The 72,089-nt window shown below is 36.9% G+C and overlaps 2 protein-coding genes across 3 annotated transcripts; one reads left to right on the plus strand and one right to left on the minus strand.

Annotated features, from left to right (window-relative positions):
- Positions 1-13,611: 13,611 nt before the first annotated feature.
- LOC121956335 (tanabin-like) lies at positions 13,612-28,715 on the minus strand. Its single transcript, XM_042504482.1, has 9 exons — positions 28,326-28,715; positions 26,505-26,633; positions 23,535-23,617; positions 23,301-23,460; positions 23,085-23,231; positions 22,856-22,987; positions 22,051-22,274; positions 15,873-21,322; positions 13,612-15,053 (listed from the first exon to the last, which is right to left on the minus strand). Exons 1-9 carry the CDS (start codon positions 28,530-28,532, stop codon positions 14,962-14,964), a joined length of 6,624 nt encoding a protein of 2,207 aa, XP_042360416.1. The 5' UTR covers positions 28,533-28,715; the 3' UTR covers positions 13,612-14,961.
- A 1,814-nt stretch (positions 28,716-30,529) lies between these two features.
- Positions 30,530-51,420, plus strand: LOC121956347 (MBT domain-containing protein 1-like). 2 transcript variants are annotated; one of them, XM_042504509.1, is made up of 18 exons: positions 30,530-30,613; positions 33,224-33,482; positions 34,368-34,501; positions 35,801-35,912; positions 36,296-36,375; positions 37,853-37,970; positions 39,160-39,294; positions 40,105-40,193; positions 41,432-41,530; positions 41,609-41,744; positions 42,630-42,685; positions 44,444-44,548; positions 44,633-44,780; positions 45,860-45,942; positions 46,810-47,047; positions 48,882-48,953; positions 49,067-49,243; positions 50,305-51,420. In XM_042504509.1, exons 1-18 carry the CDS (start codon positions 30,593-30,595, stop codon positions 50,409-50,411), a joined length of 2,169 nt encoding a protein of 722 aa, XP_042360443.1. In that variant the 5' UTR covers positions 30,530-30,592; the 3' UTR covers positions 50,412-51,420. The 2 variants fall into 2 exon arrangements, with proteins under 2 accessions (XP_042360443.1, XP_042360444.1); XM_042504510.1 differs by lacking the exon at positions 39,160-39,294.
- The last annotated feature ends 20,669 nt before the right edge of the window (positions 51,421-72,089 follow it).

Below are 72,089 nucleotides of genomic sequence, written 5' to 3' on the forward strand. Positions count from 1 at the left end.
GTTTGTTGAGGGTGCTTCTTACTTTTTTCCAGCTTGATGTTCTGCATCACGTCTTTGCTCCATTGGCCTTGTGATGGAGAGGTTATATCCTTCTATTGAAGCAGAATTTAGCATCTAGCCAATAGGCAGGAATAGGCAATGACCCTCTGTAAGTGGCTCAACAAGGTATTTGAGTGGCATGAGAGCCATTGTGCTTATAGTCAATCCAGAGAGTGACGGTGTCATCGTGGCCACACAAACTCTTTTGTGTTTTTGTGTCATTTTTATGACACAAAAACTTACTTTAACACTTTTGTCTGTCAATTATTATTAAAGAAAGTAGTGAACCTTTATTTGTACTTTAGGAGGATGAATATAGTAATATCCACACAAACACATTCTGTCTGGTAATGGGTGACCCCCTGTTTTACATACACAGAGCGATAGGTTCAGGGGAGTCATTGCTGGTATTACATTAGTAGTTAAAGGCCTCAGTGTGAAAGTATGTCTCCACTAGCTTATATAAACTGACTAGAGCTGCAAGTCTGAGCTGCACAGGTATGTGCCTGCAGGCGATGGACAACTTTAAAGGTTACATACTATCAGCATAATGTCAGCACTTGTGAACTCGCTGTAAATTTGGGGAAAGTGTTATGAGTCCTTAACAACTGTGTCTATTAGAAGTTGTGGAAGCCCTTACTTTCATAGCAAGGCTAAACTCGCATTGCTGTTATTATCATAGTTGAAGATTGCAGTGCAGCTCTTAATTTGCTCAAGTTAAAGTGAATTATGTGACAGTTATTGTCTATTGCATGCAAGAGAGTTTGCTGTGAGTTAGGTTACATGAGACAGCTATGCAACATAAAGAACCTTGCGAATGGTTAATAGCTACCTCCCTGATATGTGATGTTAGCTAAACTATCTAGCATTAGCTGAATTAGTTACTTTGCAAAAAAATATATAATTATGTCAATAAGGCTTTATCTGTCCCCAGGGGAAATTCACAAGCTACCAATATGTAAAGTAATATATATTACATAGTAACAGCCAGAAGTTGTAGCTCCCCCTTTACCAGCTGAAACATTAGAGAGATAAACACTAAGGCATCAATAACTGCCACAATTAGGAACAGGAGCTGGAAACTACAGCTGGCTTCTAACAGCCTGAAGTTGTACTTTGTTAATTTGCATTGTCCCTATCAAATAAACTCTATAAATAAATATTTTTAATCAAATTACTGTCAATCAATACCATTTTTTAAAATCACTGTATTCTAATCTCAAAACAATCCAATAGGCTTCATTTACATATTAAAATCTTATTAAGAAGAATGTCCCAAGACAAACCATTTTCATCCTAGCTGTACACTGCTGCACACACTGTCCTGCGTGTGATCCAAGCAGGTACACACACACTCTGAGCTGGGTGTGGTCTCTTCATGTCAGGGGAAGTATTCAGACCTTTAACTGAAGTAAAAGTATAGCGATGCCTCATGTGAAATTTCTGCATTCAAAACAGTATAAGAAGCAAAATGTATTTCAGTTAAAAGTAAAGGTGCTCGTTTGGCAGCTGCAGCTTGACATAGTAGGTTATTATATTTTTTAGAGTGAAAGCAGGATTTTGGGTTGTAGCTGGTTATAATTAAGATAATCTTAACTGGTTTACTGTTGGATAACTAATCTATAATGCATCATATTTTTGTAAACTGAGAATATATTTTTCTATGTAAAGCTGCTGTTCAGAGGAACTGTAGCTGTCAGAAAAAATACAAAAACTACAATGTTTCTGTCTGAGGTGAAGAACTCAGTTAGGTAAAAAGGACTCAAAATTATACTTAACTAGAGAACATCTTGTAATGGAATCACTCTGGCTACGATACAGCAATCTGCAAAGCAAGACTTTTTATTTTATTTTTATTGCCCTTCTTCCTCGTACTTCTGCCTTTGCTCAGACTACACCCATCTTTATCATCTAAACTAGGGTTTGGGAGATGCCACAAATTCTTGTTTCGATCTAATGCCAACTAATACATTATCGCCAATACCGATGATACTTTTTATTGATATTAAAAGTGACTAATGTAATTTTGCATGGCCGAAAGCAGTGTCTCATGATTTATTAGGTGAATAATGAATCAGCTTAAGTAACAATGAGCAATTCCAGTTTGAAAATGTAACATTAACTGATTATCTTATTTGACTAAAATATTAATTTCACTCCTATGCAGCTGGATATTTCTTGTCTTAGCACCTCTCTGAAAAGACTCTGCCTGTGATGTCTGTGTCAGGGGTCTGCAAGTCAGTTTCGATTCAAAACTTTAAGTCTTTAAACTTTAAACTTTAAACTTTAAACTTTAAACTTTAAAACTTTAAACTTACTTATATTTATATTTATTTATATCATTTAGTGATTCATTTTGCCTTGTTTATCTTATCTCTTCTCTTTTATTGTAAATCTGTATCTTTTATTATGTTTTATTGCTCTGTAAAGCACTTTGAATTGCCCTGTTGTAAAGCCACCTTGCCTTGCCTGATGACTCAGCTCGTAGGGAGGTCCATAGAAAATAAAACAAAAATAATATTAACAAAATAATATTAATAACAATAATGAAAAGGGACATCGAAATAAAAAAAAAATGTTGTGATGCCACAGATGGGCAGTTTGAAGAGGTGTACAAAAAGCTTTAAAAAGAGAGCTCTTCACAGTCTACGTACACATACTGAGTTTACGAGTCTGCGTGTTTCCTTGTACATATAACTTATAACACTGTCTGAGTATATCCTCATCATCTGAGAGATCACTGCTGATGTAGTGGCCAAGGTATTTTAATCTCACCACACACCTTGAGAGCAATATCAGACAGGAGGAAGTCAGGAAATACCAATTTTCTTCCACTTCCTGCAAGTTAGAAGAGAGAAAGTAATCCCGGTTGGTTTTAATCCTATTGATGCTATAGGTCAATCTTTTAAATTAAAAAACTCTTTAGTACCAATATTTTGGTTTTAGTTTGCCCCAATCTCAACCACACACCTGCACAGTTTCATGCCCCAGTTCTGTAAAGAAGAGGGTTTGGGAGAGTCACTGCCCCCCTTCCCTACTTCCTACCCCACTACTTCCAGCACCTTTGCTCAGACTTATTGTAAAAAGTTTCATGACTTAATCTTGAAAGTGGCATGAAGGATCAGTGGTTAGCACTGTGGCCTCACAGCAAGATGGTTCTAGGTTTGAAGCCACTGGCCGGCCAGGGCCCTTCTATGAGAAGTTTGCATGTTGTGTCTGCGTGGGTTTTCCACAAATTCTCCAGTTTCCGTCCACAGTCCAAAACATGCCGTTTTGGTGACTCTAAATTGGGAGTTGATGTGAATTTTTGTTTGAATAGTTATTTTGTGTTTGAAAAGTTGTTTGGCTCAATGAGTCAGCCCATTTGGCGACCTGTCCTGGGTGTGCCCTGCCTCTGGCCCAATGTCAGCTGGCATAGGCCTCAGCCAACCTATGACTGTTAAGAGAGGATAAGCGGTTACGTTCATCAATGAACGACTTCATCTTGCACAGTTCTGAGGCTGTTGCAGTGACAAACTCTGACATAAAAATATTCTGTGAAATATTTCAAAAGGCTTCTGTCATAGTTCCCGCTATAATCAGTGTCACTACGACTACATTTTGTCATGAGGACACACAAGACTTACAAGGTAAAAACAGCACGAGCTGTTGTGACATTGTCTTGGTTGCAGGTTTCTGATGAAATTCCTCAGAACAGATTACAATCATCAAAAAATGAAAAACATATGACCTGACTTGTGTACTAACCCTCCAGGGGCTCTTCTTGTTAGTCCGCAAGTCAGGTCAGGTTTACGCAAGTCAGGTCTGTCAGGGTGTGGCGCCTTAATTCTTTCCTTCAGTCACCTCCGGGCTCTGCTCTCGTAAGACCTTTTCTCATTTTCCCCTCCAGCGATCCTTAAATCATTCATCAAATGTCATTGCTCCTCAAACGCCCTGTCAGCACTTTGATAACCGATACTCTCTTAAAGAAAGTTTATTCTAATTAAATTGTTTCTTTTTTAACTTCAATTTGACACAGTTGTGCAGTTTAACAGCATAATTCCTCTGGTTTCGCTCAAATTTGACACCCATCTTATTTCAAACTTACAATATTTTATATTTCATATCTTAAGTTAAACCAGTGAAATCAACATGTAGCTGAATAAAACTTTAAAAATGAATCTGAGAACTGGACAGCTACATGCATGTTTCTGTGCTGCTGCAGAATACTTTCACAGTTCAAACTCTCTGTTGACTGCCATCAGAAAAAGAGAGATTTGTTCCAACGTGCCCACTCCTCTGTTTCAGACATGCATTTTTTTTTTTTTTTTTTTACCATAAAAGGAAAAGTCAATGTGAGTCCCACCTGCAGCATCATTTTGGTCAGTGAAGTGGAATTTGGGCAATCCAAGATAAAAAAAAAAAAAAAACCTTTGAAAGCTTTTGAAGGAAATGTGTGCTGATACTCTGAAACCGTTTCAGCTTTGGAGTGTTAGGAGCTTTTGACACTGGCATATCCTGTGTCTTTATCAGAAAATGCTAAATCCAGAAACAGGCCTATTTCGAAACATACCTAAACAGAAAATGTTGTTTATATTACCACCATCAAATTCAGAATATTGTTTCATTCTGAACAATAGTGGAATGTAAGTGTACATACTAGCTCTACATTTGTGCACTTTGCTGAAGTTTCAAGGAGGCAGGCACACAAAGAGCAGGGCTTTGAAACGTGAGTCTGGCTCAGATTATGCATGTGGTTTAAGAATCTGTCTTAATAGTCTTACAGTGACTAATAAAAGCATTATGACAGTTTGGTATTTTCCTGTAAATGGAGCTCTGGAGGTAGATGAGCAAGAACGCCGACTGTAATGTGTTCTTGGAACAATCCATCTTGATTCTAAAAGTCTGCACAAATGAGATGCATCATCAGAGAAACAATGTGTGTCCTGACCTTTAGTCTTACAGGTGAAGTGTGTAAGATTGGCATCAAGTGGGGAGGATTGCAAATTGCAACCAGCTCAAACTTCTCACAGTGTGAATTCCTTCAGTGTTTATTGTTTTGGAGATTTTTTACCAGGGGCTGAATTATCGGCGTAGGTCTCTTACTCTCCAGAACAAACAGACCAGGGGCCTCATGTACAAAGGGTGCATACGCACAAAAACGTGGCGTACGCCTTTTTCCATGCTCATGTTCAGATGTATCAAGAATGAAATGACCGTGGAAATGTGCGGTGCTCAACGCCAACTACATGGCTGGCGTACACAAGTTTCTACTGCTTTTGATCTGTTGGTGACACTTAGAGGTGATGAGTGATGTGCCCATCAGAGACACACTGATGAATTTTTAACACATCCACCTGTCAGCAATTAGTTGAGTGGATATAAAAACACGCGCAGAATGGTGCAGAAAATAATGCTAACAACAATCGCAGTTTTAGCATTATGAGAAGATATTGCACATGGCGCAGTGTGAAGACAACGCATATTTATAGACCGAGAGGATTTTAAGGGCACATGATGACGACTGTCTCATCAGCCTGGTTGGGAACAGGCTACAAGCTGGCGTGGTGCGCGATGGGTGGCTTCTTGGTGAATGAATAATGTATTTGTTTAATTGTCCAAATATTAATCCCCTTGACGCGCTTGTGCACCCCCAAATATCATCCTGCCTTCACATCATATTACTTGCAAGAGGTTCAAGTTAGTGACTTGCTGTTTTTTGCTGGTTAAACTACATATCACAAGCTTTCCAACAAGCTCCTAGCCTACATAGTTGGAAAAATATATTGCACATTAGATTAATAGCACAGAGGAATCTTTGGCTGAAATATTGAACCATAATATTGCAGTTAAGATAGTGATATAAAGAATAATTGTGCCTTAAAAGCCCTTTTGCACATCTAAGGTGTGATAAATACATATGGAATTTTGGTAGCCTTAAGGCTGTCTGCCAGCGTGAAGTAACAACACTGGTTCTGTACAACTGCCTTCTCATCTGACTCCGGCCTGCCTTGTTCCTGCTGGCATTCACATCCAGGTCAAACAACTACCTTGGTCATGGATATATATCCCCTTCAGCTCTGGCCTTAACATTGATGGAAACACAACACCTGGGTGAACGTGCTAACTTTAGCCCCTTAAATGGCAATATGCAATGGCACACCATCATTAATTGCCATCTGTCTCCACCTTAGCAGTGCCAAAACATCACTCCAAATTAGTCTGCACTAACACACAGAAAGGCAAACTCGTCTGCTGCAGTGCCATGTTCAAAGCGCTGCTGTAATGGCAATACTATATTTTCCAGGGTTTACCCATGTCTAAAAAAACTGCATGCATATGCTAATTTTGGTAGCAAAGGGGTATTATTATGTTATATTCCATTTCTGCCAATACATTCCCCTAAATCTTGCATACTGAACCAATAATAGAAACCATCATCAAAAGTGCTCTTGAATTACATTAAGTCATTATCAAAGTGGTAAAGGCTGCCTGCCAGTATCTATTAGTCTAACCTTGTTCCTGCTCATTTTTAATGGTTGTGATTACAGTAAATTAGGTTACAACACTGAGCAAGGTGTATCAGTTTCTCAGTGTGAGACCGCTACACCTGACGACAATAAGCACTGACCGCAGATCTCTTCTCTTCATCTGCTTCCAAGTTTCGGCTCTCTGATGGATATCTCAAGTTGAATTACCAACATGGTCCAGTTCTTCCACTTCCTCCGTGAGTGTTCCTCTGAGTGTGCTGCCCTCAACTGACGAGATGATGCAAGTTTCCTGCAGGCTGCATGTTTTGAATAAGTTGCAGATATGCTCAAAGAACAGTTTAGAAATTAGTATCACTTTACCAAACTCCATGGAATTTTTGACAAATTTAAATGAAATCTGTTGATGTTTTTTTTAACCTGTCTGCTTAAAATACAAACACATTTAACTTCTGTTTGTAATTCAGATGGTGTTATATCTTATATCCTATGTGGCCAACAGAATGTAGACATACCTGTTAAAATACTATTCTGCTTCAGCATTTAGGCCACTGTGTTCTTCCAACTTTGTGTCAACAGTTTGTGTTTGTCTGTTCCTATTTCAACATGACATTTCCCTTGAGGGCAATCCAAACACCACAAAAGCTGCACATTACTATTTTAATGTGTAAGAATCTGTCATGAAATACAGATAATGATGAAAAATTCATGTGCTGCATGTGACAGATTTTTTATGTTCAGGTTAGAGCAGTATTTTATGAGAAAACACAAATATGTTTCACACCAAACTTCATTTATTTTTTGTCACATTTTAGTGAAATCTGCCGAGAGCCTTCTTCCCAAATCTAACCACATGTCACAGTTACTCCTTGACAACTGAAACATGTTCCTCTGTGAAAAGCTAAAGAGAATGCCAATAATAATTACAAGCCTAACGTTGCCAAATGTTAAGCGTCTGTTGGATTAACTGGATCTGTGCCTGCATGTGTTCTCACTGAACCTATAAACACTATTGTGCACTAGTGTGCATCATTTAGATAAATGTCAGTTGCAAAGAGGCTGAAGTGGTTCATGTTGTGTTTGATATGCATCCAGGCGCTGTCACTGCATCAAAGGCGTTGTCACGTCGGCACGGCAACACACCTAGTGGCTGATTGGCTGATCAGGTGTGAGAAAAAATCATCTAATGACTGACTGTCACCACCAGATCAATGGAGGCATTAAAGATTAATTATTGCATGATGATGATGATGGTGTGTGTGTGTGTGTGTGTGTGTGCGTGTGTGTGTGTGTGTGAAATACTTTATCTGCTGTACCACACTGAAGGCTTTGTTCCAACAGGCCTGTGGGAAATATCAGTGCAAACACTCAGTCAGGTACATACATGCAAGAACACACACACACACACACACACACACACACACACACACACACACACACACCCTGTCCTAGTATGTGGTTGTATAACAGCTCAGGAACCAGTGACCCCACACACACCAAGTATTACATAAATCTGTTTTATTTGTACTTTTACTGCATGACTTCATGAGTTAAATGATGTAGGCCTTTATTTTTATGATAACAGTGTGTTTTGATGAACCTGCAAAATTATTGCATAGGTAAGAGTTAAAACTCTGGACCTTTATTTGCAACAGAGCACTTGTAAACTATAGCATTGCTATTTTTACTGGAGTAAAATATCTGATTGCTTCTTCCACTACTGCTTTTTGGTCAGCATGCTAACGAAGCTAACACGACTAATACAGCCAGGAAGGAGTCATTAGCTCAATTTCAGTCTGTCAGACTCCTTTATTCCCTCAACTCATCACACCATATGCATTTTTACATTTTTTATATTTGTCAGCCCTTTGAAAAACATCAGTTTTCATGTGCTGCATTTAGGTGTCTCAGAGGCAAAAAGGCATGAGATGTCCTATATTTACTAGAAAGTAGGAAAAGGTGACAAGAAATTGACCTGAGTTTTTTTTAAATAAAGCAACAGAGAGAGATTAATAAATTAACTGTAATCCCTTTAAAAAAGAGAGAGAATGTCCAGAGAACTATATATATATAACACTTATTTTTTATTGTAATTATTATTTGCCTTCTCTCTCTCTCTACCTCTCTCTCTCTCGTTTTGCTAAATTTCAGGTACTTTTTGTAACGCATAACTTGAAACTTCTATCCATGTTTCTGAAAAAAAAAGTAACTAATTTGCTCAGGTTTTAAATGGTTAATCAATGCATCGATTGTAATCACTGGATGTTTTCAGCTTTGTGATGAAAAAAATGTGTCCTTCTCCTTCTGTCTACACAGGTTCCTGTAGCTTAATGCAACTCACAACGACATGTAGAATCAATTTTACAATATACAAAAGTGAAGACAAAAAACAAAAACATGAACTGATATCAGTTACTAAGGAAAACTTTTGTAAAAATATATACTTGTTGGCTTTTGTTTGTTTGTGTGTGTGTGTGTGTGTGTGTGTGTGTGTGTGTGTGTGTGTGCGTGCGTGCGTGCATGCGTGCATGCGTGCGTGCGTGTGTGTGAGTGTGTGTGTGCGTGCATGTTTCTTACTCCGCATTTTGCATCAGATATACCAAGCTGCGTATTCATTGCCTTGTAGGGGTTTCAGTCATGCCCTGAAATCTTTTTTCATTAAATTTTTGCTGAATATGCATTTCCCCGTGTCATCCAGGGTACAGGGACAGCTAGGTGGCAAACACTGGATCCTCTGCTCTGAGCAGCTCAGCCTCAGACAAAAAAAGAATGCTGTTGGTTTAGCTATCCTGATCTGTGTGACCTTAATAGGAGATGTTTTGGGAATTTTTTTTTTAAATAGATGTTGCCAATTGTTTGAGATTTGCATAACATGCTCCCTCCCATGTCTAAGCATTTTTAAGACTTTTGAAAGATTAATTTAAGACATTTTAATACCATTTACGGCTTTTTAGGTGAATGAATTCAGTGCCTTTAAGACTTTTTAAGTATCGTTAGTCCCTTTGCGGCAGTATCTGCTGGTCTGGGTGGTGAGTCTCCTCCTGTTGGATGCATAGTAAATTTGAAATTTGATAACTGGCTTATTAACTACTTTAAAGGCATTGACATGATGTGCATCTTACATGCAAATTTAACTTATTTTTAGTTTGCATAAATGTACAATGCCAACGTTTTCTTCTTGTGACTGGGCTGTTATCGTTGCAAAGACAAATGACTGAATTTTGTGTGTTTTTGTCAGTTCCTGTTTCAAAATTACAATGCCCCTAAAGGCTTTTTAAACACCACAGAAACTGCACATTACTTTAATTGCAGCATGTGATGGACTTTTTTAATTAATCTGGTTCATGAGAAAATACAAAACTCTGGTTTGAGAAACTGGCACCTCCCACCAAACTCCATTCAATTTTTAATTAAATTTTTAGTACCCACTAACTGCACATGCAAGTTGTTGTTCAGGGAATAATAGAATTAAATTGAATTGAAAAGCTGACATGTTTTAAAGGTAATAAGCGGCATCAGCAGATTTTTGACCGGACAGACCAGTTTCATGATGTTTCTGCTGAGCTGCCAAACTCCTGTCAGTCAAACCACACCTTCCTGCCTGCCTGTCAGCACGATCCCAGCTGAGCTGCTGCACCTCTACTAATCCTTTGAAGCACAAGTTAAATTCACATACAGTTGCAATCAGTTTTTTTAACCCTACTTGCAAATTGAATTTATTGGCAAAATTAGCAATTCGCAATAAACAAATCAAACAAAAGCAATTTAAATAACACAACTAATATTGCAAGCAGTTTCTCCAAATTCTACATGAATTGGAAAGTGAAAATTCCACAAAATGCCACTTTTAATGACTACTGCAGTCTCAAAATTATTCAACCCCCTGCACAGAAAAGTTTGTAAATTTTGCTAATAAACATAATTTGCATTGGGGGTTAACATTACCCCTTCTTTTGTTGGGATATAGGCTGTTTGTGTAGTAATAACATTTTTGTGTCGTGTGTGTCTTAAAATCTGTTACAGTGCAGAGACATCTTGAGACACACCTCGTCTCTGCTGAAGTCTGTGGGATCTTTCAACCTCAACATCGCTGAAGGAGAGGCTGCTGCAGAGGTGGGTCACAACACTGCTCAGTGATTGGTTGATCCCTTGTGGCATGTTCAACAGACATGAGAGAGTGAAGGAGGAGGTGGGAACAGTCACTTCATTTTCAGGCGTAAGAAAAAAAAAAGAGATAAAACAATCACTTTTAAAGATACTCAACCAAATGACTATATAACCAGTCAGCAGTCTAATTTTACAAATACACTACTGATAATACAGTAGTGATGATATTCAGGTTTTTTTTTTAAAGCTCCATTCAGCTCCATTCTCCAAAAGTCAATCAAATCAGTTTGCTCAGCTTTCAAGAGTTAAGCAACTTTTAAGTGGTGTCTGAGTGCAGCACACAAAAGCTGATGATCATCCAAGTTTTAAAAGGTTAAATATGTATAAAAAAACAAATAATCAAGCATGTAAAAAGCGAGAATCTAAGACCTAAAGTAGTGCAAGATGTCAAATATAGGGATAAAAAACAGCATGAGTACTTTGTACAGCAAGGTAGTCAATATATATTATATGTGTAATGAAAAGTACCACTGATTACTATGACCTGCACTGGTTTCTGGTGTAAAAGTGAGATTTTTAATGAATTCAGTAACAGCTACTTTATCCATTTTTATAGTCTTGTGAAGATTTTTTTCAAAAGCTATTGAAAAAAATGAACAATACTTAAGTATCCTATTTATATATTTAAAATTACTTTACAAAAGTATTATTATATTTTTAAGCATTCTTTGTTGTGTTTTGCTTATGTCATTTCCTTTTTTTTAAACTTTGCCTTTTTTTCTTTTCTTTTTTTTTTTTGCTTGTTTTTTGTGTTTCCCATTTGTCAGGCAATTTACTTGCAGTTTTTACAGATTTCTTGCTAATTTCTGTGATTTCTTCTTTCTTTCTTTCTTTTTTTGTTTATTTATTTCTTTCTTTATTTATTTATTTATTTTAAATACCAAAGCAGCAGAATAAGAAAATTAAAGCAGATTGTGCAGGTGAGATACAGAAAACCCCTAGAGGCTTTTAAAAGAATCTCACCTCAAAATTGATTACAAAAACAAATACAGAATCCTGCAATATCAAGAAATAAGAACAAGTAGCCACAGGATCAATAAAGTACAATTAGAATGCCTGAATGGAATAGCAAAATATCATAAAATAAATGAAAAAAATAGCACTGAGGGTGCATGGACCTGTGTGCTATTGCATATGTGTGTGAGTGTGTATGTTTATGCATGAGCATGAATGAGCATGTGTGCAGGCAAAATGCAAAAGCACATTTATGATAAATCATCACTCAACAAAAGCTGCTCATTGCCTTCTTTCCATTTAAAAAAAATAAAAGAAACTTTCATGCAGAATGTTACCTGTCTGTGGTCTCTTCAGGTGTTTCTGTCAGCAGAACTGTGTGATTCTGCTGCCCCCCAGTGGTCAGTGTTAAAAGTGACCCTGACTGTCACTGTGATGTGTACTGCCCCCTACAGACCATCTATAGACGTTACACATGTCAGGGAAGGCATGTTATTTACTGTATAGCTTTTATTCACAACAGAAGTTATCTAATGACAGTTTTCATGCGGAGAAGGTAAGGACCACGCTCTTGATATACGTATATACATATTTATTTTTTTGTTTGTTTGTTTGTCTGTTTGCTTTGTTTTGTTTTTAATCAAGATTCAGGAGAAAATATTCTCCGCAATTCTCCTGTAAACCAGTTGTGGAAAGTAACTAATAACATTTATACAAGTGCTATGTTTCTATTTTCTGCAACCCACTACTTCATTTCATAGGAAAATAATGCACCTTTACTCCACTACATTTCTATTCTCTTGCTTTTAATCAATTTTACCTTCTATTTTTTATTGCATATTATTTTTTCTAAGCTTCTTTTATGATTTTTATACATGTTTACTTTTTTTTAACTTTTGTTGTTTAATATTTCTTTTATATTTATATTTCTTTCATTAGTTTTTCGCCTCTGGTCTGTCTTATTTCCATAGTAATGCTATCCATAAGTTGATTAATGATTTTCCTTTTTTTATTTTTTATTTCATATTAATAATTCTAATTATTATTCTAAATAAATTATTATTATATATATATTGGTAGGTTTTAAGTCTTAGCACTAACGTGCACTTTCAGCTGCATGGTATGTATGAAAAGTGCTATACAAATAAAGATTATTATAATTATTAGATTCAGATTATAAAAACAAAACAGAATCAACTAATAATAATGACATATTATTATAGCATGAGCTACCCAGCAGTATATAAAGGAATTATAATGAGCTCTACCTTTACTAGCAGCAACATTTAAGTGATAGACACATTAAGTCATCATTAATTAATTATGTAATCCAATTATATATTTTGTGAAAATGAATTATGAATGTTTTTACTATTGGTTCTTTCTGCATATTTTTTATATATTTATTTTTTGTAAATCTTATTTAATCCTGAGAAACCTGAACAATTTGACGTCAATTCTTTAAAAAACATGGGAAGAAGGTAATGAGCAACAACAAAGAAAAGACTTCAAAGTTTACAAGAAATTTGTAAAAAAAAAAAAATAATAATAATAATAAATAAAAAAAAAAAAAAGAAAAGAAAAATAATTTCCAGAAAACTTGTAAAATAAATAAATTTGAATATAAAATTAAATAATATGGGGGAAAAATGTTTTTTTTAAAGGAACCTAATTAAAATAAAATGTATTTTGCTCATTATAAATATATATTTTTTTCCTAGACATTTTAAATATAATTCTCTAAACATCACATTTTTTTGCAATTTGACAGACATTTCTTAGTTGTTCATTGCCAACTTGCATAGGTTTTATGCAGTTAATAAAAACTTCGAATAGATGAAGCTCTGACACAATACTTCCTAAAATAACTCAGCTGTACTTTTACCTTAATCACAATACTATAATTTTAATTAAATATTTTTTTCTAAGATGAAAGTGGGTTTATTTTAAGAATTTCTCAATAAGTGTTGCAAAAAAAACCCAATAAAACTGACATTTTTCTTTTTATTGCTTCATCAGATGAAACACTGATGGATCACAGACGTGTTCAACAGTCGACACAGGTGAACAGAATCATCAGCAATCAAGAAGTGACCTCAGACAGGTGAGCAGAGGATGACATGTTCACTTCTGGAATATGCAGACTGAATAAAAAGCTGCAAAAACATTAACACTTGAATATAATTTTGTTTCTGCTGAAATGTATTGTTTTACACAAGACCCAACACAAAAAGTCATCCCTGGGGCGTTCTATTGAGAGACCCCCCAGAGGCAGAAATTACATATTGTGCACTGAAGTAGCGTTCAAGACGTGAGTGAAACGTTCACTACTGCATTTAACCCTTTCAGACACCTGTCACAAGTATTTAAACCTTTAAACCCTGGGCAAATTGATTCGATTTCTTTTTAAAAAATATGAGGAAAAAAGGGCAATGGGCAACTTGGTGATACATGGTTCACTTATTCCAAGAAATTGGTAGATTTAGAAAATTATTTTTAAAAAATGGTGAGAAAAAAAACAAAATTGTTATCATTATTATTAGTAGTAGTAGTACATCATTTACACATTACATATAACATTTAACAAGAGGCAAAAAGGACATGCGATATTTATTATCTCTATTTTCAGATTCAAGTGTACAAATTAGATCTGCTGTTTAAAACAAGGACCGTGAATAACAGATTTCAAACATTAAAAATCCAACCTCAAATCACAAAAAAACCTGTATGACCAAAAACATAAACTGTGAAGTGGAGCTTCAGGTTTTTAAAATAAAACCTTAATATAACCAACTCCAAGTATGGTAATTTGTCTAAGTATGGTAATTTTTTGTCCAGTTGGGGCCTCTTAGCATGTTATCTCTACATTCACTCACTCACATGGTTCCCTTTCATGACTGATTGAGGCCCAAAAACAATATTTCACCAATAACAATGATAACAATGTATTAAGTAGATGAACTAGCTCAACCTAAAGCAAAGCAAAAATACATTGATGTAATAACAATATAATGATATATAACATGAGTGAGTAAGAGTGAATTTTTCTGCAATTTTTTTTTTTTAATTTTAGCTGATAATTTATGTACTATAACTCAAGAAGGATTCTGAATGTAGAACATATAGTTGTTTGTTTGTATTTTAACATTGTTGTACTGGTAATTTTACTTAAGTAAATGATCTTCAGTACCTTTCACACCTTTTCCTTTTGAGGAAAGTTTGGCATTTAACTACTTTTTTATTGTACTTGTGAATGTGTGCAGGTGTGTTGAGAGAGATGTGAATGTGGCAGCCTTAATGCGTGATGTCACTCCAATTCTTCCCAGTTCTCCAATTAGAGACGCATGATGTCATCAAGGCTGTCAGGTTCGGCACTTGTGACCCCGACACCTGTCGTCAGCCATCGCTGAACGAGAGGAGAGGCAGCTGCAAGAGAGGTATAATACCTAAAATATATGTACTGGAATTCAGCAATATTTATTTGCTAATCGTTTAAAGCAGCTAGGTGTGAAATTCTGCAAACTTTATCTTACTACTTTTTTGTTCTTACGGCCACTAGAGAACACTGTCACATAAACAGTAATGGTAAGGCATTTTTAAAAAAAATAACTGATACTGTCATTTTCCTGGTCTGGACATTTTCTTTGGGCTTAATTTCCTGAAATTTGGCACCAACATCCACTTGGACTAAAATTTGCATTAAGATTTTTTCATCAAAACTACTTTTTTGGTCATTATTTAATGTAGCAGAAAGGAAGGCATTTGGTCAGGTAATGAACTGGTGACACCACTCTTGGGTCCCCACCTTGAATCTGTGCTGATTGTGTAGATTTTCTTTGTTGCCAGGTTGAAGGAGCTAATAATGCATCCATTTTTAGACATTTGTTGCTATACCACAAACACGCTCAGTAGTTCAATGAGAGCAAGAACAACACTTTGTGAATAAAGTAAAACAATATTCTTGCACAAAATTTTGGCATGGCTGAGTTACCATAGTTTCCCGTGGCAGAAAACAAAACAAAACATTAATGCAACATCCATATAATTTGCGCTACCAGAATAGCACAGCTCTGTTCAATGGCATTTATGTGTTATATGTACCAAAGTAACATTATGGTGTAAGTGGTGCTGTTTCCTCAGGTGTTGATTAGTAAGAGGTCATTTTTAGCCAAATTAAAGCCTGAACTCTGAACTCTGAACAAAAGCTGGGTCTGACCAGATAAGTAAAACACCCTTTGTTCTCACCTGCACTCTGTTGTTGTTGTTGTTGTTGTTGTTGTTGTTGTTGTTGTTGTTGTTGTTGTTGGGACCGCTGAGCTTGTCTTTGTCGGTCCTGGCTTCTTTCCCTCCCCGCTGCAGAGATTGACAGTGCCGCCATCTTACAAACACTGATTCTCTCCTTGTTGCCTCCAGCTCCGCTGCCAGTGCTCCTGATTGGCCGGTCGCTGCTGCTGATGAACCTTCCCCCTGTGCTGTTGCTCCTCCCTGATCCAGAGGAGCTGCTGATCCTTCCACTAATTCTGTCACTGCTACCTGCATTGCTAAGTTTAGACCCGTTCCCAGGGCTACTAATGTGACCCCCACCAACTGTTGAACTGGTCAGCCATCCAGCACTTCCCAAACTCATTCTTCCCCCAGGACTCGGGGCTCTATGGTTGCTGGTCGTCCCCCCTCCACCTGATCGCCCTGCATTACCCATAGTGCTCCTACGTCCGCTAGCTGAGCTGTATACGGGCTTCCATTCACCACTTCCAGTGCTGGCCAATCTCCCAGAGCTGCTAGTCCTGTGGCTCCCAGATGAGCTGCTGAACTTGCTGCTACTACTTGAGCTACTTAACCTTCCAACACTACCTACACTGCTACTGCGCCTAACAACACCACCTGAGCTGAGCCTGCCACCACTACCAGCACTACAGAGTCTTGGTCTACTATCGGTGTAGCTACTTGGTGGACTGATGACTTGGCCAAAATCAGTGCTGACACTGTTCTTGCCTGTGTTATTAGCACTACTCAAACGTCCAGTACTACCACCATAAACTCTCCATTCTCCACTATCTCCGCTGCCAAACCTACATGTTCTTAGTACTACTGGTGGGCTTGTTGCTAGTTGCATGGCCACCGATGGGCTTTCTTCTCTGTCCGCATTTGGTAAGATTTTGTTGCCAACCACACTGCTTATACATCCAGTACTCCCACCATAGACTCTCCACTCTCCACTTCTGCTGCTGAATCTCCTTGTTTCTGGAGGGATTGTTGGCAGGTCCATGGCCATTGAATGGTTTTCACTGCTCTCTGTGTTGGGTAAAATATCACTGCCAGACAGACTGCTAGTACGTTTAAAACTGTTGCTGTAAACCATCCAATCTCCACTTCCTTTTCTACCAAAACCCCTTGTGTCTGGTGGGCTTGTTGCGGGAAGCACTGACATGATTTCTTCACTCCCTGTTCTGAGCAAGCTGCTCTTTCGTCCAAGACTGCCTCCATAAACCATCCACCCTTCACTCCCTTTACTGCCAAATCTCCCTGTTTCTTGTGTGCATGTTGCAGGTTTCATGGCCACTGATGGGCCTTCTTCTTTACCTTCAATGGTTGGGCTAGGGCCGCCATCCTGGCCTCTTTTACATCCAAGCCTGCTGCCATATACCATCCACTCCCTAATTCTTCTACTGCTGAATCTCCCTGTTTCTGGTTGGTTTGCTGAAGGTAGCGTAGTTCCTGACAGGCTCCCCTCACTTCCTGTTCTGGATAAGGTCGTACTTGTACGTCCCAGACTGCCGCCATAAACTAGCCAGTCTCCACTGCCATGCCTGAATCTTCCCTGTACCTCTGCTGTAGTGGTAGGTTTTGCATTACCACCAGCTGTACCTGATGAATTGGTAGGCATGCTACCAAAACTAGCTGCCAGATCACTTGCCATACCACTGCCTCCTAAATTGCTAGCCACACCACTAATTGTAGATCCTCCATTGGCAGGGATACTTCCAAAGCTAGATGACTTTACAAACAGTCTTTCACTTTTAGTTGGCTTTTGACTGACAATCAGCCAGTCACTGTTTTTCTGCCCCTCTGCTACACTATCCATACTGGACATCTCTTTCTGGTCTTCTGAGCCAAATCTACTTGTTGGACTGCCACCTGTATTCTGTACATCCTTGTTATCTGCAATGACACTTGTATCTTTGTACCTGTCATTGGGGCTCCTCGCCTGTCTTACACTTTTCCAATACAGGCCGCCAAAACCAGGCTGTTCCTCTTTGTCTGCTATGATACTACAACCAATTAGACCTCCGAAATTCGAGCCTCCAAGATTGCTGTTCATCTGAAGGCTGTTCCCTCGACTAGTTGGTACAGAACTGATGTTCATAGCATTAGTACCTCCACTTCCTTCATTACCTTCAAATGATCCAAAACATAAACTGCCCCAATCTCTAAGTGAAGTGCTGACTGTTCTTTTTCTATCCTCTTTTGGCAAAGCTTGATCTCTGCTAAATGGCAGGGACTGCTCTTCCTCTTTTGTTGTGAGAATATATTTCTCAACTGGTCTCACACGTGCATGTGCCTCCGTTAGATTTAGACCTAGATCCTCATCTTCCTCTTCACCATTTGGACTCAGACATCCTTTAGCCTCAACCAGACTCAAACATGTGTCTGAGTCGTTTGGGCTGAGAAACACTCCTGGGTCATTTGGACTCAGAAGACAATCACTTCTAACATGCTCTTCTGGATGAACTGGGCAAAATACTTGATCTGTCATGGTCATCAACACCTCTGTCTCAACTGGGCTCAGACATGCTCCTGGACTCAAGCATGCAAATGTCTTTGTTGGGCTTGCAAATACATCAGTTTCCCTTGGACTAAGAATCTCTTCATGGTCTGAGGAACTCAAGGCCACACCAGAATCTGTAAGACTTACAGATTTTTCCGACTTTGTGGTACTTAATAATGCTTCTTGACCTGCTATATTAATCATCTCATTGTCTGTTTCAGAAGGGTCCACTTTTACTTTGTTGCTACTATTGAAACTGTTGATAGCCTCCCCTTTGGTAATTTCTACTTCCACTTTCTCAAAAATCTCTGTACTTGCAGTTTTACTCTCACGTTTGTCATTGCTCTCTGGAATCTGGAGTGAAGCAGTTGTAATACCTGACCCTGTATCTGCATCCTCCGTGACTTTGTTTTTTTCTCTATTGGATGCCTTGGACAATGTATATTCTGCTTCCTCTTCTCCCTTATTTTCTTCTCTTTCTGTGTTTTTGTCATTGATTGGGGTCAACTCAGTAGAGACCTTACCCTGAACCTCCTCAGACTTATGAATGTGGGATCCAAAGACAGTAGATACTGTATCAGCAACTTCCTCTACATCCCTGACAGCTTCTGCTGGAGTCTCCAAACGCAAAGACACAGTCTGTGCAGGATCCTGGTCCTTAACTTGCATAGAGCCCTCAGTGCAATTCATTTGATTTGGGATCACGGATTCTATCTCTTTCCTTACCTCTGGTACTGTTTGTTTGCTGGGAACAGTTGTGGTGGTAAGTGTTACAGACTGTGGTCTTTGCTTTACCTCTGGTTCTGTACAAAGAAGGGTTTTCGTGGTCTCAGTTTCATTATTTGTCCCTGTTTTAGTAGCCTGTAAACCATCTTCTGCAGTAGTTTGTTTTGAAGTAAAAGGTTTTGTCTTGTCCTGAACAACAGCACTTGTCGCAAGTTGTGTGTCAGAAACTATTGTAGTGATTCCTTGTGCAATATTACTCTCTGATTTAGAGATATTGACAAGAGCTCCCACACCAGAGACTTTGTCCTGAGCCTCTTCAGACCTAAGAACATGGGCTGTGGGGTTGACAGATGGTGCAACTGCCACCTCCACTGATTCCCAGACAGCTTCTTCAGGAGTTTCCAAACTCAAAGACACAACCTGTGCAGGGTCCTGATCCTTAACCTGGACAGAGCCCTCAGTGCAGTCCATTTCAGCTGAGATCACAGTTTCTGTCACTTTCTTTACTTCTGCAGCAGCAGTTTCTTTGGTGGGATCAGTTGTGGTCAAAGGTGTCACACATTGTGGTCCTTGCTTAAGTTCTGGTCCTGAACAAAAACTTGTTTTGGTGTACTCTCTTTGAATGTGGGTTTGTTCTGAACTAAAAATTTCTGTTTTTTCCTGAAGATCAGCACTCCTAGCAGGTTGTGTATCGGAGACTATTGTAGTGATTTCTTGTGCAGTATCAAAATCCACTTTTGAAGATTTGACAACAGCGCCTTCACCAGTGACCTTATCCTTAACCTTCTCAGACCCAGGACTGTGTGATTCAGAGACAACAGATGGTGTAATAGCAACTTCCTCTGCATCCTTGACAGCTTCTGCTGGAGTCTCCATACTCCAAGACACAACCTGTGCAGGATCCTGGTTCTTAGCATGGATGGGGCCTTTGGTGTAGTCCATTTGAGCTGAGATTACAGTTTCTGTCTCTTTATTTATCTCTGCAGCAGTTTCCTTGCTGGGATCAGTTGTGGTCAATTGTTTTGCAAAATGTGGTCCTTGCTTTAGTTCTGGTTCTGCATTAAGAATGGTTTCGGTGGTGTCTCTTTGAATGTGGGTCCCTGTTTTATTAGCCTGCAAACCAGCATCTGCAGTGGTTTGTTCTGAAGTAAAAAAATCTTTTTTTTCCTGAAGAGCAGCACTCCTAGCAGGTTGTGTGTCAGAGACTATTGTGGTGATTTCTTTTGAAGTATCAAAATCCACTTTTGAAGATTTGACAACAGCGCCTTCACCAGTGACCTTATCCTTAATCTTCTCAGACCCAGGACTGTGTGATCCAGAGACAACGGATGCTGTAATAACAACTTCCTCTGCATTCCTGATAGCTTCTGCTGGAGTCTCCATACTCCAAGACACAACCTGTGCAGGATCCTGGTACTTAGCATGGATGGGGCCCTCGGTGTAGTCTATTTGAGCTGAGATCACAGTTTCTGTCTTTTTCTTTATCTCTGCAGAAATTTCCTTGCTGAGATCAGTTGTGGTCAATTGTTTTGCAAAATGTGGTCCTTGCTTGAGTTCTGATTCTGCACCAAGAGTGGTTTCGGTGGTGTCTCTTTGAATGTGGGTCCCTGTTTTATTAGCCTGCAAAACAGCTTCTGCGGTAACTTGTCTGGATATAAAGGTTCCTGTTTGTTCCTGAAGAGCAGCACTCCTTGTAGATTTTGTTTCAGGAACCAGCATATTGTTTACTTCTGCAGTATTTATCTGTGCTTTAGAAGCCTTAACAACAGCTCCTTTTTCTAAGCTTTGGCTAATCTGAGTACCAACAACCGGTGACTTCTGCAGATCACAGTCTTTGGTATGAACTTTATCTTCCACAGGGCAGCTCTTGCTGTTGATGGTCACATCGATGCTCTGGTTTTCAGACTTGTGGAATGAGCCCCTCAGATTTGAAGTATTAATAGATCTGACTGGTGAGTTCTTTGGATGTTTGTTGTGAACCCTGATTGACTTGGATGTCTTTGTTTCTGAGAGGGGGGTAAGTACAGGTGTTTGTCTGACAGTGCAGCCTCTGGATACAGTCTGAGCCCCCATCATCTGAGTATTTCCTCCCTGACTACTAACTTTTTTGTTCACTGTGATGTTTCTCCTGATGGCAGAGGGGCTAGTTGTAACACAGAAAGATTTGAAATTGGCCATAGAGTTTGAGTGAAGACTTGAGACTCTGTGAACAAACAGACATATACATGCAAGGACAGCATTGAAATTATTTAAAGCACAAAATAAGGGAATAAAGTAGTACCAAAAATGGGAAATCTTGGTAACTGTTTACTTTATGGGTTACTGTTCTTATTAAATTTGGAGTAAATTTTCCTGGAAGGACAAGGTGCCAAGTAAAGGAAAACAGAGACTGGCAGTGCTTAAGATAGTAGGTATCAAATAATTTATAATAATTTAGAGTTATTTTGTTTTTCAAAAGAATTTATCTGAACTTTAACCCCATAGAAATATTTGTGACCTTACTTTTCACTTTTCTTTGCTGAATTGCACTCATAAAAGTCAACCAAACAGAAAGACAGATTTTACATTTTTGCTGGTTCAGGATAGGTTAATCTACCATTTAGTGAAAAGTGCACTAGCTTAACATTTCCTTCATTTTCCGATAATTTTATTCTCATTCAATGAAGTTTCCAGTTACCAAAAACTGCCACTCTGAGTTTTTAAAAGTCCACCTTAAAACCATTCTTTGAACCTTCAAAACTATGAATTTAGCAAACCGGCAAAAGTGCAAGCACATAGACATTTAAATAGAATTTATACCAATCTATATAATATCAGTGTTGGAATTATAGTACAAATCGTAAAATACAAAAAAAAGAAGAAAAAACATGGTAGTTTTGTAACATGATTAAAATTAAATTAAATTAAATTTCCATTGTTTTCATCTCATACCCCTGTTGGCTCAGTTCATCCAGCAGCCTCCTGTAGTCCTCTATCTCAGTCTCCATTCTGCTCTTGGTGTCCAGCAGGGTCTGATGGTCTGCAGCCTGTTGAGCTGTGGCCTGTAGCACTGAGTCCAGGTCTCTGCACAGAAAGTCTGCTTTCTGCTGTAGGACTACCAGCTGCTGGACAAAGGACTCAGTATGCTCCAGACCCGAGGCCTCTAACACCATGTTCTGCACAGACAAACAGGTACAGTGCTACATGTGGATTGTGCTCTTTCTTTTGCAGCTTTAAAGGGAAAATTCATAACCTTTCATGTGGATGTCCAGTGTTGATGGTAAATGTAGTCAATTAAGGCAATAAATCCCTCAGTGTAAATTCCGAAGTGTTTCGTAACGCGACCAAGAAAGCTAAATACTCCTGCAGCTCTCTTGTCTAATTTTTATTTAACACACAAAGTATCAGCATTCTCTATACATAAACCAACACATGATGAGTTGAGTTTGAAAAGAAGAAGAAAAAGAAGAAATATTGTATAACTGTATAAACTGTTGATATCAAGAATTTATATACCACTAGTGAGGAAAGATATCTTTCATTAGAATTTCAACTTGACAAAATTACATCATGTATAATGTTGACTTAGAATTGTAACTAAATAAAAAGGTAATTTCACTTATCTGGAATACAAGTATAACTGGTGGAATTTAGATTCATACTAGTAATAACTATATTTTAGATATCATTGTTGGGGGAGGGGTTTATTGAATGATTAATTCTCCCTGTTTTCAGTTTAAATCTAGTTTTGTCTTACCAGACCCTGCAGTTGTATTAGTTCTTCTTCCAGATTTGCTGCTGTTCTTTTCATTTCCTCCAGCTCGGTCTGGACATCCTCGGACTCTGCTGGGGTGTCAAAAGTCACTTCTGGAAAACTCAACATGGACACCTAAACACAATACATTACATTAAAAATCTACTAAAACGGGAACTGTGGTTACGGAACAACATTTCAAAATAAGAGTGTGCTGTAGATGTTTGTGAACCTCTGTGTTCTGGTTCTGGTTCTTCTCCTGCAGCATCAAACTCATCTGTCTCAGGTCTTTCAGCTGCTGAACGAGGTCTGATGACTCAACAGCCTGCATCTCCACGGCAACATCCCCTAACATTTTGGCCCGCAGACCCTGCATGTCCTGGACAGGTAGACAGGAAACATGACATAGACGTTTTTTTGAACAAGCCATATGAGTTTATTGTTCTACCTGTTTGTGCTGTATCTGCAGCTCCATCAGTTGTTGTCTTTGATCGTTCAGCAGAGTCTGGAGCTCTGGCAGCGTGTGGACCTTCAGCACCTCCTCCAGAAGCCTCAAGTCACTAAGCTCCACCTCCACACAACCACGACGCTCACGCTCCTTTTCACACCTGTTCACACAGCAGAGGATGGTGGAAGATCTCTACATGTGCTGTGTACGCATGTTGAAGGTGTGTGGATCTACCTGGCGTTGAAGTCAAAGACGGTGAGCTCTGCATTGAGAAGCTGCAGTTTCACCTGAGCCTGGGCCGAGAGACACTTACTGATCTAAAAGTGAGAGAGAGAGAAAGAGAGAGATGAGATTTGACTTTACTTTCAGCAAAGCTTTTTTAGTAGCAACAGTTCCGGCACAACTCGTTGGAAGTTATGCTATCATTAGTATAACTTAGTATCATTAGTAGTATTTGTAGTAGTGGGGTACCAGAAGTGTGTTGTTGACTTGAACTCAAGACGGATTTGAGTGTTGAATCATATTTAGAGGTAGACTTTGACACCAGAGCCCCACTTTGAATTTGGCCTTTTAGCTTAGAATGACTTCATTTGTTCTTCAAGCCGTAAAAAAATGTGTGCAGCTAATCAACTTTTTTGTTTACCTACAACAGACTTGAAAATTTAAATGGCATTCTGTTTGGTAAAGGGCACCGAACAACTTGATTAGGGATCATAGTTGAGTTGGGACTTGCTGATCTCCACTAGGAACATATTGTTCTTGGCTAAGATCTTGGTGGTTTGATTGGTGTTGAACAAGACTCTGAGCTTGTTGGTCTTGACGTGGGACTTGATTTGGGACTTGGTTGGACTTGTCTTGAGGCATGTTGGCATTGTCTCCGGACTTGTCGTCTTGACTTAGGAAGTGTTGATCTTAACGTTGGATGTTTTTTTTTTTTATAACTTGGGACTTGTTGGTTTTTGGGGAATGTGCTATATAAATAAACTTTGCATGCATGCTTGCTTGCTTGACACAGGTCTTGACTCGGGATGTGTTGCACTTGTCTTGGAATGTGACCTGAAACTTGTTGTCCTTGTCTTGGGACTCGTTAGGCTTAACTTGGGACCTGAATCTGGCTTATTGGTCTTAATTTGGGACATGTCTCTGCATTACTTTGGGACTTCTTGGTCTTGGATTAGAACCTGACTTAAGACCTGTTGATCATGTCTTTGGACTTTTTCTTCTTGATGTAGTTTTTGGAGTTCTTGGTCTTAGCTCAGGATCTGACTTCAGATTTGTTGACTGTGACTTGGGAGTTACGGTTCTTGACTTACATCTTGTGACTAGTTTAATTTGATCTGGGACTTGATAGCCGTGACAAGACACTCGGTTGTAACTTGATATCGTCCTCTGGTAGCAGAAACTTTAGAACCAACAGTCGCAGTAGAAACACAGTAACTAGACATGTACAGTACGTGTTGTTTTAGAGAGATCTACGCTGAACAGAACTATAGAAGTGCACTCAGTGAATATTTGCAGGGGTGGCTAAAAATGAAAAACCCTTTGTTGTGTCTATATCCCTACTAATGTGATATGACAGTAGTGAAAATGGCTTGAGCTGGTGGACAAATTTGAGTTGCTGAATGTGAGCTATCATGTTAATCAGGAGGTTACTATTATTATTTAAATGTCAAGTCAGTCTCAGGTTTTTGGAAGACACCATCCTCAGAGACAGACTTCGAGCTAACCACAACTCTTTTGTCTGATCAGAAATAATTGTGTATTATTAAATTGAGAAGCTGTGTTTATAGGATATGTTGAAGTTCATGTTTAATCTCTGACATTTGAGTTGGTGCCATTTTATAGTCAGACTTGTCTCAACCAGTCTGACCTTTAAATAGAGGTTCATCTTCCCTGACGAGTCAGAACCAGCCTGAGATGCAGCATCTCAGTTTGACATCATGTGTTTTCCTGTAGAGCTGCCTCTTGGCTTTTTTATGGCCTACATTTGGCCTTTATATGGCCCGTGTGTGGTCCAGGATGGCCTTTATCTCATCTTTATTTGGCCTATATCTGGCTTTTATTTGGCCTTTATGTAAACTTTGATAAGCCTTTATGCAGCAGTCTTTATTTCCCCCTTATTTTGGGCTTTATCTAGACTTTATGTGGCTTTTATCTGGTCTTTAATTTGCCATCATCTAGACTTCATTCAACCTTTATTTGGACTTTGTTTGGCCTTTATCTGGACTTTGTTCGGCCTTCATTTGGTTTTTATTTGGCCATCATCTGGACTTTATTTGGCTTTTATCGGGTATATATTTGGCCTTTATCTGGACTTTATTTGGCTTTATCTGGACTTTATTTGGCCTTTATCTGGACTTTGTTTGGCCTTTATTTGGTTTTTACTTGGCCATTATCTCAACCTTAGTTGGCCTTTATGTGGTCTTTATTTAGCCGTCATCCAGTCTTTATTTGGTCTGTATCTGAACTTTGCTCTGCCTTTTTGTGGTCTTTATTTCACCATAATCTGGTTTTTATTTGGTCTTTATTCCACCATAATCTGGTTTTATTTGGTCTTTATTCAGCCTTTATCTGGCCCTGGTTTGGTCTTTCCTTCGCCCTGGTTAGGCCCCCGTTTTGGCCTCAGGACAAAAGGATCTCACTGTGTGTCTTGTTTTCTTTTTGAGGTTGTCGTTCATTGTTGATTAGTATGATATCACCAGTGTGGTTTAATTCTGACTGCAGATCTCCTGTTGAACTGTAAAAATGTTCACCAGTGAAACAAGTTAAACCAAGAATCAGCATTAATAAAGCCGTATTTTTCTCTCGTCATCCCTCAGTTGATTTCTGTATTGACATTTAATTCAATAATTAAAATTTTCTTTGGGTCAGATTATAAAGTAGAACCACACAAAACACCTCTCTCTGTATTTTATATACTTTTTTTAGTCGCAAATATTTTTGTTTTATCATAAACAAAATTGTATTGTTCTAAGTATTATTCTTTTCCATTCAGTCTGATTTAAGTTATTTTATGATGTATTTATTGTACTTGTTTTATCGTATTTCATATATTTGATCATATATATTCAATTTGTTTTTTGTTGTTGTTTTAGGTTTTTATAAAAGTTGATTTAATTAGATTAGATTTAATTTATTGACTGTAATTTCAACTTGATTAAATTACCAGTGGTTTCCCTGTGATTACCGTGTTGGTGAGCTCACCTGGTTGTGAAGCAGGGATGCTGTCCTCAGGTATCCCTTCAGCTGTCTCAGCTCTCTGGGTGACTTCTTGTCCAGCTCCCTCTGGATCTGATGCTCCAGCCTTTGATTGGTCTCCTCGAGACTCCGGACCTGCATCCACCAATCAGAGGTAACAAGCAATTGTGGATAAATTATCAGATGTGATGACCTGATTGAACCTCATATCATTGTGGTGATAAACTTTATATTGTAGAACTATCCAGAAGAGTTTTAAAATTTCTTGAAAATGATTTTTTAATTTATGACTGCTTCATTTTTGTTGGTTTTTTAAATTTTCAAAGGTCTAAACAAGTTAAAAGAAATAAAAGGACATGCAACAACATAATCAAAATGCAAAAATTTGAAAAAAAAAAGTTTGAAAAAACATTTTCCTCAGGAAATCAGCGACTGCTGAAACTCAGCTCAAGTGAACTAAAAAAACTGTTGGACCTTAAACTATTTTTTAAATATAACTAGTGCCACATTGCACAGGACTTGCCAAGTTAAGTTTGACTTCAAAAGAATAAAAATCTGGTGTCAAAATACTGAATCCATTTTAAATGTTGATTATAAATCGTTGCTTAAACCCCCAAATGCATCCCCAAAACAAAGGACATGGCGCCAGTAGCAGTGAAATGGACTGCGATGTAATCACTTGGGGCAATAATGCAGTGTCAACCTATGTCCATTAAAAGTGCTTGTTTTTGACACTGACAGGGTCATGTTAGTATTGTTAGTGTGTGACAATATCATGGAAGGTATCCCTAAAGAAATAGACCTTTTCGTTAAAGACAAAGATTCTTTTTGTTAAACCAGAAACAGCCCCAAACTAGTATCGTATTATTTACTCAGTCCATCTTCTTTTCCAGCTTAAGACACGCATGCATCTAAACACATTAATATGAATGACCTCATTAATCACCCACTGCAGAGTTAAATAACTGGTTTATATATTCATAACAGTTGGGATACCATCATGCCTGATCATTTTCTTTGTTTGTTGTTGTTTTTTGTTTGTTTGTCTTGTCCTGTCTGGTTTTGTCTAAATTTCGTTCTCAACCGACCCCTTGCCTATCTTTCAATACTGATACTGAAAAAAAACAAAACAATGCAAAAAAACAAGGAAAAGAACGTGGAAAAAAACATGCCACCTGTTTCACTCTGTGAATCTCACTTTAATTTTGGAATTGCTAAACAAAACAACAACAACAAAACAAAAATGCAGTTAGTCATGGCAAAACTCCATTAACAAATCCTGTATTTTTACATTTTCCTACTCTCTACAACATCTGTTCTTCATTTATGAATCTCAGTTTTGTTGGTGTTTCTTTGCTGCTTTGGGCTCAATCAGGGAGATGAAAAATGGGGATTTGTGTGTGTTTCCACCTCATGCATCAAAGAATAGACAGTTAATGCAAATAACAACAAGAAAAATAATTCTAAAATGCTGCACTTGTTTCAGTCCATGCAAAACTCCACTAAGAAATCTGCTATGTTCATGTACTTTTGCTCTCAAAACAAAAATCAATCATCACTTATAAATCTCAGTTTAGTTTTTGCATTTCTGTGCTGCTGCTGAATCAATCTGGGGGAAAGTTTATTTTGTGTTCCCACCTGATACATGAAAAAATAGACAGTTAATCCAAGCAACAATCAAAAATCATAAAATGCTACATTCGTTTCAGTCCATGCAAAACTTAATTAAAAAATCTGCTGTGTTCATGTACTCTTGGTGTTTCTGTCCTGCTGCTGAATCAGTCAGGGGAAAGTTTATTTTGTGTTTCAACCTCGCGTGTCTCCTACCTGCTGCAGGTATGCGGCCAGCCTCCTGTCGAGCTGCTGCAGGCTGTTTTTCTGTCTGGACAAACAGAAGCTCCGGCCGTTGTCTGGAGCTGCAGCTGCAACATTCGGCGCTGTTCTGTATTGTACCAAAACTCCAGGTCCATGATGAACACGGTAACCCAAACCTCTGGCCGCTCTATTTGCACGCAGAACCTGCCACGGTGTCATCTCACCTCTCACTTATCTTTACTTTTTTACGTATGTTTGACACATTTGGACTCATCTGTCCTCCCTAACATGCCCTGCTCCTCTAAACTGGAGCTGCACTGCTGGATCTCTTCCCTCAGCAGCTGTCTAAACTCCCTGCTGTGGATGGAAAGCCCTCAGGTGGCACAGAGAGTGCTCCTATCACAGGTGTGTCAGGACTCAGTGGAGCTCAGGTTTAATCTGCATTAACCTTTAAGTCGTGATATTAAGAACAGGTTTCGGCAGGACAGCAGCCCTACCCTTTTCGAGTGTTTTAGTAAAAAGCTCACTGCTCAAGTGAATCAAAAAAGGCAGTCAGGTTTTTACTTGCTCTGCAGATGTTCTGGATCTTTGTGTTCTGTAACCTTAGGGCCAAACAACTACTGTTTGTAATATATTATATTTTATATGCAGGTTTGATACTGCCAATGAATCATTGCCTATAAAAAAAAGTGTACTTTTAGAGTAGAAAAGTTTCGTATTTTTACTTTATGCATGAGAGAATAAAAAGATGCAAATGGAAAGAAAAAGGAATCACACAATTCTCCTATATTCTGTCGCTTATCAACCCTTTAACCCTTTGAAATTTGAGCATATGTCTAGAAAACTATTTTCATAATTATGATTAGATGTTTCAAATAATGTTGCAGGAGAAAAAAAAACTTTAAATAAAATTTCGGCCCTTTTCAGGTCATTTCTTGTATTTTATTTTATTTTTTTACCCTTTTTTATTTTTATTTTTACTTTTTTTTATTTTAGCTTATTTTTAAGTAATCTTTCTGTAACTTTTTATTATTGTCTTGCTAATTTTTGGGACATGTCTTATTAAGTTAATGTCTTCTTTCCATGTTTTTGCAAAAAATCACCAATTTCTCAGGTCTCAGAGGGCTAAAACCTGAACTAATTGGCTTGATTTCCTTCAAAAATAAAGTAAGAAGGCAATGAGCAACTTATGAAGAAATGAGCCAGAAATAAGCAAGAAATTAGTAAAAAGTACAAGACAATTACCTGAAAAACCTAACAAACAAACATGCAAACAACAAAACATGGGAAAGTTTAAAAACAAAACAAAATAACAAACAAAAAAGCAAGGAAATTACCTAAAAAATTTTTTTAAAAATTACAATAATTCTGTCAAATAATGTAATGTTTAGCTTAATGTGATAACTCCAAATATATTTCTCTTGTAGTTGTAGTCATTTTCTAGATTAAAAAATAAATCTTGGAATTTGTGAAACATTTCTTGACAAGTTGCCATGTTTCTGAAAGCAATCAAACCGATTTTCTCACGGTTCACAGGTTAAAAAACTCTTATCTCATGAAAAGTGATGACCACTCAGGTTTCAAAAGGGATAAAGTACAGAAGCAAAAAAAAAAAACTACCAGGCCAGATAAAAAAGATCACTATCATTATCACTATCATAACATGAAATTTTTCTTGTTAATACAAGAATCTCAAAAATCTTGCTATAACAATACAATTATCTTGTTACAACATAAAAAAAACTACATGTAATAATGTGTTCCTGTATCAGGTGGTCAATTTAATCATTTTATTTTTGACATTTCTTCACACATTAAAGTAAATTTATTGTAGGTTTCCTCCTTAAAACAGTGCATGTTTTGCAGTATAACAAAAAGGCCCTTTTAGTTACAAACCATATAATTTTTAATGTAGTTTTTATCATAGGTAAGAAAAGTCCCTTTGAGTAGAGGTCTAATAAAAAGGCAGAGTATGAGTTGTACAGAACTTGAGCAAATGCACTTTCCTTTGATTTCCTTTTCTTTTATTTTTAAATTTTGGTCCAGACAGTATTGAGCGTCAGGGTGTGTCCAGCAGGGGTCGCTGGCGGGCACGCCGTGCAACCTGAACCTCACACACGAAGCAGAGACATCAGCCAATGAGAGCTCAGCACCCGTGGTCCGCGGCGCATGCGCAGTACAAGTATGATAATTTTGTTGATATGTCTACCTTGGGTTTTAATGATTATTTCTGCGGGTTTTAGTGTTTCAGTGAGAGTGTCATCCCGCGGCCGGGCCTGATGGAAAATCCCAGAGACCTGGTGAGTTCTGAGGCTTGTCTGTCCGGCAGGAACCCGCATTGTCTTTATTTGTTGTGGTTGTGACAGCGGCATTAAAGGCTGCTTCATAGCGACCGCTAACAGAGTCATGGCCAAATTCCTTTGCGAAATCCTCTGCTTTAAAGTTCTTTTACTTTTCGACAAAATGTGTGCCTTATCAAAATGACATTTTCCATTTGTATGTAGGAGCTCATTATGAACTCTCATTCGGCAAATAAATGCTGTGCAAAGTTTTTCTTAATTTGGTAAAAATATAGCGTTTTATGATTGTTTCGCCTGCTGTCCTCCTTATGTCCTGCCAATGAACTCTACTGAAGAATTCTGCGATATTAGACTTCCTCTCCTGTTGGCAAACGCAGATATTTCACTGACCAGCACTTAAAATCATTTAATGAATCGGAAGAGACATCCTGTTATTCGGCATGTATGTCCTCAACGAAGCAGCTTCTAATTTAGTAAAATGTCACAGTTAATATCGCGTCGCTGTTTTTCCTTTGCATTCCTATTTATGTTTCCCACAGTACAAAGTGGTAAGCTATGATTGGCAAATCGAATTAACGGGGGGGGGGTATATGTCAATAACAGACTGTTGTGCATATACATTTATTGTATGCCGAATTTAAGGATGGCTTTAACCAAGTCCTAAACAGCTCCGGGTTATCTTGTTTGAGCTACATCCCGGTGTTAACAATGAAATCAACAAATTCTGGAGGTCATTTGTGTTTCATCTTGTCTAGTATAGCTAGTTGTGTCTCTCTCTGCACTGGCAGTAAGCAGCTCTCTCCCTCTCTCTGTGCACCGCACTGCAGTGGCGCTGGCAGCTCCAAACTCACTGATGTGAACCACTGAATGCAACAGCTGTCAGGGCCACACTGGAAGTGTGTGTGTGTGTGTGTGTGTGTGTGTGTGTGTGTGTGTGTGTGTGTGTGTGTGTGTGTGTGTGTGTGTGTGTGTTTGCAGCAAGTAGTTATCTCCATGGATATGTTCAGAAAACTGGATACAACGACTTACACTATATTATGTTGATTCTCTGACCTCCCTGTCTGGTTTTGATGACTGAGCCTCCTTGTTAGTTTCCCCTTTAAAAGAATAAAAAATAATGAATTAATCTATTGATTGATTAATTCATTAAAAAAATTATTCTTCTTCTTCTTCTTATTATTATTATTATTATGTGTTTGTCTTTCTTGTCATTTGTTTTTATTTGTTATGTTCATCTGATCATTTACTCATTATTTTCTTTGATTATTGGTGATTTTGGTGTCACTGCTAACCCATAAGTCTTGATGTAAGTCATGATTGCTGCTGTTTGGGTGATCTCCGTAATTGCCTTTATTTCTCTTGCAGCCTCTGTGGGGGGCGGGAGGGACAAGGGGAGAAAACATTGTGAGAAAAGTGGAAGAATTCTTGGTTGCTCTGTGATGTATACCATTTGCATTGTTCTTTCAATAAACAAACAACCAAGTAATAAAATAAAGTTAATTGCTCAGTGGCACATAATGCCAAAAAAAAGTTTGACCTCCAGGGTAATAAAAATTACCCAAATCTTCTCATCTTGAGGCCCACTGAGCAAGTGCACTGACCTCCGGAGAGAGACTTACTTTCCATTTAGCCTGCAATAACTTGAATGAGAATAAAATGATTTAAACGTGTCGCCCTTGTAGACTTTAGAAATTATTGTTGGGCAAAAATGCCACAAATAAAAACAAAATAATAATAGAAATAATGATAATAATTAATAGTAATCCCCAGTTCCAGATTAGCTCCTTTTTAAATTTTTTTTTGGGCATTATAAACTGATTAGGCTTTATTTTGGTTCAAGACTAGGCCTTTGAAGACATTGGACACTTTTTTTATTCTTTGGATGCCAATTTTAACTTTTCTAATATAAAAAAAGCAGGGCTACAACTAACATTTGTTTTCTACAGATGCACAATATTGGATTTTATGCCGATGTTCTATATGCTGATATGTAACGACTCATTTTGTCAATAACGTATACCAATTTCAGTATATCCATTATTGTAAAGACTTTATTCCCTGAATCCTTTGACTAAATATATCTGCATGCCTGTACCCCAGTTCATCTTTATTTTTACATATATTTTCATTTACTTATTTTATTATCTGTTTATCTTTCTGCTTAATTTTTGTCATATATATTCTTCACACATACGTATGTATCTTTCAGATATATTTTGTTTTGATAATGTGTACTTTCGTACCATATACCTGATGTTTCATACATAAATATTAAAAAAACAAAAACAAATCCAATATTACGATGCATCCCTATTGTTTTCATCACTGATTCATCATTGTTATTTTCTCAATAAATCATTTGGTACATAAAATGTACAAAAATATGGAGAAACATGCTTCACATTTTATTCCTAAACGACATCTTTAATATCCTATAGTCAAAGTAGAGTATAAATAAATTCAAGTATACCCCAGTATCCATGTAATATAAGTAACTTGACATTGTACTCAGGTGCAGAACTTGAGAAAATATATTTACTACTTTCCATCAATGTGTGTATGAGTAGAAGGGTTAGAAAACATCTCTGACTGTACCTCCTTCATCCTCAGGTGGAGCGTCTGTCCAGGAAGCGCCATGACTCCTTCGGGATGCTGGACGGCTTGGAGGAGGACCGGAGCAGCTGCAGCACCGAGTCCAGCGGGGGGAGCGCAGCCTCCAGCCCAGAGGACAGTGACGAGGAGGAGCTTGGAGGAGGAGGAGGAGAAGGAGGAGGGGTGACTCAACTCAACCCCTCCTCCTCTTCCTCCCTGACGCTCATCAAGACCAACGGACAGGTGTACACCTACCCCGACGGAAAGTCAGGCATGGGTCAGTCTGATATATCTTCTCTCTCTGTGCTGTTCAGTAAGTGTTAAAACCCTGTTCCACTGGGTGTCCTGCTGCCATAAATACTCACTAGAGCATCAAATGTGGTTTAATCTGCCGCTAAAAAGTAGTCCCCAGCATATGCATAACAACCTGTTTGTTTGATAAAAACTACAGTGGCAATCTGTTTTAGGAAATTTAGGAGCCTTTTTAAAATTTGAAACTACATGGTTGTGTTTTTAAAGATTTCCGTTTTCAGTAGGAGCCAATGAGCTAGGAACTACGAGCCAAGGACAGGAAGTCAGACAGTATTGAGAGACAGCTAACTTGTTGTTTCGTGAGTCTGAACATGAGATTTGTTGACTAAGGAAAAAAAGACGGATGAAAGAGGAGCAGTCTGAAGTGTGGTAGCAAATCTTTTCCTCCCCCTGATTGTTTATTTGGATCTCCATTAGTTGTTATTAAAAAGAGGTTTAGCATGAAACCTTAATCAAATACGCATATATATGATTGAATGACCCAATATAAGTACAAGGGAACTCGGCTTTAATATGTCATTTATATAAGTATGATCCAGCTTGTAGTGTGCCATGTCTCTGAGCCAATCACAGCAAGAATCTACAGCTTCGATTGACTAATCTGACAGTCACATTTTTTTCAAGACTAAAGTTTCCTCTAGTCAGACACCAACATAATACAGTACATTGTTGGTCTTTTCACAGGATTTTTAAGATTTTAAAAAATGTCCAAGCTTTTTATACGAATTGTCTTCTGAGTAAAATCTTCCGCTTTTCAGTCTGTGATGCTGAAGGAAATGCTCAGACCTCGGGGTCCGTATTATGTGTTTTGTACATAAAAATGACTCAGTTTGTACTGTTTGTTTTTCAGCAACCTGTGAGATGTGTGGTATGGTGGGCGTCAGAGATGCTTTCTACAGTAAAACCAAACGTTTCTGCAGTGTATCCTGCTCCAGAAGTTACTCCTCCAACTCCAAGAAGGCCAGCATCCTCGCCAGACTGCAGGTGTGTTTCCAGCATTTTTCACCTTTGTTCTGCGCCTTCAGACAGTGCAACCTGCTGTGCACCATTAATACTGATGCTTAAATAACTGACATACTAAATGTTTCAGCAAATTGAGAAGAACAAAGCACTGAGTTTAGAACACAACTTTGGGAGCAGAAAGAAGGGAATTAAGATATTCCTTATTTCCAGCCCAGAAGCCCCCACCAGTCCTCTCCTACAACACTATATATGAATGAAGGCAAAATAAAGGCACAGCTTATTTCTGATACATAACCTTAAGCTAGTTTTATTGATTTGGCAGTATATAACAGGATAATAGTGTCACAAGCATAACGAGATAAACTGTAGTACATAGAGTATATATTGCAGTATTCAGTAGTCTAAAATAGTAGAAAAATATGTGTTAAGATAAACACTGCAATACATATAATACATATTTCAGTTTTCAGTAGTATAAAATAGTCTCATTTGCATAAAGATCACTGTCTTTCACTTTTGATATTATACAAAGAAAACAACAAAATACAAACAAAAAACCCTAGAAAGTACTTTGGTTGTCTTTAAAATGATATATTTGATAAGCTCCCAAGATTTCTCCAAATAACTAGCATATCCAAATGCTTCATATGTGAATAGCCAACTTGATCATACATATTTACAAAATCTAGTGATGGCAAGATGAGGTTTCCTGAAGCACTGAAGCTTTCCATCCAATTGCTTCAGTCATGGGCCAGAGCTTCACAGTGCTTCATTTGTTCTACTGTGCCATCAAGTGGACAATAAATGTAAAACAGAGTGATTATAATGACACCATGGCTTTGATGCATGAGGCTATGAATTGAATTGTGCTTAAATGATAATGCCAATAAACCAGTAATATATTCATTAATAAGCTCAAATAGATTTCAAACAAATGCGCAATAAAGTCCCATGTCAATAAAATGTGAGGGAACCATTTCCCTGAATCAATCACATGGTACAGCCGGCTCCCGAGGCTTCGAACGTCACCACATACGTCATCGATACAAGCCTCGATACGCGTTTCACAAAAATCTTCATGAATTACTCGACACAAGCTTCGAAGCCTCGACACGGAAGGACACATCACTAACAAAATCAGTACTATGACTTTTGTTATAGTTTAGAAATTAGATTGCCTACTTCTACACACTTTTTTGTCAAAGACGTAGTTTCTTAACCACCTGTAGGCACTATGACTAAAAACTGTGGAAACTGTGTTTTGTTTTTCTTGGTCTAAAAGGGAAGTTTAACTTCTGTATGTCTCTCTGTGTCTCAAAGGGGAAGCCTCCCACAAAGAAGGCCAAGGTTCTGCAGAAACAGCCTCTGATGACAAAACTAGCTGCCTACGCTCAGCACCAAGCCAACCAGCAGAGCAGTGTCAAAAAGAGTGGTGAGTCCTCTGAATGGACAGCTACTATGAAGAACTGAACTCGCCCTTTGTGGCTTTTTAAAATATGATAAAAAAAAGATAAGAGAAACCTTAATTGATCCAAAGAAGGGAATGTAGTTGTTGCAGCAGCACAAAGGACAGCAAGTAGTACGAACAAAGAAAATTTACTGCTTACAGTGTTTCCCACAAAGTCTTTGTGCTGCAGTAGCTGACAGCGCCCTATCTAGAGCCTTTTTTGCATGAACTACCAAAGTTTGTCTACACCCTTGGTACACAGTAAAAGTTTTATTTGATTATTATAATCCACAACATCACATCTTAATGCCCATAAATCGTACAAAAAAAGTTAGCTGTCAGTGTGTTTGCATGTGTGTTTGCTGCAGTATCTGTGGAGGTGTTTGACTGGGGTCGTTACCTTGGAGATGGAGATGTGGCAGGAGCACCGGTCAGCTGCTTCAAACATGTGGGTGCAACACACACACACACACACACACAGACACACACACACACACACACACACACACCCTTCTATACACACTGCTACATGCTTGTTTTTATTTAATGTTTGTTATTTTTTATATTCAGTTTCAAGTTTATTCAACCCACACATATCAACAGACACACTCAGCAGAGAGGATGAAAGAAAAACACTGTTAATCTCAAATCTTGAAAGAATCAAAGGCTTTAAGCCTAGAAAACTATTTGTAAAATTCCCCATAAATACATTTATATGTATTTATATCTGTGGATATCTTACATATCTAGTGGTGGAAGAAGTACCAATCTAGTAAATAGTAAATATATGTTAAAGTCCTACTTTTAAGATTTGACTCAAGCACAAAAGTCACAGAGTATTCTTAAAGTATAAATGTAAAAGTTTGGCAGAATGGTTCCTTTATTATCATATATATCATACAATTAGATTCTTCTTTCTAATGCATAAACACAAGTTGCCAGTTTTTTTAATGCTGTTCTCACGCTCCTCCCAAAAAATCGTTTTTACAAAATGTATTTGAAAAAAAAAAAACAACAAATACAAATAGTAGTTAGAATTCAAAACATATAAAAGTGCAGTTTAAGTATTGGAATAAAAGAAAAATCTAAAAAAAAAATAGGCTACAAAGTAAAGTAATTAGTAGACTGGTGAACTGTAGTAATAAAATGAAACATTTGTAATATAGACAGGAAAACATAAATATAGCTGTAAAGTGCAGTGTGTGCAGGTATAAACAGGTGGTATAAAGACATAAGCTATATAACACATAAGCAGCATTCAAATCTTACAGCTGTTAGAGGCAGAGGACAGCTCTTATATACACTGTTGGATAGTTTAATTTGGAGTAATACATCATATTTTATAAATTGATCATATGCTTTGTTTAAAAAACTTTAACCTGTAAAGTCACAAAAGCTGCCAGATAAAAATAGTAAGTTAAAAAGTACAATAATACCCTCTGAAATTGAAGTGTTAAGTCCTTGAAAACTGAACTTTAGTAAATGTACTTAGTCACTTTCAACGGCTTGGAATATTTATGAGAAAAACTGTTGAAGGAATAACACGGCAAACAGCAGAGGGTATAAATCAGAATACTTTATTGATCCCAAGGGCAAAATTGTCTCCTAATAACATTTTAGTTTTATAAGCAGGCAGAGCTGCCATGTCCTGAAGGCAGCAATTAAAAAAACAGGTTCAGACATAACATGCTTATTGATTTCCACGCGAGTTTTGGGTCACAATAAGAACACTTCATGACCTTTCTGTCAGTCTCCAAAAAATCCTTGGAACAGATCCTAACAACTGTGTTTAAGCTGTTTCTGTCGACATTTTATGGCAAATGCTTCTTTGTAAATGATCAAATAACATCTGTCTCTGAGGTCAATCAGTGATTTATTTGTTCTCATTATCAGTGTTGTTTTATATAAATTTAATATTTCTGTAGGTCCCAATGGGAAAGTCGTGGGGTGACATCAGTGAAGGCGTCCGGGTCGAAGTCCCAAACACTGACAGCGGTTTGCCAATGAAAGTTTACTGGATCGCTGGCATCATCAAACTGGCTGGTACGCATGAATGTTTTCTATATTTAGTTCATATATTAAATCTTTTTCATATATTTTACCCTGAATTTCCAAAAAACAGAGATAACATCACCATTGTTTTACCTGACCGATGATAACCATGGTTACCTCTTTACTTTGGCTCCCATTGCAGTTGAGAGTTAGTTTTGAGGTTTTACTAAGATTCAAAGCGCTCCACAGTCACACTTCTTAACTGCGATAGCCGTGGCCAGAGACATTATGTTTCCTTTGTCCGTCCATCCCATTCTCATGAACGGATATGTGAAGAACGCCTTGAGGGAATTTCTTCAGATATGGCACAAACGTCCACTCGGACACAATGGTGAACTGATAAGATTTTGGTGGCCACAAGTCAAAGGTCAAGGTCACTGTGACCTTGCGTCCATATCGTTCTTGTGAACGTGATGTCTCAAGAACACTTTGAGGGAATTTCTTTAAATTTGGCACAAACCTTCACTTTGGGCCAAGGTCGCTGTGACCTCACACAAACGTGTTTTTGGCCGTAACCAAGAATTCGTACTCTTATCATGACGAAACTTCACATAAATGTCTAATAGTATATAATGATGAAGTGGTGACATTTTATGTCCAAAAGGTCAAAGGTCAACTTCACTATAAGTGGGTTTCCATTAGAGATTTGCACAAAACTTGAAAACATTTCAAGAAGCATGGTGATGGACGTTCAAAACATTAGCAGCTTTATTTCTATTGCAGCCACCTCACCAGCTGTCATTATTTCCAATCCAAGGCAGTGGGGGCATGTTATGCAAGCAATAATGAACAGGCAAGCATCTTACATGTGGGAGTGGCCATGTAAGAGAGATTTCTGGGAGGTGATAGTCCACAATTTCACAGAGGAATTGTTGATGCAAAACAAGCACAAAGCCATAGCATCATGTGACCTATAAAATCCAAAGAGGTGTTTCCATTGCAGTTTTGCGAAATGTGGCTTTTTTGAATCGCCTGAAATACCACCTCACGGAAGCATAAAAACTTTTTTGCGATAAACGGGAGTTTTTCCATGATCGACACGTTTCCATTAGGCGTATTTATATTACCATCTTCAATTTGCACAATTTGAGGATTTACGGAAATCCGACTTGTGACATCATCTTTAACAAATCCATTCCGATAGATGAGTGACAGTGAAGATGATGATGTCTGTGTGCAGGTTTTAAGGCCTTGATGCGCTACGAGGGTTTTGACAGCGACTCCACCAGAGATTTCTGGTTGAACTTGTGTGTGCCGGACATTCACCCGGTCGGCTGGTGTGCTGCTGGAGGAAAACCTCTGGTCCCCCCAAAGAGTAAGAGAGAAAGATGGGGTTGGGGGGTTAACTTTTTATGTTCTTTCTGTTGGAGTAGATATAATAATCTGTGCAACATTTTAAAGCAAAAAGAGAACAAATCTGTTGGGAACATCAGCAGTGATGCACACTTACTAACTTCAGTGGAAAGTACGTTTTCTATACTTGCTTCACAATAAAAGCCTCAGAGTAATTTACCTTTAAAAAGCTTTTATTTTTTTTATTAACATTTTTTTGGCCCCAAATTGAACTTTAACTTTCTCACTGGTTAATGCTGAATTCCCGTACAAACACTAACTAAATCACATAGTCGACAGTGGAATCAACAAAACGACTTGGAATGTGATGTTTTCTGAATACTGGATTCAATTTAAACTTATCCTTGTGCTAAAGTTCATGCTAAACTTTATGCTAACAAAGTAAAGTTTTATCACTTAACGAAAACAGGTCACACCTCACAGGCTAGTTGCTATGTAGAGATTAGTTGTTACTAAATATTTACATCCCCTAAATGCAAGTTGAACTGTTGTGTAGCTTATGTCTGTAGAGTCAAAAAGTAATAGGAGTATAGTCGGCACATCTGATCTGAAACTCGAAGACTTCTCTTTGAAAATGACGTCAGTCTTGAATATTTTCAATTATATTTTACTAAAATTACACATCAAATAATGAAATAGTATACAAATAACATTTTGCCCTTATTATGAACTTTGAATACTGCTAATTATGAAACATACAGATTTCTCTTTAATGCAGTCGGAAAGAAAAACTACATTTACTAAATATTTCTCTGTTGATGTGTGTACTCAGCCATCCTGCATAGGTGTACCAACTGGAAGACGTTCCTCATCAAAAGACTAACGGGATCCAAAACGCTACCGCCAGACTTCCCCTCCAAGGTCATAAACACACACACACACACACACACACACACACACACACACACTACATGTGAGAATAATTCTATACCTGTGTGTCATTGACATAATCCATCTGACACTGTCTGAAACAGACGTCCCCTGGCAGCTGCAGGAGGTGGTTTGCATGATCTTGTTTAAATATTTTTAAAATAAGAGCTATAATAGCCAGAACATTCATTCTTTTTGCACCAAATGTGAGTCTTCTGTGCCATAATGTCAGTACTATGTTTCCTCACATTACATGTTGTACAAATGTACTATTTCACCGTAATTATGCCAGTATTTCCCTGTAATGGGCACAGGAGATCGCTGTTACCATAATCCTGTGTATATATATATATATATATATAGAGAGAGAGAGAGAGAGAGAGAGAGAGAGAGAGAGATAGAGAGAGAGATTTAAAATAAAATACACAATAGCCAGAGCACTGATTCTTTTTTACATCAGGAAGCTAAGGCGTCTGTCTTTCATGTCATTCATTTCATCATCACTTAATTACTTTATGTTGTCTTATCTTATGTTTTGTAAAAACATTGTTTTTTGCTGTAATTACAGTGGAATTTTTCCTGCAGACAGCAGGGGGAGGTTGTTGTTTGCGTAATCTTTAAATATCAATGTAAATATCTCCTTGCTGTTGGAAGCTGGGTCTTCTGTCTTATGTTTTATTGTGTTGTATTGTGTTGTCATGAAAATGTCATTATGTTACCTGAAGTGCAAAAATCACAGGGCGGCACCAGAGGAATGAATGATCAATCCGTCACAACGCCTTTGCACTCTGCTCATAAAAACAAGTATATCTCGTAAACTAAATAGGTCTATGATTCAAATAAATTGTGGAGTGTTAAGGAAAACTTACAAAACCTTTTTGATCAGTGTGGGGTTTTCTTTGTTGTTGTTTTTATTTTGCAAAATCTGATGAAAAAAGTTGTTTGTTGTTTTTTGTGTGTTTTCTTGTTAATGACAGTTTCGATACTTTTATTAGTTATTATGGCTTACTGACTCACACAAGGCTTTAACTTAAGTTGTACAGATTTTAGGGATTTGAGGCATTTGAGGATACATACAAGAAATGACATTACATCTACATACCAATGTAGTCACTGGCGGACTGATTCTGTTGCAGTTCAAACCTTCATCTAAATCTAATTTAAACTTTAAAACCAAGTCTGAACCCTCAAAGTATCCTCACTTTTTAAAAAAAGCTTTTTTTCTCCAGGTCCAAGAGAGTATGCAGGTTCCCTTTAAGAAGCAGATGAGGGTGGAGGTGGTGGATAAAACTCACCTGTGTCGGACTCGGGTGGCTTTGGTTGAACAGGTGGGACTCACACAAAGCCGCTATATGATGCTTAAAGAGTTTAAAAGGCTTCTGTAGAAACGATGTGTGTTGTGGCAGGTGATCGGCGGTCGCCTCCGCCTGGTATACGAGGAGTGTGACGACGGTTCTGATGACTTCTGGTGTCACATGTACAGTCCTCTGATCCACAGCATCGGCTGGTCTCGATCCATCGGACACCGATTCAAACGATCCGGTGCGTTTAACATTTAATGAGCTCCAACAAATCGTCTCTGTTCGGTGGCGCTCTGCCCTTTTTAGACATCACCAGACTGCATTAAGGATAAACACTGAGTTTATACATTATTAAAAAATACTACATTTACACGACATTTATCCGTCTAAATGTTTGAAAAATTTGTCAGAAGCTCCAGGACAAGTGAGTAAATGTTGTTTTGTCTATTGTTGGCTGAAGTTGTATAGTAGTAGTATAGTTTTTATAGATTTAACCCTTTATTATCTGGATCAACATCAGTTTTCTCCGTTCATGCGGCTTTCACAAATATTAAAACCTCTGAGAAAACTGCTTTGATTTCTTTCAAAAACATGAAAAACATAATGAGCGACTTCACAAGAAATGTCCAACAAACTGCAAAAAATTAATAAAAGGTGACAAAAAAGAAATGATCTGAAAATGATTTAATATCGAAAAATTAGGGAAAACTATATTTACGTCACAAAAAACGACTCACAAATATGGTAAAACACTATTAAAAAGGTACAAGAAAATTACATACAAATAAGCAAAAACAGGAAAAGCAACCAACAAACAAACCAAAAAAGAAAATAACCCCAAGAAAGAGCTAAAAATGTAATATTTATTATATATTTTTGAAATTATGATGCAGAAAAAGTTTTTTGGCACTTCTTTGTTTTTGTTGTGTTTGTTACTTTTCTTTTGCACATCGCCCTCTTCCCATGTTTGTAAAAAATATCCAAGCCGATTTGCTCAGGTATCAAAGGGTTAATGGTACTCAGCTCTGAGCACGTTGTGTGTCACTGATGGAGCTTTGACGTCCTCAGACTGCATTTAGAAAACTTTAAGCAGCTTGATGGTGAAGATGAATCTGTGTGTTTCCAGATGTGTCAAAGAAGCTCAGCGTGCAGACGGACGCTCCAGGACAGCTGTTCGCCAAGGTGAGACCAACAGCATCACCACCTGTCACTGTGTCTGTCCTCCTGTCTGTAAGTCTGACGCTCATAATGCCTCCTTGATGGTGTAAGGTTGTCTGTCTGTCTGTCCACCGTCTGCTCGTTCATCCATCCCATTCCTGTGAATCAAGAACACCTTCAAATTTCTTCAAATTCGCACAAAAGTTAAACCTCTGCCACCTGGTGGAGATCTTAATACACTACAAACTGACCTATGATTCTGTCTTAACCCACTGCTATGAATTGTAGCTCATGAAAAACAAATAATGATCAACTGTTTTTCTGTCGATATAGCTGTGGCAATCAATATCGGTACCAAAAAAAAAGAAAACTTGATTGAGGCATACTTAGAAAAAAGGCTTACAAAATGTAAACATATTACAAAAAAATTATATTGACAAACTCAGTATCGTCAGTCTATCTCAGTGTCACTTTTCCTTACCTTGCTTAGCTTGAAGAAACTATCCCATTGAATGGCCACTGTTACTTTGATTTGACAATTTGATCAAACCACCAGATAAGATCATCAGTTTAATATTAAAATGTAAGCCTCTGAGACCTGAGCAAATTGGCTTGATGTCTTTCAGAAACAGAGGTAAAAGGCCCAAAATGAGCAAAAACAAGTTTTAAAAAAAGAGAGATTACTTGAAAATTCGATTAAAAAAAAGGAAAAAAAATGACCAAATTAAAAAAATGCTTAAAAATAGAAATATTTCTGTAAATAATCTTAAATATTTAGTTATGGTATAATAATATAGTATAATAATGTTTTTTCTTTAAACATAATTTTCCAAATCAACTAATATCTTGCAGTTTGCGGAACAGTTCCTGGCAAGTTACTCATTTCTTTTTTTCCCCTTGTTTTCATAAGAAAGCAAACCAATGTGCTCAGATTTCAAAGATTTGAATACTTGTTAAGGCATCTGAACGTGGCACACATGAAAAGTGATGTCGATCCAGGTTTCAAGGGGTTAATAATAAACAAGGCACACAGCCTAGGCTTTATGAAAGTTACATCTGCAAAGTAATATGCACTTTTTAAAGACAGAGAGAGAGGCAGCTGTATTTGAGTTAAAGTAGGGCATTTTTTAAAATTATTTTTTTGAATCCAAAAAAAAAAATTGAAAATCAAGAAAATCATTAAAATGCAGAATTTTGTGTCTGATGCTCGGTTGAGCCCCACTGTTTGTAGCTTGTTGTTGCCACAGGAGAGCAGTAAAATACCTGAACTTTATTTCTCACACACACACACACACACACACACACACACACACACACACACACTCACACACACACTCACACACACACTCCACTTGCGCTCACCTGTACTTTCTGGGTAGTGCTGATGTTTGACCTTATTATTGGTCCTGATTCCACTCCAGTTTCATCTTTTGTTTGATTGAATGAATGAATGAATGTCGTTATTTCGAACCAAAAAAATTTTAAATGTATATATAAAAACAAAAAAAAAAGCATAAGTACAGTGACCGAAAAGGAGTAGGTAGAAGTCAAAGTTATATCCCTACCCCTTTCTCACATTTTCTTTTTTACATATATATTATGTAAACTTATTCCCAAATTTACTTACAACTGGTGCACACACGCACAATCATCCCTAGTTTACCTGCCACCAAAGTGAATAAATAAATACCTATCTGAGGGTTATTTACGATCCAAATACTTACAATCCAGCCCAGGCTCCAGATCAGAGGTGTGATCAGTGTATGATGTGTACCTGTGCAGGTGAAGGAGGTGGATCAGAGCGGTTCCTGGTTTGAAGACGGGATGAAGCTGGAAGCCATCGACCCCTTGAACCTGTCTGCCATCTGCGTGGCCACGGTCAGGAAGGTGAGGAGCAGCTAAAGGCCGACATGAACTCGATGTTCAGGTTCATCTTCAGTGGATAAACCACCTGTCACCTGTCCTCATCAGGTGCTGGCAGACGGGTATCTGATGATCGGGATTGACGGTTCGGAGGCGGCCGACGGTTCAGACTGGTTCTGTTATCACTCCACCTCTCCCTCCATCTTCCCCGCCGGCTTCTGTGAGATCAACGACATCGAGCTGACGCCCCCCAGAGGTAAAGCTGCCTCCCTACAGCTGTACCACAATGAATGAAATCGCTGTCAGACACATTTATTACATAGTGCCAGAGAAATCAGAATACAAATTACGTAAATTATCCATCTTTCTTGAGTGAAATTAACACATATTAATCAGAATTAAACCCTAGGGGCTGTTTGGCACATTTTACGTGCTTTTCATTCTTTATTTTTTGATAATTTTGGCTGTGATCATTCATATGACATAAACTTTGGCAAGACTGTGTATTTTTGTTTAATCTTGGATTCCAGTTCAGCTCTTACAATAAGTCTAAAATACACTATGGAAACAAAATAGTTATATTTAGACTGTTAAGGGGGGGTCATCTAAAAAGATAGTGGCATCATGATAAAAACAGGCATTTATGCATAATATTTTTTTATAGCTTGATTTTGATTTTGATTTCTGTATAAACATCAATGTTGCTGCTAATCACTGACATAGCCTAGGCTTTGATAATAATAAGAAAAATTATCTACTAAGCATGTAGTATAATGAAAATAATTCATTTTTCCTGTTTTTTGTTTTTTTCATCTAAAAACATAGTGGTATCATGACAAATAACTTTGCATTTGAAGGGTTAAAATTCTGACAAATAACAAATATTGGTGATGGTGATTAAAAAATTAAATCAATGAAAGTAGAAAATAAAATTAAAGTTGTTTTTTGTTTTGTTTTATAAGCTTGATTCTAAAAAGCGCGTTTTGTGCACAGAGTGATATGATTGTATGTAATTTTAAAGCGGGCCCTAAGGGTTGAACAGCCATTCTGCTTTTTGCTCACAAATCACAGATATCAATCAGCCTGTGACACTGCAGATGAAAAGATAAACACAATGAAACAGATTTGAAAATAAAATCAGAAAATAAACTTGTTTTAGATGCAATAGTCCTTAATTTTTGCTTTGACCAAATCTTCCATCCATTTTTCTTCAAAAATTTCAACGAAAACTTACCTTTAAAAAAATTGCAGCAATCTGATAATAAGTAAAAACATGTATTTAAGGTCTTATTTTTTTAAGTTGAATATGTCCTCTCTTGTTTTTGTGTTTTTCAGGTTATACCAATCTCCCCTTCAGATGGTTCGAGTATCTAAAAGAGAGCAAGTCTGTAGCAGCTCCTGTCAGCCTCTTCAACAAGGTAATCTGTAGCTGCATCGATATTGATTATCAAATAAGTGTTGAAGTCAGTTATCAAGTAAAAACACCAAATATTTGATGGCTCCCGCTCTTCAAATATGAGGATTTTCTTCTTCTCTGTGTCTCACTTGACAGCAAATTAGGCCAACATCATAATTTTTTTTTTGCGTTGGCTTTTGGGCAGACAACAAAAATAATGATGAACATGTCAGTTTGGGCTCTTTTGATTGGAGGATTGATTGCAGTCAAACAAAAACAAAAAACAACTTACAAGAGAAGAGATGTGAAAGTTTTTGCGGTATGGTCCCAAGATGTTAAAATTCAGGCACAAAACCTGTAAAATCCATCGATAGGATCTGATCTATAGGATTAAACACACAATCCACTGAGCAGCATTCATTTACTCGTATTTCTTTGAAGTCCACTTTGAATTTCTGTATTTTTTGTATTACACTGTTATTTTTTAAATGCTAAAAAACTATACCATTTACTATTTTTCAATTTCAATATTCAGTTTCAGCATTTCTAGTTCTGACAGTTATTCTTTCCATTTCTAAAATTCAATTTTGTGTTAACTTCTACAGAAAGGTTGTTTTAACCATCTCTAACTGATTTTTTTAAAATAGTTTTTTTTTATTATTATCTTAACCAAAAAAAACAAAATCTCAAGAAATAATGGTGCCACGAGATCACATATTTTTTTGTTCTTTTTGCATTAATTTATTAACCTAAACTGGAAAATATTTTAGAAATGAAAACACACTCATGTGACGCGACGCGACACAACGTGACACGACACGACACGACGTGACGAATGAAGAAACATTGTCTCTGCTTTGTTGATAAACCCTGAGCTGTCTTCTGTCAGGACGTCCCTAATCACGGTTTCCGCCCCGGTATGAAGCTGGAGGCTGTGGACCTCATGGAGCCCAGGCTAGTTTGCGTCGCCACAGTGACACGCATCGTCCACCGGTTGCTACGGATACATTTTGACGGTTGGGAGGACGAGTACGATCAGTGGGTGGACTGTGAGTCACCTGACCTGTACCCGGTCGGCTGGTGTCAGCTGACTGGATATCAGCTGCAGCCTCCTGCTGTTAACGCAGGTAACACACACACGCATACTATCACACACAAGTGTTAAGCTTGCTAAGTTTGGGTCGTTTTTTTTTGTTTCTTTTTTTTACAGTGGGTCATTTTTAATAAGTTTGTCGTGCTGTTTGTTAAATCTTGATTTTTTTTTTTGATAACTAAAGCTGTGAGATAAATATAGCAGGGTAAAATGTATAATAATCCCCTCTGAGATTTGGTGGAGTAGTGTCATGAAACGGAAATATCAAATTACAAATACCTCACATTTAGGTTCTACGATTTATAGGTCATCTGCACAAGGCTCTCAACATGGAGGCAATGCTGCTCACAGCACAAAAAGTGGTAACAAGGCCAGAAGTGCTGACAGAGTTAACAGTGTCAAGGTCTGAGTAGTTATTTATTTATTCATTTATATTGATTTTAATTACTTCTTTCATTTTTTCCCTTTCTTTTCTAACTGATTACAGAAAGATTTATGAATAAAACCATGTAAATGTGGCATGTGTGCAGTTTATATCCTCATTGCCCCTAAAACACTTATCACCCCAATCTCTCTCTCTCACTGTCTCTCACACACACACACACACACACACACACACACACACATTTTCTCTCACACACACACATCCATATGCATATATGTTTTTGTGATATCTGTTATTTTGACCCATCAGGTAAAGCCTGTTCTGTTTTGTATTGTTTAGTTTTGCTGTCTATAGCTTCACTGTATGTCACACTTGACTGTTTATGCGCTGTTGCATTTGTTTTCACTTGTTCTGTTATCATCACGTTTCACAATAAAAAAAAAACATTAAAAACATAATTAATTTTTTTTTTTTTTTTTAAGAGTGTCAGGGGCTTAGTCCATATTTTTCATTTGAAACTGTTGCACGTTTAAAAGTGAATGCAACCTCACATTGTGTTAATCACGTTTCAAGACTGACTCCAATACTTTTTGTACGTTATAAAAATTTTTGGAACAGGCTAGATTTTCTACATTTGTTCCATAGACTGTATTAATAATTGATGTAGCCAACGTGACGTCACACAGTAATATTGCATGTTAAGGCTTTGAAGGCTCAATTGCAGCATTTTGGCTGTCGATATCTGTGTTTTTCTTTTTGGAGCCAAAGGTGAACATGTTTGGACAAGAGGTAAGAGCTGTGGAGGAGTGAGAGGTGGATCTGACTGACGGACTGTAGCAACGCCTTGCAGACAGCCTGTCAGTCAAGTGGCCACGCCTTTATATATGCATAACTTTACACCTTAACCCTTTGAAACATGGACTCATCACTTCTCTTGTTCTGCTTTCAGATGCCTTTAACATATATTTTAACCTTTGAATCTTGAGAAAGAAATATTTTTGAGATCAGTAAAAAAAAATTGAAAGTTATTTTTTAAAAACACTAGGGAAAATGTATAGGGAAACGACAAAAAACTAGAGAAAAAATCAGTATTCTACAGTTATCAAACTTACATATTTAAAATTCTGTTCCAAATTTGTCATAATTTTTAAGCACTTTTTTCAAGTCTTATTTGCCTTGTTTTTTGTGCTTTGTTTTGCTTGTTGTTGTTGTTTTTTTTTTTTTACTAATTTCTTGCTCATTTGTGGATGATTTCTTTCATTGCTCATTGCCTTTTTAAAAAAAAAAATAAATCAAGCCAATTTCCTAAGGGTTCAAAGGATTTATAAACTGTGAACTGGTGAGTGAAAACAAAATTCACGCCCTGTAGCGTATCATGAAAGTTGAAATTAGCTGTAGGGAACAACATTGTTTTTGTACCACACTGTAATCATGTTTATTGCCGCTGCACAGTTGGACATTGATGCTGTTTTGGATTTTTCAGGCTCCAGAGAACTACAGTCAGCAGCATCCAAACAGAGGAAAAAGTCTCAGCAGTACAAGGGACAAAAGAAAAGTCAGTATTTTAACCTCAAATGACACAGATTCTTTTTTTCAATTATTATTTTTTGAAGTCCACATCAAATGTTTTTCCAACAATTTCTCTGACTTTGCTGTCTTTATTTTAAGAGAGGAAGTTGCCTATTGCAAAGCGACCTGTCAGTCTCTCCGGCGGCATGGTAACAGGCATCCCTAGGAGCCTATCAGGAGACGAGAACGAGACGCCATCACCCCCTACTCCTGCCTCAGCAGCCCAGCCCCCCTCTGCCGACCCAGAGAGCAGCCCGAACACTGAGGGGGGAGCAGGTACACACACACTCAAAAACAAGTAGTGTAAAGATGCTTTTTAACAATGCTAAGATGGGTGTTAGGATACATGATACTATTCAATGACTAGACATGAATATAGTGACATTTTTGCCAAAACAGTAAAGAGAAAAACTGTGCAGTGAAAGCAGCATGATGCACTGAATCACACATTCATAACATTCAGCGAAAGGTTTCTTTTCACTGTCTGCGAAATAGATACCTGGACACTGGACAGTAGAGGTAAGGATTCATCAGTATTTTTGCAAGTAAATCAGAGATAAATTAACATATTAAGTCAACACAACAATTAAATGGCATATTGCCATTGTATTTGGTTTGACAGCATATTTTGCAAACAGCAAGCATTTTATGAACATCATGTCGGTTTTTTACAAAAGCCAAGATCTGTCCAGCTCTCCGACGACCCGGTGCTTCCCTGCCCTGATCCGCCGTTATCTGAAAACGACGTTGCTGAGTGCTGACGCATTACGCATGTTCAGGATGATGGAGAACGGGAGAATGAACCAGAGTAACATTTACAAATATTTAACATAACAAGTGCTAAAAAATACATCCACATTACATTTGATGTGCTATAAATACAAGGCACACATTCTTAGTATCGACACAATCGAAAAATTTTTTGAGATTGATACAATTCACACTAGAAGGACGGCTTGCAATTTACCTATCGATGTAGTTTGAATAAAAAGTCATGCATGTATCGTTACACCCAGAATAACAAAACACACACACTCACTGTCCAGGGTTTCCCTCACTTTCATTTATTTGTGTTATGGTTCAGTTGTTTTAATATTTTTTAAAAACTTTAAGCTTGTTAGATTTTGCTCAGTATTTTGCTGAACATAAGAAGGAGGAGGACGTGTCCCAAATATTACTGTGTCACCAAATTAAGTTTCAAACTGTTTAAATTTTAAATATGTAGTTTCAAATGTTTTGAGGACCCGAAAACCAGTGGACATCCACGTAATGCCATCATCAGCAGCCTGATCTCTGTGGAGATAGCTCCTAAATCTCCTATTTTTTGCCTCCAACAGGTTCACGGATTAAAGAAGAGAACGTGGAAGGAAGTGAATTATCTTCTGAAAGGACTGAAACAGAAACAAACGGATCTTCTGCAGGATTCAGGATCCAGGACCAGTAGGCCTCATCCTTCCCTCTCTGCCTCTCTCTTTTTCTCCATCCATCTGTCTCTTGAGTTATCAGCTACAATCCTCATCAAACTCATCTACTGTGATTTTTTTTTATAGAAATCTTTTTGGACACACTTTAAACATGCTACCTGTTGATAGCCACATGACTCCGTTTATTTCGGTCAAACACTCCTTTTTTTTTCCTGTGTGAACGCCACACATTCGGCTTTTTGTTGTCTGTGCCTGATGACCGTCCTCCATTTTTTCACCCTCAGTCTTTGTCTTTGTGCAGAAAGTTGCTCAGCAAAGGTCGTCAACACGTATTTACGATATTTATAACAGCACTGAAAGCTTGATAATGTAGTCTGGGGCATTGTCTCCATTTAGCATCGTAAGGGCTTGTCCTTGGTACAGTTTCTCTAAATTTTGGGCTTAAGTAACCATTTAATAATGAGCAGTTGGTGGAGCCAATTCCAGTATTTTTATTTGACCCGCTACATTTTAACTGACAACTTTAAGATCAATAGATTTATCCCCGCCCCACAAGATTTTTTCTTCTTTCTTCCTCCTTTTTTCTTTGCCCCAAATCCCACTCGCCATCTCCCTTTCTTGGCTTTCTCAACAACAAAAAATACCCTTTTTACAGTGTTGATTTCAAAGCCATGTGAAAGAAAATGGTTCTATCGCTGTGTCACTACACACTCTAAAGGTGTGTGTTCAGACCAAATGCGGGCAGCCTGATAGCAGACTGAATGAGTGACGGATAGACTGCTTTAGGTCGCGTGCTGAGCAGTGCGGGGGAGTTTTTCCTTAGTCGATGTGAGGGGTCTAAGGGATGTCATCTGCTATAAAGCCCTCTGACGCAAACTGTGATTTGTGATAATGGGCTTTATTAATAGAATTGACTTGACTTGAACTTACAAATATTCACCTATAACAGCTGTGCTAACAGCTGTGCTAACTAAACTGGAGAGGGCAGCTAACGCTAAGGTTAGCGCTTACTTGGTTTATAGTTAAGCACATCCTTCAAATCAAGTGAAAGCTATTTTGATTTTGGGTCTGTTCGCATTTGGTCTGAACGCACCTTTAGACTCTTAACAACTGAGCAACAAAGGCAAAAAAAAAACAGAATACAGAAACAAATAGAGATAAATAGAGAAAGTAGGACCGGTACATCCAGGACAGTAGCGTTACTCATCTTTGTTCCTCTGAGATTTAAAAAAAAAAAAAAAAAAAAAAAACAACCAATCAACAGGGGAAAGAAAATACTTTTTTTATGATGATTTTTCAACGGCAACATCTTTGTTGTTTGTACTTGCTCGTGTGTCGTGTTCGAGGCTCAGAACTCGACATTATTATGATATTGGATGCTGTGTAATGTCATGTTGAGATTAGCAGTCATTAAGAACTTTGTATGTGTGTGTGTGATAACGTCTGTGAGTACTGTGGCTTAGATTCAGGATTGAGGTTTTGTGGGGACGCCAGGAAAAGAGAAACCAGCCAACACGGGCCGCAGCAGGTACCGGTTTTGTTTTTTGAACCACTGCTAAAAAGTCTGCGTCATGACGGAGTCCTGTTCAGCGGGCCGGATTATCTGTTAGCTGCAGCATGATGTCGTGTGTATACGGTCGTGTGTTCAGCATCAGTTTGGTGGAAAGTTTAAAACCAGCCAAAAGTGAGTGAAGTTTTGCTGAAGGTGTTTTATCAGAATTCTTCTCTACGTAAACATCCTCATTGTTAGAAAAAATGCATTGTGTTCCAAAAATCAGTTCAGAGGGCTCCGTCACAGTAACTGCAATAAATAAGTGTCCAAATGATTGCAATAAGAGATTAATGTTGGTCTGAGTATCGTTTCAGATTTTCAATACTGGTGCAAGTTTGATACTTGAGTTTCAGAACTGTTGCCGTTTTATTTGATGCCACTTATTGTCTTTTTCCCACATTTACAGAAAAAAAAGAACTTTTCAGATGCATTTGTACAGATTGCATTAACTCAATTACCAAAAAAATTAACAAAATTGACACCTTATGTCATAATTGGGAGATATAAATACGTTCTCATATTACAAATTTAATTTTTCAGATGTGTTTGTACATATTGCATTCACTAAATTGCAGCCAAACATGCAGCCATCTGACCATATGCAATAATCCATCAACAGCACCATTAAAACATATTCCATATAGCTTTAGTTTTGTGGTAAAACTCGATATGTCAGAAGAAGTTGGGAGCTGGATTTGTGTACAGGCGTCCTCTCAGACAGGTTGCCTCAGCTGTTCTCCTCGAGGATTTTTAGCCAACAGTTTTTTGAGTCACCACCAAGCCGACTTGGATGCATTTCTAAAATATAAATTTATATCCATAAAGCATCCAGCATTGGTTTCACAGCTCCTGCAGGAAGAGAGCAACTTCCAGCTTGTCAGATATGGCTTTTCACTCCAACCCCAAAATGCTGAAATGCCTTCGCAGTGTTGACATGCTAATATTTCTGCCATCCTCATTTTTAAGAAACATTAATATTTCCTAATGTCTCATACCGAGAAGGAAGTATAAGCAGATTAATTGTGCTAGCGCCATTATTAAGTGTCTTGTCTTGTGTTTAGCAACGATTGCGAGATCCTGATCTCGTATTTAGGAGATTTTTTATTATAATTACGTGATCAGAATCTTGTAGTTACGAGATCCTGGCTAAATGCTTACACTACAAGTAGCAATCCCATTTGTGGTTACTTCATTGATGGCACTATCGCGCCATTATTCATTGTTTTATCTTGAGTTTTACAAGGACTGCGAGATCCTTAATCCTTATCCTTTCTTATTTCATAACTATGAGAGCTTATCTCATTATTAAGATAAGGTGTCTTTTTTTAAATTCAGTAAATGCAATCAGTGCAAACTTGTCTGAAAAGTCCAATTTTTAATATGAGATCTTTTCTCATATCTCGTAATTATGAGATAAGGTGTCAATGTTTTTTTTTATGTGATTCAGTGAATGCAATCCATACAAATGCATCTGAAAAGTTCATTTTTTTCTGTAAATGTGGGAAAAGAGGCAATAAGAATCTCGTAAATAAGGGATCCTAATCTCATGATTATTAACAAATATGTTGTTTTAAATAAAAACAGGTGATCTATTATATCTCAGCACAGGTCTTATGTGTGGTATCAACAGCAGTGTCCTTTTGGGATCAGTCAGAAACTCAGGTATCGTCTGGTGTTGAAGAATTTCAGGCACGATACTCAACATTGTTGGATACTTAATAAGAAATAAGACCCAAATCAGTTCATAGTGAAGATTTTAGTTGTTTTGTATGAGCTGCAAGAGATTAGGGAGTCAGACTCTTAATTTTAAGGCTCGCAGTTAAAATCCCTGTTTTGGTTTTTGAAATGTCCAAAAGAACTTTGTACCAGGATGTTCTCAGCTGTCACCAGCGTGTTCACAACGGGCCGCTCAGTGGTTACATGTGTGGAACTGTAAATACTTGAAGCAGGGTGTCAATGAAAAGATGAAAAAACAGAGTTAGACGTCCCTCGATAAACAACAAAAACACTCCTTAAACTTGTTCAACAAGTTAATTGTAGTTTAGCAGCTAAGAGTAATTATATGTCTTCATTCACTAACTATTGATACCTCACAAAAAGTTTATTAAATAATGATTAAAATAATCTTAAGAACTTAAAAGTTGGAAAACAAAATGATAAAATATGGTACAATAGAGATTATTTTAAAAAAAAAAAAAATGTTGTAAAGATGATCACATTCTGAAATAAACTGTTGGTAAACATTTAAAAAAATGTGTAATAAATTTAATTGAGGTTCAGAAAGAATAGAAATAAATGTTTCAGATTTAACACTAAAAACAATATTATTATACAAACAAATATTTAAATTAGAGTCATTTATCAGTGAAGGTAAATATTATTAAAATGTCGAACGCAAGTAGAGATTTTTCCCGTTATGAAGAACGTTCTATCAGTTGCAAGGAAAATGCTGCCTCAGTGTGTGAAGGCCAGAATGAAGAAAAATTATGTTTAAAACTTGCATTAAATAGTCCTGTTAGTGCGGACGTGGCTGAAGAAAGATTTCGGGAAACCTGACGTGTCAGATTACATTTGTGGGTGCTGACAGTAACGGCTCTGCTCGCGTCAGCATCTTGATTTCAGCTTTTTCTGTCTGTGATGTTCAGTGTCGTTTTTGTCTTCGCTTGTGTACGTATCTGAAAATGTTTGTCGAGACAATGAGATGCCAGTAATGTCATTTTTAAAAAGCAGCGATTGAGTTTTATTAACCATTTTTGAATGTGTGTCAGTTTATGTGCATTTGATTTTAAGCCCAGCTGTCCCTCCTCATTTCAGCTCTCTGGACACTCTGAATATTGACCATAATCATAACCTCACTGATATCATCCCTGATGGGATCAATATGCAGTCCAAGGGCCAAGTGAGGCCTTGAGGGCCCCTTGTGATAATTAATATTTTGTAATTTGTTGGCTAGTTAGCACAGATAAACAGCTACTTCAGGCCGCAGCAGCGACAGTGAAAGCCAGAATCTTATCTAATAAGTAATGTTCATTTGGTCAATGAAATTGTTGCACATTGGCAAAATATATAACGATATTCGCAAGGATAAATGTGCGCAAGGACAAAAAATCTTATTAACCCTTTAAAACCTGGATCAGTATTACTTTTCTCGTGCACATACATTTGTATTTAAATGTACAAAAAATGATTTGTTTTCTTTTGAAAACATGGGGGGAAAGGCAGTGAGCAATTTACAATTTGTTTCACAAATTGTAAGAAATTAGTAGATTTGGAAAACATTTTTTAAAAAAAGCCCAAAAAGTAATTACATGTATAGTTAGAAAATTATCATACAGTTATTTTATAGGATTATTATTACTTAAGCACTTTTTTCAAGTCATTTTTTGTTTATTTATTTATTCATTAATGTTTTCCCTCTAATTTTTGGGTGATTTTCTTGTACTTTTTTAAAAAACTGCTAATTTTTCTTTTTACTTACTACCTTTTTACCACCTTTTTAAATTTGCTCAGGTTTCAAAGGGTTAAAATCTGGTAACCATGCTCTTCTCCATCCAAATATACATCTTCAGAAGTTGATTAAGCTTTTTGACAATTTGCACTCACATTTTCAATCCTTTTATTTAAAAAAAATGTGGAAAAAATAATTAACAGTCCTGAAAATTAGACAAGGAGCAGCAACATTGAGAAACCATAAAAACATGCAGATCAACAAGAAAAGAAAAATAAGTAAGAAAACATTCAGAGCTTCACGGTGAAATTTAAAATGCAGCAAAAAAGGAGACAAACATGTAATTAGCTTGTATTACCTAAGATTAATAATAAACAAGCCAAATGCTAAACTAAAATGTGATTAAAGCTAACAATCTCTGGAATATCAGGTGCAAAAATTAACACTGCTAATTATCTAAACTGATATGTTTGTATTTAATTATATGTAAACTATGGAGCCTATTTCTGCCAAGAAAGGAAAAAAGATAAACAAATTTGGACATGACAAACATAAAAGTGCTTACTAAAAGTCATTTTTACTTAAATCTTTAATATCACAATTTTAACTAAACCCACAAACTTATTGTATTAAGTAACTTAAGAATTAGATTTTCTGTCTCACAATTTCAACTTAAAACTGAATATTCTGAGTAATTAATTTATTTTAGTTCAGTAACTTATATTAGTTAGTAAGTTATTTTATAACTTAATTTGTACTAGCTTAAAAAAATGACTTATCTTATACTTTTTGTAAAGCAGCTAAAAATTTAGACTCATAATGATATCTTCTTATTTTGACTTAATATCTCATAAATTTGATTTAACATTTCATAATTTGACTTTTTCCTTAAGACTTGCTATCCCATAGTGCTGAATAAGTAGCATATAAGTAGACTTATGTATAATTTTGACTTTTTTAAAATTATTTTACTTGATGTCACATTATTTTGACCTATCCCATATTTTTATAATCTCATACTTTGATCCTTCTCATTAATTTTACTTACCTCATAAGACTTAATATTTTATTGCATTCATTTAGTACAGTATCAGTTGATTTATTTTTTAAATCTTGACTTGATATCACATCATTTTGACTTATCTCATACTTTTAAGTATCTTATTATTTTCACATACGTTTGACTTTTCTCATTAATGTTACTCACCTCATAAGACTTAATATTTCATTGCATTAAATTAGAACAGTATTGTTTTAACTGAAAGTCTCATAATTCTGACCTTTTTTATTATTTTGATTTAATATCACATTCATTTGTCCTTTCCATACTTTTAAATGATATCTCAATATTTTGACATATTTGTGATTTATTATCTCATACTAATGTCATTTCTCATTAGTTTGACTTACCTTATAAGACATAATATTACAATAATATTAATACAATAATATTAGTATTGATAGCATTTGACTGAATTTTGACTCATTTTATAATTTTGACTTAAATTATGACTTATCTCATGAGACCTGCTGTCCCATAGTTTTGAATTGTTATCATACAATGTTGACTTAATATCTCATAATTTTTACTTAGAAACATTTAAAAGTCATAATTTTTCACTTGATATCTCATATTTCTTTTAATTTCAGGCATGTTTTTGGTTTCCCCATGTCGAAGTTTTAAGCTACTTTATTTCACAGTGGGCTTCCATACTGATGTAATGTAGGTGCCTGTTTTCCTGGAGGGACAGGCACGATGACAACGCACAAATCAAGTGTTACAGGGCTGGCTGTGTTAAGTGTGTGTGTGTGTGTTTTAAACTCAAAACTGTGTGCGTGCATCAATCTGAGCGTGTCGTGCACTAATCGAGTGCTGTTTTCTTAAATTTCACACTCAAGTTACTGCGTGTCGTCTGTTGTCTTTTTGTAACGTTCACCTGTCTTATTCGTATATTGGTGCTAGCTATTGATACACATTTGATAAAGTTTTTATGGAACGATTTTTCGACAGACTGCCTGTCAACCGGTGAAGAAGATGTATTTTGAGCACTTGCGAAAGATTTTGTATACGGAGAAAATGATTGACATGTGTTTAAAGGTGACAGTATCTCAGTTTAAGGATTGGTGTGATTTAAATCCTTGAATTTTGCCGTCTCCCGTGTCAGTTTGTGATGTTATGTGTATACGTCAGTAATGGGAGGGATGTTTTGATGGTTTTTATAGGTGGGTTTTAAAGTGACTTACTAAAGTGGCAGTGTTTTCATATACTGTGGGTTTTGGACCCTAAAGACAAAAACAGTCTTGCAATGAGTCTAAAAAAAACCAAGATCAGCTGTGGTTGCTTTTCAGTTTTTAATCAGAATTTCATATGAATTCCAAGGTTTGTTTGCATTTATCAAACAGTTAAATGATGATCATAACTGTTTATCATTATGGAGATGTTGTATTCAGTGTAGTCATCGTCAAAACTTCAAAGTTTTAATATTTGAGATCTTTGATTGGGTATAAATTTTGGACTTTGGTTGGAGATAATTAAATCTACATCAGAAATTGATTAACATCTTGAGATGAAAGGACTATAATCAGGTAAAAAAAATGGATAAATTGCAACTGAACCAAGACTAAGACCAAAACTGGATCAGCAAAATTCCAAGACTAGTACAAAAACAAGTAAACCATTTTGGACATAATTAAGCCAAAGTCATGGGTTATCTTGACATAAGAGGCGTGGGACATATTTCGGTTTTAAAATCGGATTGTGTCCAGGTCTTTGGACTTAAGTCGGAGTCTTGAGACAGAATCCGGTTTGACCGTTGTACAGAGTTTGGACCCAATCGCAAAAAGATGTGGAAAATGGATGCAGTCCTGATGTGCATAAAATCAATTTTCAAACAAAGGGATCCATGATTTTGGACATTAAAACTCAAAAAGTTAAAAGATAATGAAATCATGATCACACAGACTTTTACCTGACATCATGGCATAACTCATGAACTTCACAGAACTATCAGCAGCCACGGTTTCTCTCTGGTTTTCATGGAGACTTACTAAGTATGAACATTATCTGATTTTCATCTGTCTGTGGTACAGCAATCATTTGAAAATGGTCAAATATTCCAGCTTTTGTCGTGTTTTCTTGCTGTTCCAGACATTTCTGATCTGTAAATGTAGACTTAAACCTTCTTCACAGGAAGCCTTCAAAAACCTGCAAGACAGAGCCAACAAAAAACAAAAAAAGACTCTTTGCATTAGGCTGAAACAAGTTAGCTCAGCAAGTTGTATTTATTTATACTTTAAATACATGGATAAAAAAAAAGTTAATATTTTACTCTTTTTGTGTCCCACACTGATATTCTGTTTATGGAAACCTGCCAATACTGTAAATGTCCATTTGGTCCACATGTTCGTGCTGTGAACACGATGTTTACTGAGCTCATCAAAACATACTTTTTTTTTGTTTCATTTTTTATTAAATCTATATATAGATAGACATCTATATACTGTAAGTGTATGACAAAAGAATTGTAGTTATGTACTGATGTTAACTTACATGAAGCTTTTTTTAATACATTGTGCAATTTTTGGCAGCATGATTGTGAAGAAATGATTACATTTAGATGACTTACTTTACATTTTTTATGCAATAAAGTTATGAGAAAATAAAGATTTTTTTTTAAGTTCTTGCTTTACTTCTAGCATTATTTTTGTGTGTTTTATTTCAGTACAAAGTTTCAGCAGCTTAAGTGTCTTCTCCATAGTCAGATTGTCCTTGTGAGAATACTAATACCTGATGTGATTCATCTATTGACACAACCCCAGTGCATTGTGGTAAACTCAATCACTATATTCACATGATGTTAGAAAAAGTCAAATTATTGTTAGTCCGACCAAAACTTTACTTTTAAAATAAATGTAAACATGTTAGTCAGACTGAAATCGGGCTGAATTGAATTTCTCAAAATCGGACTAAACACACCCAGATTATGTGACTGGAAGTCGTTCTATTCTGTCATGTTAACACCGCAGACATTAATATGAACAAAGTATGTGTGAGTGCTCAGAGTCGCCTTGCCGGCCTCTCTCTGCAAAACAGGTTAGACATTTTTTAAAAATGTAAGCACTGAGGAGGGACTCATGTTTTTGATTTTGGCTCAGGTGAGGGAAATACAACTTGCAAGGGTAGTATTTTATGTACTCTGATAAATAAAGTACAGTCCCACAACACTGACACAGAAGCTAAGCGATGTTCTGCTGTGCACGGGGCTGCAGCAAAACATATGTTTTTTTACAAAAATATTTTATTCACCTTTAAAAAATCAATATCATTTTAATTGTACACTATATTTTCTCATTTTTAACTTCCACAACAGGTGATGGAGCAGCTGTTCATCAGCGGAGTAAAATAACTTTTTTTTTTCAGTGGAGTCTGGTGTTTTTGTCAGAATGGCTTCAGATACCCCGTTAACTGTATAAAAAGATATTTGACACGTCTCCACTTAACCCTTCTGTACAAAAATAAAGGTAAAATGTCCCAGATACAGTTGCTGCCATCTTGCACTGATGACATCGTTTGGAGCCAGAGTCTGGCTGTAGCGATCTCTGAAAATCCGTTTCCCGCCATCCATTGATCCCGAGTACACCGATTGGGTCACACAGCTGTCAATAATTATGTCAAACCCCCAATTTTGGTTTTTTTTTGGGTGGGGGGGGCTTTGTGACTGATACTGAGCCTGGCCACCTGGCGGCGAATGAGGTGTTTATGCTTTGCGTTTTGTTTTGCTGTCATGTCATCCATTTCTATTTTACAGTTCTTGGGTTAGCCCTGCAAAAGTGCATCTGAACAAATCCTTTTTAGAATGATTATTAAATTAAAATCTTAGCTTTAAGTAAAACCTGTTAAACATTTTTGACACAGTGAGATATTTTTCTTCAGCTCTCAGAAAAACTTAAGATAGTTTTAAGAACTTTGTTGGTTGAAGTGACATTCCTTGTCAGTGCAAACACTGCATTGAGACATTAACATTATCTTATCCAGTTTTGTTTGGGTTTTTAGCAATTTAAAAGTAGATACAGTACAAAATTAATGTTTAACAACTTTTTTTTTTAAAAGGCTTTTTAAAAATTTTCATGTTGTTTAAAAAGCTGTTTTAACCTAACAGAAGGAAACAGATGTCCTGATGCTGAAGGGGAACGGCCAATTACAAATGGAGGTAAGTGTAAATAACATCGGTAAAGTCACATTTTCAAAAAATTAACTGGACAATTCAACTAAACTTTTTCTTCTTAGTCTCTGCTCCATGTATCCAGGCCTCTAAAAGCAGAGTGTCAGCAGGCAAATGTGTTTACCTCTTGGACCTCTGGACACCACTCATCAGATCTGGGGTCAGCAAAATCACCTGATTTTTGGGATGATCGGGTAGGATGCTTATGTCCTTTTTTTTTGTTTGAAGTAAAATAAAAGAAAGCTCACATTACGGTTATCTAGCCAGAAACATGCATTTTCGTTCTCCAGAGTTGGATGTGATACACAAACTTGGATGTTGACATCTTAGAATAATCAGATTGTACGATGGATTTATCCTCTCTTTTAGTGTTCATTCTTGTCTTTGTTAATATACCACATACACTGTCCTAATGCCCAAAACACCAAAACTGGATAATTACACTGCTGAAAATAGTACCTGGCATCTGTAAATTTTTTTGCATTGTTATTTCATTTAAAAAACTGTCATACTTTAATTTGTCATAAAAAAAATGTCATTGCACAGTATTTCATGAAATTCACACTAAAATGGTTCAAAAAATGTTTTACTATAAAAAGGCAAGTATACTATGTCAAAAAAAGACATCATAAAAAAGTCTAAGTGAAAAAGTAAAAAAAAAGAACAATAAAAATGTCATACTTTAGTATGTTATTCAAAAATGGACGAAACATCACACTATGGTGTGTCGTTTCAAAAACTGACAGAATATAACCCATTCATGCTACTTTCTGTGATTTTCAGCTGTTTTTCAGACATGCTATATTATGATGTTTTTTGACGTTATGCTAAGTGGTTTTTTCTTTCACATTTCACGATTGTAGCGTAAAATTGAACTGCATCAACCCTCTATGATTGACAAGATCACTTTAAGAAGATTGTTTTGATTTGTGAGGTGGTAAGGCAAAATATGTGTATAAATTGTTTAAATATTAATTAGTTTGCCATGTTAATTCACCTTAACTTCCTAAACCTATACATATATGTATGTGAGTGAGTGAGTGTGTGTGTGTGTGTGTGTGTGTGTGTGTGTGTGTGTGTGTGACCGTGTCCTTCTATTTCCAGTCTTGATGCTGAGCTAACCAGCTGTATTCTTATATTCAACAGACATAAATAGTGATGTTGTAATTTCACCCTGCCAGACAGCAAATACATTACCTGTAGTTTACATTTTAAACCAAATACTGAACTTCAGGGACACGGCTTTTTTATTCAGTAGTTTTATTATGAATGAACAGGATTAGTCTGTAAAAGGACAGAGGAGATGAGCCGGGGAGAAAAACTGTTTCCACTGTCGTCGGTCTAAAACTTTCCACCATTTATTGTCTTCACTCCCACTGTGTGAACACAGTCTGTATTTACATTTAAAAATCCAGACACGTCTCTCTGTCTAAAAGATGAGGGTAAAAATAAGGACGTGTTAATTTATAGTGGGAGGGGGGGAATGTTACAAGTTGTTTGGGGAAATTCAGGGGCTTTTCGTCACACAGTAATGCTCGTCTTCCTCTCTCTTGAATCCAATTGTTACTGACCGGGTTCAGTTAGCAGAGGGGTGGAAGGACATCTGCTGGGTGGGGTGAGCCTGAACCTGAACAGCTGAAAGACACAACACACAGAAAATGTTTCTTAAAATAAGATTTATCTACAGTTTTTTATTGAGACTGTTATTGACAAACAACTTAAATTACACAAGGAAACTTTGGCAGCAAGTTGCAGATTGTTGTATGTATGCACTTCAGTCGATACCACTTAAAAAAGCCATGGTGTAGCACGTCAAAAAATGTGAAAGTGTCTTACTGTAGTATGTCGTCCAAAATCATACCAAAAAGTCAAAACACTAATGGCCATACTATTGTATGGCATTTTTGGTTGTTTTTTGACATGCTATATAATGGTGTTTTGGGCCGTTTTTGCATCATTCTATGCTATGACGTCTCTCTGCATGCTATTTTATGGCCTTTTCAGCTGCTTTTTAGACACGTCATATTTTGACATTTTTCGCCATTGTTAAAGGAACTGGCGTTGACATTGTTTTTTCCTGTATCTGAAGCTTATGGCAGTCAATTTATCTCAACAGAGTGACTGGGGAAGGTAAAGTCATCTGGGATTTGCCACGTCATCAGGGACTCCCTTTCCGTGTTGCGGGGGGTTGGTTCCTCCTCGCCATGCCTTCCTGCCGCCAGCTGTCCCTCCTTCCTCCCTCTCGTTGGGTGCCAGCTGCAATTGTGAGTTGGCCCTGACTATATATGTCTTGAGTGTGTTGGCGAGTGGGCAGCTGTTCTTTAATGTGAACAGCCCGCCTCTGTGCTTCTGGTTTGTTCGATGCTAGTTTACTTTTGGTTGTTAAACTCAACATTTGATCATGTTTGTAACTCGTGTGTAAGGGGGCTGGTCTCTAAATTAGTTTTTGGTTTGTCTTTGTCTTGTAAAAACATACTGTCATCGCGCCACACCTTAGGTAATTATTTGCCTGTTACATTAGGCCTTATGGGTGGCTGCACTGATTGTATTTTTGTACAGGTTTGTATAGTGTAGTCAAGATATTCAACATTTGTAAGCTAATTGTATTAGGCCTGTGGGGTTGGTTTGGTCAGGCATAAGATTTGTTTTAAATGTTTCTTTTATTTGCTGCCACCCGCCGCACTCTCCCTTTGTTTCTGTGTTACCCACTTGTTTTGCTGTCATTCATTCAGTCGTTCATTCGCTGAACAATAAACGGCATTTCCGCCTGTTCTAACACATCGGCGCTGGGTTGCTTCCCTTTGTCCCTAGACTTTTAACTTAGGATTGTAACAGCCCTACTAAAGTACGGTATTTTCAGACGTTTTTCGACGTGCTAAATATGGTGTTTTGGGCCATTTTATGCTATGATGCATCTAGACATGCTATCTGAAGTGTTTTTCAGCTATTTTTTGGACACGTCATATTTTGAGATTTTTTTGTAATTTTAACAACATGATAAATTATGGTGTTTTAAGATGTTTTTGCAACATTCTATGCGGTGATTAGTCTCAGCTTAATAATTTATGTGATTTTCAGCTGTTTTTTGAATATGTCATAGTTTGTAATTTTTCGCCATATCATAGTATGGCATTTTGGTTGTTTTTTCAACATGCTAAATTATGCAGTTTTGGGAAATTTTGCAACATCCTGTGCTATGACGTGTCTCAGCATGCTATTTAAAATGGACATGGTATATTGTGGTGTTTTAGAACATTTTCACAAGTTTTTATGCTATGAAGTGTCTCAGCAAGCTATTTTATGTGGTTTTCAGTTGGTTTTTGGATATTTTTCGCATTTTTTTGCCATGCTAAAATATGGTGATTTGGGCCATTTTTGCAACATTCTATGCTATGATACATCTCTGCATGCTATTGTGTGTGGTTTTCAGCTGGTTTTTGAATGTGTCATAGTTTGTAATTTTTTGCCATACTATAGCATACTATGGCATTTTTGGTCGTTTTTTTCAAAATACTAAATTATGTTGTTTTAGGCCAATTTTGCAACCTTTTCTGCTATGATGTGTATTAGTATTCTATTTTATGTGATTTTAAGCTGGTTTTTGGACATGTCATATTTTGACATTTTTGCCATACCATAGTATGGCATTTACTTATACATTTACATTTATTTTCGGTCCTTTTTGCAACATCCTATGCAATGGCGAGGCTGGGCATGCTATTTTATGAGGTTTAATATGGTTTTCAGTGGGTTTTTTTACCAAGGATGTCCAAAAATGGACTAAAAATATGTCTTAAGCTGTTTCTGGGACATGTCTTTTTTTGATGTTTTAGCCATACTATGGTATTGCCTTTTGGTCATTTTTTTTTTTTTGACAATCCATATTACAGTGTTTTTGGCGGTTTTTGCAACATTTTATACTATGGTGTCTTGGCAGGCTATTTTATTCTGTTTTCAGCTGTTGGACATTTTTCATTTTTTGACATTTTTGCCATAATATAGTATTGCTTTTTGGGTCATTTTGTCAACATGCCATATTATAGTGTTTTTAGTTTTGCACCATTTTATGCCTTGGCATGTCTTCATGGGCTATTTTATGTGGTTTTCAGCAGTTTTAAGCTGTTTTTGGGACATGTCATTTTTTGACATTTTTCGCCATACTATAGTATTGCCCTCTGGGTAATTTCTTTGACATGTGATATTATGGTGTTTTTGGTGGTTTTTGCCATGGTGTGTCTTGATGTACTATTTAATATGGTTTTCAGCAGTTTGAAGCTATTTTTGGACATGTCATTTTCTGACATTTTTGCCGTACTATAGTATTGCCTTTTTTGGTCATTTTTCAACATGTCATATGATTGTGTTTTTGGATGTTTTTGCAGCATTTTATGCCTTGGCATGTCTCGGCGCGCTATTTATGGTGGTTTTCAGCTGTTTCACACAGTTTTTGGGACATTTTTTTGATTATTATTTTTCGCTATACTATAGTATTGCTTTTTGCCCACTACTTTATGTGGCTTTCAGCTGTTTTTACCTTTATTTGAGACATGTCATTTTTTTACTTTTTTGCCTTACTGCCTTTCTGGTCATTTTTTTTGACATGTCGAATTATGGTGTTTTCGTCCATTTATGCAACATTCTATGCCACGGTGTGTCTCAGCATGCTATTTTATGCAGTTTCCAGCTGTTTTAAGCTGTTTTTGGGGATGTCATTTTTTGACATATAGCCATACTATAGTATTGCCATTTTTTCGACGTGTATATAATATCTATATTGTGTATAATTTTTTGGCCCTTTTAATGCCATATTCTATGCCATAGCGTGTCTGGGCACACCATTTTATGTCGTTTCCAGCAGTTTTCATTTGTTTTTGGAAAATGTCATTTTTTGACATTTTGAAAGATTATAAGCCATGGCGTGTCTCACAACGCTATTTTATGTGGTTTTCAGCTGTTGAGGTGTTTTTCGGACATTACATTTTTTGACTTTTTCTCTATACTATTGTATTGCCTTTTGTGTCATTTTTAGACATGTCATATTATGCTGTTTTTGGCCCTTATATGAAACATTCTATGCCATGTCACATGTCTCAGCATGATATATTAGGTGGTTTTCAGCTGTTTTGAGCTATTTTTTGGACATTTTTTTTTATTTTTCATCATACTATAGCCTTGCCTTTTGGGTCATTTTTCGACATGTCGTATTATAGTAGTTTTGGCCCTCATGTGCTACATTATATGCCATGGCGTTTCTCGGCACACTATTTTATTTGGTTTCCAGGTGTTTTAATCTGTTTTTGGGACATGTCATTTATTGACATTTTTACCATACTATAGCATTGCCTTTTTGGTCATTTTTTCAATGTGTTATTTTATGCGGTTTTGCGTCGTTTTTGCAACATTATATGCCATGGCGTGTCTCTCCACGCTATTTAATGTAGTTTTCAGCTTTTTTGAGATGTTTTTCCGACATTACATTTTTGACATTTTTCGCCATACTATTGCCTTGCTTATTGGCTCATTTTTTGACATGCCGTATTATGGTAGTTTTGGCCCTTTTATGCAACATTCTATGCCATGGCGTGTCTCGGCACGCTATTTTATGTGTTTTCCAGATGTTTTAAGCTGTTTTTGGGACATGTCATTTATTGACATTTTTGCCATACTATAGCAATGCCTTTTGGTCATTTTTTCGACATGTCGTTTTATGGTGTTTGGGGTTGTTTTTGCAACATTAAATGCCATGGCGTGTCTCACCACACTATTTAATGTAGTTTTCAGCTATTTTGAGCTGTTTTTGGGACATGACATTTTTGACATTTTTCCCCATACTATAGCATTGCCTTTTTTGGTCATTTTTTCGACATGTCATTTTATGGTGTTTGGGGTCGTTTTTGCAACATTATATGCCATGGCGTGTCTCATCACGCGATTTAATGTAGTTTTCAGCTATTTTGAGCTGTTTTTGGGACATGACAATTTTTGACATTTTTCGCCATACTATAGCCTTGCCTTTTGACTCATTTTTCGACATGTCATATTATGGTGTTTTGGGTTGTTTTTGCAACATTCTATGCCATGACGTGTCTCGGCACGCTATTTTATGTGTTTTCCAGGTGTTTTAAGCTGTTTTTGGGACATGACATTTTTGACATTTTTCGCCATACTATAGCCTTGCCTTTTGACTCATTTTTCGACATTTCGCCATACTATAGCATTGCCTTTTTGGCTCATTTTTGACACATGTCGTATTATGGTAGTTTTTGGCCCTTTTATGCAACATTCTATGCCATGGCGTTTCTCAGCACGCTATTTTAATGTGATTTCCAGGCTTTTTAGCTGTTTTTGGGACATGACATTTTTGACATTTTTCGCCATACTATAGCCTTGCCTTTTGACTCATTTTTCGACATGTCATATTATGGTGTTTTGGGTTGTTTTTGCAACATTATATGCCATGGCGTGTCTCACACGCGCTATTTAATGTAGTTTTCAGCTATTTTGAGCTGTTTTTGGGACATGACATTTTTGACATTTTTCACCATACTATAGCCTTGCCTTTTGGCTCATTTTTCGACATGTCATATTATGTAATTTTTGGCCTTTTTATGCAACATTCAATGCCATGGCGTTTCTCGGCACGCTATTTTATTTGGTTTCCAGGTTTTTTAAGCTGTTTTTGGGACATGTCATTTATTGACATTTTTGCCATACTATAGCATTGCCTTTTTTGGTCATTTTTCGACATGTCATATTATGGTAGTTTTGGCCCTTTTTGTGCTACATTCTATGCCATGGCGTGTCTCACCACGCGGTTTAATGTAATTTTCAGCTATTTTGAACTGTTTTTGGAGACATGACAATTTTGACATTTTTCGCCATACTATAGCCTTGCCTTTTGGCTCACTTTTTGACATGTTGTATTGTGGTAGTTTTGGCCCTCATGTGCTACATTCTATGCCATGGCTTGTCTTGACATGCTATTTTATGTGGTTTACAGCAGTTTTAAGCTTTTTTTGGGACATGTCATTTATTGACATTTTTGCCATACTATAGCATTACCTTTTCAGTCATTTTTTCGACATGTCGTTTTATGGTGTTTTGGGTCTTTTTTGCAACATTATATGCCATGGCGTTTCTCACCACATTATTAAATGTAGTTTTCAGCTATTTTGAGCTGTTTTTGGGACATGACATTTTTGACATTTTTGCCATACTATAGCCTTGCCTTTTGGGTCATTTTTTCGACATGTATTTTATTGTAATTTTTGGTCCCTTTTTTTGCAACATTCTATGCCATGGCGTTTCTCGGCACGCTATTTTATGTGTTTTCCAGGTGTTTTAAGCTGTTTTTGGGACATGACATTTTTGACATTTTTGTCATACTATAGCCTTGCCTTTTTGGTCATTTTTTTCGACATGTCATTTTATGGTGTTTTGGCCCTCGTGCAACATTCTATGCCATGGCGTGTCTCATGTGCACGCAGTTTAATGTAATTTTCAGCTATTTTGAACTGTTTTTGGGACATGACATTTTTGACATTTTTCGCCATACTATAGCCTTGCCTTTTGGTCATTTTTTTGACATGTCATTTTATGGTGTTTTTTTGGGTTGTTTTTGCAACATTCTATGCCATGGCGTGTCTCGGCACGCTATTTTGTGTTTTCCAGGTGTTTTAAGCTGTTTTTGGGACATGACATTTTTGACATTTTTGCCATACTATAGCCTTGCCTTTTGGCTCATTTTTTTTCGACATGTCATTATTATGTTTTTTTGGCCTTTTTATGCAACATTCAATGCCATGGCGTTTCTCGGCACGCTATTTTATTTGTGTTTCCAGTGTGTTTTAAGCTTTTTTTTTGGGACATGTCATTTTTTGACATTTTTGCCATACTATAGCCTTGCCTTTTGGCTCATTTTTCGACATGTCATTTTATGGTGTTTTGGGTCGTTTTTTTGCAACATTATATGCCATGGCGTGTCTCACCACGCTATTTAATGTAGTTTTCAGCTATTTTGAGCTGTTTTTTTTTGGGACATGACATTTTTGACATTTTTTCGCCATACTATAGCCTTGCCTTTTGGCTCATTTTTTCGACATGTCATATTATGTAATTTTTGGCCTTTTTATGCAACTTTCTATGCCATGGCGTTTCTCGGCACGCTATTTTTTTTGGTTTTCCAGGTGTTTTAAGCTTTTTTTGGGACATGTCATTTTTGACATTTTTGCCATACTATAGCCTTGCCTTTTGGTCATTTTTTTTCGACATGTCATTTTATGGTTTTTTTTGGGTTGTTTTTGCAACATTCTATGCCATGGCGTGTCTTCGGCACGCTATTTTAATGTGGTTTTCAGCTAGTTTTAAGCTGTTTTTGGGACATGACATTTTTGACATTTTTGCCATACTATAGCCTTGCCTTTTTGGTCATTTTTTCGACATGTCATATTATGGTTTTTTGGCCGTTTTTGCAACATTCTATGCCATGGCGTGTCTCACACGCTATTTAAATGTAGTTTTCAGTATTTTAAGCTGTTTTTGGGACATGACATTTTTGACATTTTTGCCATACTATAGCCTTGCTTTTGGGTCATTTTTTCGACATGTCATATTATTATGTTTTTTGGCCTTTTTATGCAACTTTCTATGCCATGGCGTTTCTCGGCGCGCTATTTAAATTTGGTTTCCAGGTGTTTTAAGCTTTTTTTGGGACATGTCATTTTTTGACATTTTTTGCCATACTATAGCCTTGCCTTTTGGCTCATTTTTTCGACATGTCATATTATGTAGTTTTGGCCCTTTTATGCAACATTCTATGCCATGGCGTGTTTCTCAGCACGCTATTTTAATGTGTTTTCCAGGTGTTTTAAGCTGTTTTTGGGACATGACATTTTTGACATTTTTGCCATACTATAGCTTGCCTTTTTTGGGTCATTTTTTCGACATGTCATATTATGGTGTTTTTGGCCTTTTTTTTGCAACATTCTATGCCATGGCGTGTCTCTTGGCATGCTATTTATGTTTCCAGGTGTTTTAAGCAGTTTTTTTTTGAACTGTTTTTGGGACATGTCATTTTTTGACATTTTTGCCATACTATAGCCTTGCCTTTTCAGTCATTTTTTCGACATGTCATTTTATGTGTTTTGGGTTGTTTTTGCAACATTATATGCCATGGCGTGTCTCGGCACGCTATTTTAATGTAGTTTTTCAGCTATTTTGAGCTGTTTTTGGGACATGACATTTTTGACATTTTTGCCATACTATAGCCTTGCCTTTTGGCTCATTTTTCGACATGTCATATTATGTAATTTTTGGCCTTTTTATGCAACTTTCAATGCCATGGCGTTTCTCGGCACGCTATTTTATTTGGTTTTCAGGTGTTTTAAGCTTTTTTTGGGACATGTCATTTTTTGACATTTTTGCCATACTATAGCCTTGCCTTTTGGCTCATTTTTCGACATGTCATATTTTATGGTTTTTTTGGTTGTTTTTGCAACATTCTATGCCATGGCTTGTCTTGACATGCTATTTTATGTGTTTTACAGCAGTTTTAAGCTGTTTTTGGGACATGACATTTTTTGACATTTTTGCCATACTATAGCCTTGCCTTTTTGGTCATTTTTTCGACATGTCATATTATGGTTTTTTGGCCGTTTTTGCAACATTCTATGCCATGGCGTTTCTCGGCACGCTATTTAAATGTAGTTTTCAGCTATTTTGAGCTGTTTTTGGGACATGACATTTTTGACATTTTTGCCATACTATAGCCTTGCCTTTTGGCTCATTTTTCGACATGTCATATTATGTAATTTTTGGGTTTTTTTGCAACGTTTAATGCCATGGCGTTTCTCGGCGCGCTATTTTAATGCTGTTTCCAGGTATTTTAAAGCTTTTTTTGGGACATGTCATTTTTTGACATTTTTTGCCATACTATAGCCTTGCCTTTTTGGTCATTTTTTTCGACATGTCATTTTGGTGTTTTTGGCCGTTTTTTGCAACATTCTATGCCATGGCGTTTCTCGGCACGCTATTTAAATGTGTTTTCAGGTGTTTTAAGCTGTTTTTTGGGACATGACATTTTTTGACATTTTTCGCCATACTATAGCCTTGCCTTTTGGCTCATTTTTCGACATGTCATATTATGTAATTTTTGGCCTTTTTTTTTGCAACTTTTCAATGCCATGGCGTTTCTCGGCAAGCTATTTTATGTGTTTTTTCCAGGTGTTTTTAAGCTGTTTTTGGGACATGTCATTTTTTGACATTTTTGCCATACTATAGCTTGCCTTTTTGGTCATTTTTTCGACATGTCATTTTATGGTTTTTTGGTCGTTTTTTTGCAACATTCTATGCCATGGCGTGTCTCATCACGCTATTTTAATGTAGTTTTCAGCTATTTTAAGCTGTTTTTGGGACATGACATTTTTTGACATTTTTGCCATACTATAGCCTTGCCTTTTGGCTCATTTTTTCGACATGTCATATTATGTGTTTTTTTTGGCCCTTTTTTGCAACATTCTATGCCATGGCGTTTCTCAGCACGCTATTTTAATGTGTTTTCCAGTGTTTTTAGCTGTTTTTGGGACATGACATTTTTTGACATTTTTCCATACTACTATAGCCTTGCCTTTTTTTGGTCATTTTTTCGACATGTCATTTTATGGTGTTTTTTTTGGGTTGTTTTTTTGCAACATTTCTATGCCATGGCGTGTCTCACCACGCTATTTAATGTAGTTTTCAGCTGTTTTTGAGCTGTTTTTGGGACATGACATTTTTGACATTTTTGCCATACTATAGCCTTGCCTTTTGGCTTCATTTTTCGACATGTCATATTATGTAATTTTTGGCCTTTTTATGCAACATTATATGCCATGGCGTTTCTCAGCACGCTATTTTATGTGTTTTCAGGTGTTTTAAGCTGTTTTTGGGACATGACATTTTTGACATTTTTGCCATACTATAGCCTTGCCTTTTGGTCATTTTTTCGACATGTCATATTATGGTAGTTTTTGGCCCTTTTATGCAACATTCTATGCCATGGCGTGTCTCGGCACGCTATTTTATGTGTTTTCCAGTGTTTTAAGCTGTTTTTGGGACATGACATTTTTGACATTTTTGCCATACTATAGCCTTGCCTTTTGGTCATTTTTTCGACATGTCATTTTATGGTATTTTTTTGGGTTGTTTTTTGCAACATTTCTATGCCATGGCGTGTCTCGGCACGCTATTTTAATGTAGTTTTCAGCTGTTTTGAGCTGTTTTTGGGACATGACATTTTTGACATTTTTGCCATACTATAGCCTTGCCTTTTGGCTCATTTTTTCGACATGTCATTTTATGGTGTTTTTTGGTTTTTTTTGCAACTTTCTATGCCATGGCGTGTCTCTTGCGCGCTATTTTATGTGTTTCCAGCAGTTTTTAAGCTGTTTTTGGGACATGACATTTTTTGACATTTTTGCCATACTATAGCCTTGCCTTT

This window comes from Plectropomus leopardus, chromosome 17 (genome assembly GCF_008729295.1).
Source record: "Plectropomus leopardus isolate mb chromosome 17, YSFRI_Pleo_2.0, whole genome shotgun sequence".
Classification (NCBI taxonomy): Eukaryota; Metazoa; Chordata; class Actinopteri; order Perciformes; family Serranidae; genus Plectropomus; species Plectropomus leopardus.

Bases quoted from the DNA above. Each gene is read 5' to 3' on its own strand.
- LOC121956335 (XM_042504482.1), bottom strand. From the start codon at position 28,532: ATGACACCGTGGCAGGTTCTGCGTGCAAATAGAGCGGCCAGAGGTTTG. The intron at 26,634-28,325 runs GTAGGAGACACG...TGGTGGATGCAG, and splicing joins TGGCCGCATACCTGCAGCAG to GTCCGGAGTCTCGAGGAGAC. The intron at 21,323-22,050 runs GTATGAGATGAA...GTTTGTTCACAG, and splicing joins GATGAACTGAGCCAACAGGG to AGTCTCAAGTCTTCACTCAA.
- LOC121956347 (XM_042504509.1), top strand. From the start codon at position 30,593: ATGGAAAATCCCAGAGACCTG. The intron at 33,483-34,367 runs GTCAGTCTGATA...TTTGTTTTTCAG, and splicing joins CGACGGAAAGTCAGGCATGG to CAACCTGTGAGATGTGTGGT. The intron at 40,194-41,431 runs GTCATAAACACA...TTTTTTCTCCAG, and splicing joins CGCCAGACTTCCCCTCCAAG to GTCCAAGAGAGTATGCAGGT.